Genomic DNA, 72,089 nt, shown 5'->3' on the forward strand with positions numbered 1-72,089 from the left:
ACCCCTTCAGCACATGAGCACATAATAAAGACAGCTCAGTGAGCAAACACCAGCCTAGTTTTCCTAGCATAGCAAGGTTGAAAATGCTCATGTCGCGAAAACCCAAGAGATTTAAGAGTCGAAAGCCAACTCCATGATCTCCAAAGGAGTTTCTTTTTACCATCTTCTCTACCCCACCATTCATCAGCAATAATCTGCCTAAATTTCTCATAAATCCCCTGGGAAAGCTGGAAACAACTCAGGATGTAGGTCGGGATCGCCTGTATGATACTCCCTCCGTCCGAAAATACTCGTCTTAGAAATGGTTGTATCTGGACTTATTTTAGTTATAGATACACTCATTTTATCCATTTTTAGGACAAGTATTTCCGGACGGAGGGAGTAGATTTTAACAGTGTTTCTTTTCCAGCACGAGAGACAGGTCGATCAGACCATCCATGAATACATCGCCAAGCCCAATCACGCAGGAATTTCAGCATGCTAGTTGGAGACTTGCCCATCTCCGTAGGCATGCCTAGATAAGTATCATGGAAGGACTCATTAGAAATCCCCAACCTAGACTTCACTCTCTATTTAACACTTTTTGGACAACTATGGCCAAAAATCAAAGAAGACTTGTTCTTACTAATCAACTGACCAGAACCGGAACAATAGAGGCCGAGAGTAGACTCCAAGGCATCCACACTATGCATATCGCTTCTTGCAAAGAAAATGCAGTCATCGACAAACAAGAGATGTGAGATGGGTGGACCAGAGTGACCGTTCATAATACCATGTAGTACGTCAGAAATCTCCTGCTATAGTAACAAACTTGACAGACCTTCAATGCATAGAAGAAACATGTAGGGGCTGATCAGATCACCCTGGCAAATACCTCTCGACGACACAATAGGTTCAGTGAGCTCTCCATTGACCCCAATAGCATAACGAACATTTGTAACACATCGCATTACTGAGCTGATCAATGCAGGGGCAAAACCAAGTTTTGACAGGCAGCCATGAAGATAATTCCACTCAACACGATCATATGCTTTCATCATATCAATCTTCATGGCAAATAAGGGTTGCTTAGCTTGTTGTTTTCTGGTAGTATGTAGAGTCTCATGAACAATGAGGGCATTGTCCATAATCAATCTGCCAGGGAGAAAAACACTCTTAAATTCAGAAATGATAACAGATAAAAGCAACTTCAAACAATTAGGCAATCCTATAAAGAACGCTGCAAAGGGTAATAGGCCGAAAATTCTGGAGCTGTTTGGGTCTTGCAACTTTCGGAATGAGAACAATAACTTAATCACAAAAACCATTAGAAATAGGTCTCCCTTCAAAAATCTCCCGACAGTCTGACAAATCTCCTCTCCTAAAAAATCCCAATGTGTCTGGTAGAAGAGAGTTGGGAAACCGTTCGGGCCAGGAGCTTTAGTGGGGCCCATATGCAAAAGTGCAACCTTCATCTCCTCATCAGTATAAGGTTGACATAAGTCATCATTCATCACATTAGTAACTTTGTGAGGAATAGCATCAAGAACGGTATCTGCGGCATCACAAGGTTCAGAAGTAAATATATGCTCATAAAATTTATGCACCAACATTAAGGATATGTTTGATTTGCAGGATTTTTAAAATGTTGGAATATGGGAAACGTAGGGATAGAGTGTCATGTCATTTTTTGTATCATATAGAATTACAAAACTATGTACTATATCCCAAAACTTCCGAAGGATTTCAATCATGCGAATCAAATGATCACTGTAGGGAAAATACACAAGGACCCAAACCCTCCAGAAGTCCTACGAGATCCTTTGAATCAAAGGAGCTTTAACTGGTTTAAAGGGAGAACACAATCATGAAGTGTGTAAACCAACGCATTCACTGCAACCCATGTTGGCCCTAGCGCTCTATCAAACATCTTAAAGCAAGGGTAACCCCCTCCACAAGGGCAAAGTCGACGACGATGTTCAGTAGGAGGCCACCATCATCGTCGACTATCATGGGAATCAATTTTACTCGGTATACATTTCGAATGTTCACACTATATTCAAATGAAGCGGCAGAGGCGACAACAACATCACCACAATTAAAGAAGGTTTGGCGGTGAGGCAGGGATCTGCCACGTGCACGGTGAGAGTGGAAGGAGAGATATGTGTCAAATGAGAGAGTTATTGAGAATAAATTAACAAACGAGCGAAGCGAATGGAAGATGGCGTGGAAGCGAATGTAGGAAGACACTATTTATCGTTTTGCTGTCTGAATTCAACTTCGTGTAGTATTTATGTCGCGTTGCTTGTCAAATAAAACACTCAACCTTACGTAGAATTTATGTCGCAGCTCAGGAAAACGACAATCCCATTTCGGTTTAGTTGCAGCTGCTAAATTTGTATGCGACAAAATAGTCAAAATAATAAAAAGCATTAATAGCCAAATGAAATAACCAAAACAACTAATACATAAAACAAGACTATCATGACACACGTAACCTTAAGCCGCAAAAGGAATCTTCCACGCACATAATCGATATCAAATATGAGCACGACAATCTTTCCTAACACAAAGTCATCGCAAATCCCATGTTGCTTCTCTACATCATAATCTTTCCCACACAAAATCATTGCAAATTTCATGTTGCTTCTGCACATCAGAACCAAGTATGAATATGCATGCTTGTTATATCTTTTTTTTGCGAGCTCAAACCTTGTATTACTCAATCAAAGTCTCATTATAATCCTCAGCAATTATCTCCAAAAGTTCAGGAGAACCTGACCCTAACCAAGTCATAGTCCTATTATTAAGATAACCAAAAGTAGCTAACTTGTAACTCGTCTTATTTTGTGAACGAGCAACATGAGTAATACAAGTTTGATGTAGGTTCAATAACACTCTAATCTCATTAACTAACGACGAGTAGACCGATCGATCGGTATCACCACATGTGATCATAGCCACTGCAACAGAAGAATCCAGCTCAGCTTGTATCGGCAATGTTGTACGTTGGATCAATGAGGACAACCCCTCCATACAAGCATAGAGCTGCGCCTCCAGCGCATCTCTGCAAAACTGTAACGCCCTGCAAGCTGAGAAAATGATTTTTCCTGACTCATCTCGCAAGACCATGCCCGCACCAGTGTCATCGCATGACACAAAAGCACCATCTGTGTTTAGTTTTGTCCACCCATGCTTCGGTTTCTCCCAGCTAGGCGACTTGGGCTTATGAATAACCGGCCGAACCTTATTGTCCATTGTAATGTATGTTTTCCCTTTCCCTGGGTCAGCACCATTATCATTTTTGATTGCCATAAGTGAATCAAGATAGCTCTGCAGGAATCTGACCGATACATCCATCTGCGGAGCCGGTTTATGATGCACCACCTCGTTGCGTATGTACCAACTTCTCCAGAAAACAAGAAGAAACATACACCTCTCGAGCTCACTTCTTGGCGCAAGTAACTGCAGTAGCCACTCCTTCCATAGTTAACAATTGATTGTAGCCAAGGGAGTCTCCAGATTTTTGCCATTTTCAAATATAGATCCCTCCCGAATTGACACCTCAAAAACGGGTGGAAGTTGTCCTCCGTAGCTAGTCCACAAACTGGGCACATACTTGTAGTCTCCAATCCAATCTTGTGTTCATTTTTCCACGTCGGCAACCCATCAGTCACGACTCTCCATGCAAAATTTGCCACTGTTGGCGGAACTCCACAGTTCCAAATGAACTTCCAACAGCTCCTCGCACCGGACGGCGACGAACTAGATGATGCAGCGTTAGCCCTATGTAACTCATCGAACGCCAGATGATATGCACTCTTCACGGAGAAGACGCCCAATTTGTCCGGCCCCCAGGCAATGACATCATCGCCACGCCTTGGGGATACCCTGATCTTCAGAATCTCCACCACATCTGCTTGCATGAAATATTGATTAAGAGTTTGAACCTTCCAGGACCCATTGTCATTCAACAGATCGGACCCATATCGAATACGACAAATGCCCTGCCTTGAGATCGGTTTATACGAGAAAGGCCGTGGAATCCAACTATCACGCCGCACCTGAATGCTTCTCCCATTGCCTACTCTCCAAATCAATCCTTTCTTCAATAACTCCAGACCGTGGCTAATAGCCAGCCAAGATGAAGAGGCATTTCCAGCAAACACCGTATCTTCTAGGTTACCAGCCGGGTAGTATTTGGATTTGAGCAACCGAGCACACAAGCTATCCGGCCTTGTGATCAACCTCCAAGTCTGGCGAGCTAGAAGGGCTTGGTTAAATAGACGAAAATCTCGAAAGCCGACACCACCCCTATCTTTTGGTTGCATAAGATGATCCCATCCCTTCCAATGAACCTTCCTCTTCCCCTTCTCCGATCCCTAATAAAAATTCCTCACCATTCTAGTGAGATCGTCGCACACCGAGAACGGTAACTTGAACACTCCCATTATGTATGTGCATAAAGCTTGTGCGACAGACTTGATAAGCACCTCTCTACCCGGCTGCGCCAGATATCCGTCACCCCACTGGACAAGTCTTTTGGTAAGGCTTGTCTGAAGATTTTGCAACTTACCTTTAGACGTGCGTCCCTCGGGTGTGGGAAGGCCCAAGTACTTCTCCTCAATTACCAAACTTGTAACTTTAAGAACGTCCCTGACCTGCTCTTGAACCGAGACCGGGCACGCTTCACCAAAGAACATCAAACACTTGTCATAGCTCAGGCTTTGGCCCGTGGCCGCACTATACAGGTCCAAATAAGCTTTAACCTGCTCTGCTTGATCCCTCGAGGCCTGAAAAAACAGCATAGTATCATCTGCAAAATGCAAGTGGGATATGCCCGGTGCTATCCTACAAATTTTCACTGGTGCAATATCGCCGGCTTGCACCTTGCTTTTCAAAATAGCTGAAAGTCCATCTGCCACAAATAAGAATAAGAATGGAGAGAGTGGGACTCCTTGTTGCAGCCCCCGCGACGGTGCAAATGAATCGAGGAGAGTTCCATTAAATTTTACTGAATATCTCACTGATGTGACACACGCCATTATCCAGTCAATCCATCGCTGAGAGAACCCTAACCTTTGCATCACCTGCTTCAAGAAAGCCCAATCAACTCGATCATAAGCTTTTGACAAGTATAGCTTATATGCACAAAAACTCCTTGTGGGATCCTTCTCTTGTTTAATATAATGTAAACACTCGAAGGCAACCAAAGCGTTGTCTGTAATCATCCTGCCAGGTATAAAAGCACTTTGCTCCACCGAGATTATATCATCCAGCAAAGGCCGTAATCTGTTGACTAAACACTTTCAAATTACCTTATAGGTCACATTACAGACTTATTGGCCTGTAGTCAGACATCCTTGAGGGGTTAGATGTTTTTGGGATGAGCACGATCGATGTAGCATTAACACCCTCAGGCATAACACCAGTACTGAAAAAGTCCCTGACCGCAGCCAGCACTCCCTCCTTCACTGTACTCCAATTACGTTGGAAGAACCGTGCGGGAAAACCATCTGGGTCTGGTGCCTTCAAAGGCCCAGTCTGAAACAATGCATCGGAGATCTCCTTATCCGTGAACGGCGCACACAGCCTGTCATTATCGGCGGGCGACACCACTCGTTCAAAAAGATTCACTACTTCAGATGCATTCAAAGTAGTGTCTGCTGCAAATATATTATGGAAATACTCATTTGCGATCCTGCTCATAGCTACAAACTCCGTATGAACGGTTCCGATGCTGTCCGTTAATTCCTGGATCTTATTCTTCCTCGCTCTCCAAACTGCTTTGCTTTGAAAATACTTTGTATTTCGATCTCCTTCTTAAGCCAAGAAATCCTCGATCTCTCCATCCACAACATCTCTTCCTAATATAACAGTTCATTCATTTTATCCATCACTCTCCTTATTTCTTCCCTGCCCGCTCTCATATGCATAAGCTCCTCCAGCTGGCTTCTTGACCTCGCAAGTTCTCTCGTCACATTGCCAAATTTCCTGCTCCATGACCCTAACGCAGTCATTGTTTTAGACAGGGCCTCTCTCAACTGTGAGAGGTTGTGAATCTCACCTACTGCATTCCATGCATCTTCCATCACCTTTGGCAACGCCGAGTCTCTCTTCCAAAATACCTCATACCGTCTGCTCCTCCCCCTCACCGGACCTAGATCCGGCTCTCCCTTAAGAAAGACGACGAGGTGATCCGAGCAAGGGGACGGTATATGCTCAACTGCAGCAAACGCGAACAAATTACGCCAATCATTTGTGGCCACCGCTCGGTCAAGTCTCACCTTGACATTGGCCGACCTCCCCCTTCTGTTTCACTATACAAGCATAATACTCTATTTCACTTTTGTTATCACTAACTTTGTGTTGAATATTCTCGCAAAAAAAGAAAAACTTTGTGTTGAATAAATGTTCTCGCTTACCCCAACACCCAAATCAGAGAGGGGAAATGAATCATGTGCTGAGGTCGGCATCCACGTGTCCGTGCATCAGCCGCGTGCACCCCCACCGCCACGCACCGGTCGCCCGCCCGCCCACTCACCGGTCGCCGCCGGTCCCCCTCCTCCACACAGGGGCAAGCAAGTAGCACGGGATAAAAGCCAACCACCCTCGTCCTCTCTACCCATTTCTTCTTCCCCCCCTGCCCAGATCAAGAAACCGTGTCCTAGAATCCACCGAGATCGCTGGAAAGGCGACATCCTCCGGAGACTCTTCTCGCTCCCCTCGTCGGCACGGATCGAGCGGTTGTTTTAGTTGGAAGATTTCTCCTTTCTTTTCCTTCTGGTCGCTGGCCGGAGACACGGCGTGTCGGGGCGCGCGGAGATGGTGGCCGAGGCGGAGGTGATGCATCAGCAGCCGGCGCCCGTTCTGGAGGTGCAGTACCGCCGGTGCGTCGCCAAGGGGGCCGGGATGTCGGCGGTCGCCGTGCCGGAGGTGGAGGTGGAGGTCGCCGTCGAGCTGCCTCGCATGGTGAGTCCCGCCGCTAAGACTCCTGCCTCTCTTTGCTCCTATGCTAGTCCTGAGACCGTATATCCCTAAAGAGATCGGGCGATTTTAGCAACGGATCAGCTGTAGCTGCTGTATGCTTTCTTGTCTGATTTTTAGAACAGATTTGTGGACGCAATCAGCTTAAAATATCATGTATTGTTGTGAATGAATTATTATGGCCATACTATTCTTGAAGTTTGCTTATACTGGTTAGGGAAGTTTGGTTTCTCTTCCTCTTAGTACAAGGAATGGTTATCTGCTTGTGGATGCAAAAGTCTGACACCCTTTCATAGAAAAAGTAGCTCCCTTTTAGAGGGTTCTGGTTCTAGGGTGGTGGTGGTTGTAGGCCACAGAGAAGGTGGGTGCTCTAATTATTGGAGCCATTTGTGTAGTGTGTAGAGTTGTTGAATCGAGCAGCATATGTGCTTTTGCAAAGTGCTGTTTGTTCTCAATCAAGTCAGAAAAAATCAGGTTTTTGCTGCGATTGATATTTTGAACCTATAGTGGAGCTGTGGAGATAAGTCTCATGCTGTTCTGTGTGTCATCCGACGAAAAGATTGAGGCCATTTTGGTACACAAGTAGTCCGGGCTTTTAATCATGTTGTTTAGCAGACTATGGGGAAAAGCTTATGTTGTTTGTATTTGTTGTGAATTCAAGAAACAAGGTGGTAATGTTTCGTGTTTGGTATAGGGATTGGCGAACACCGATGGTGCGACGAGTGTGTCCGCTGAGACACTACAGTTTGTACCCAATATTCGGTCTGGAAGCTTTGCTGATATCGGACCTAGGAGGTACATGGAAGATGAACACATCCGGATAGATGATCTTTCAGCTCATCTTGGCTCGCTGTTGGTGTGCCCACTACCTAGTGCCTTCTATGGGGTAAGTCAATAAGTGATTATTGTGTTTGCTTGCTGCATTTTAACCACAGCAACTGCGCCTAAATGGATTGTCTTGTTTCCTCTGCTTGTATGTAGGTCTTTGATGGCCATGGGGGTCCGGATGCTGCAGCCTACATGAAAAGGCATGCCATGAGGTTCCTGTTTGAGGATAGAGAGTTCCCACAAGCATTGCAAGTGGATGATGTATTCCTTCAGTCCGTCGAGGAATGCATTCGCAGCGCGTTCTTGCAAGCCGATCTTGCTCTGGCAGATAATTTAGACATCAGCCGCTCCTCCGGAACTACCGCACTCGCAGCATTAGTATTTGGGAGGTAAGATGTGCTTTACTAGAAGCAGTCTCAAGTCTGTAGAACTGATCTTTATTTTCTTGCTTCAGCGTGCATGCTCAGTCGAGTGTCTGACCTGACTTGCAGGCAACTGTTGGTTGCGAACACCGGTGACTGCCGAGCGGTCCTTTGCCGGAGAGGCATAGCGATGGAGATGTCTCGGGACCACAGGGCAAACTACGCCGAGGAGTGCGAGAGGGTGGCCGCCTCCGGCGGATACATCGAGGACGGGTACCTCAACGGGGTGCTCTCGTTGACGCGTGCCCTAGGCGACTGGGACATGAAGGTGCCCGACTGCTCCACGTCGCCCCTCATCGCGGAGCCCGAGTTCCAGCAGGCGACGCTGAGCGAGGACGACGAGTTCCTCATCATGGGCTGCGACGGCATCTGGGACGTGATGACGAGCCAGCACGCGGTGAGCGTGGTCCGGCGGGGCCTGCGGCAGCACGACGACCCCGAGCGGTGCGCGCGGGAGCTCGTCATGGAGGCGAAGCGGCTCGAGACGGCCGACAACCTGACCGTCATCGTGGTGTGCTTCGGGTCGGAGCTCGGGTCACCGCCGCCGCCCCCCGCTGCCGCGGCGGCGAGGCCGAGGAGCTGCAAGGGCCTGTCGGCGGAGGCCCTGTGCAACCTGAGGAGCTGGCTGGAGACTGACCGCTAGCTCTAGCTTGAGATGCCTGCTCTGCTCCTGCTCCCCTACCTAGTGCTGCTGGTCGGTTCGTTCCCACGCTGTAAATATGCTGACATCGGTCGAGGAATCGTAACTGCCACTTCCCTTTTAGTCCCTACCATTTTTTTCAGGCGGTAGCCCGGCAGTTTTGTAGGGGCATTCTCCCATTGTTTCCTGTGCTTTTCTCTCTCTGTTGCTGTTATTGCTCACGCCATTGCTGTTGTACATAGTACTACATGGTAGTACATCCGTTGCGGCCACGGATGGACCTGATTTCCTCGAGCAACATCTGCTGCTATCTAACAGAAATATTCGGGGGGCTATGGTCAACTCGATTCATCAGAATAGTAAATTCCTCATCTTGTCACGTACGAGTAGAGAAAATAGAATGAACTCTTCATGAAAAATTGGGATCCATGGTGAAACTCTGCCTGAGTTGCTTCTATCATCAGCTAGGGATCATAGAGTAGCAGGTGCCGTGGTGAATGAAGCCAGAGAAGGCCTGGCGGTAGTGGTAAATTTAGCTGAACATACCACTATCTCGATCCGCGCCGGCAAGTTAGCCATGGTGGTGGAATGGCTGGCACCAGCACCACCAGACACGCCCCCCTCACCTAACCCACAGCTCTTTTTTCCGGAACCGAATCCATAATCGTCAAGAAGAATTCTACCTTTCCGAAGCCTATATCTTTTCTGAATCTGATAAGACGCCTAAAAATCAGCTGCAGCGACAGCAGGTGGGTTCAATGCACCTGCACCACCCACGCACACACGCACAGCTGCAAAGTCCAGAAAACGAGAGCTAGAAGAAAGAGCCGCTGCATTTTGACCACGGAAGGGAAGGTGATAGGCAATGCACAAATGTATTGAGCCATACAGCGACGGCGGTCCGCCGTCGGCATCGACCAGTCACTGACGACCTGCAGCAGGCACCCCAGCACTCGGCCAGTCAGGTGACACACGGATGGGCCAGGCCGCCATTCGCCAACCCACAAGAGTCAAATGGTTACAGGTAACAACAGTTACAGACGCACTACGATGAGAGTGAGAACGCGAGTTCGTGGTGATAAGATACACTACGATGTGATGCTGCTGGCCATAGCTCTCGTGGCAGTTATCTTTTGCTCTCTCTCCTCCCGGCTAAAGGTGAAATCCACGAGAGTGACATGAAACAAGCCTGCCTGCACCCGCAACGCAGCTGACAGCAACGCAAGAGAAACATACAACAAGTAATGGTAAAGCAGCAAGATTTGTGATGTTCTAGATAGCAAGCCAATGGGGGCTGTCACTGTGGCGGTATTTGAGTCGTATGTCATGCTGCTGATGCTGATATGGGACGACTTCTATCTACTCGGCTGAGTGGGCATATATATCCGAATCCTGGTAGAGGATTGTTACTGTTCCGCCTGATACTGTGATGATGAACTTCTTCCACGGGTTAACTTGACATGGGCGTCTGGCCAGATCTTCCAAAAGGGAGGATGAGGTCGACAATGGAGTCGTACTCCTCTCTGCTAACCTGAGCCGAGTTTAAGACCTGCAGTATGCACAAGGCAAAACAATCAGGTGTCTAAAAACACATAGGCATCCTTGCATTTGCATACCAGAGGTAGGGAAAAGAAACGTCACCTTGTGCACAAGCTTTGAGTCTGAGATCACTGGAGCAAGAGCAGGAAGCCGGTGCACAGAGAGTGCATCGAGCAGAACAAGAACCAGCAGCTGCCATTGCCTTGATCTCAGAGCAGGCAGTGCGTCAACAAGTGACATTGTGTCAATCAAGTATCCCTGTAGTGGCAACCAGATACTCTCATTATATTATCCAAAAGCATGGTGCAAGCAGAAACAAATGGCTCTGCCTGTGAGAGCCAAAATAGTTATCAGATGCTAGCATCAAGCTAACCTATACATTTTCTTTTACGCTGAGTTGATGTTAGCCCGGAAAAGTATGCAGCAGAGGTTCCAGGTGTAGGAGAAGACGGATACAAACAAACACTAGCCAATGAGGACATACACAGGTGCAACTAGTCTTATCTCTATCTAGTAAAGAAATGTGCACATTCTACCCATTTTATATTGTATAAAGAAATATGGAATCCCAACTCTACCAGAGTAATTTCTCAAATGTACTGGACTGTTGTTTGCCGATAGTAGTGATCGGTATTCTGTTCCAGCTAGTAAGCCTAAAAACAATGATATGCAAGTTTAGGACTTTACGTAGCAAAGTATATATTTGGACCAACTGTAAATCAGGCAATAAACTCACTCAGAGTATATTAATTCATACCAGAGTAGTCTCCAACTTTGAAACTGGGATTTGCATCCTCATGTTTGATACAAGTACCGGCAGTGCATTAGAAATGCAAGAAGCTAAAGCTCTTTTAATTTCAGATGATTGACTATCTTTCGAAACTCGCTTCTCAGGATACTCTCTCCCATTAGAAATCAACATTTCTTCCACAGAACTGTCATCAAGCATGTATACATAGGTCAAAGATGACCGGGATATCCATCCAAATATTGTCGTCCACATTGTTGCAAAAGCAGACAGCTGAAAAGATATGCATGTCATTGCAAAATTTCAAAATGAATTAAAAGAAACAAAACTACCGCTTTTTTCTCAAAAATGCTTACTGTTAAACTGAAACCTTCTGGTGGTGTGTCGTGCCAAGAATCATCAACTTCAAACATGTCAGTGTCCAGAAGCACGGTCTTTGTTGGCCACTTCACAACATTACCATCTGTTTCAGATACTACCTTTTCCACTGTATCTTTGCCATGGACATTCTCGAACTGTTTCTGGTGAAGCATGTCAGGCAATATGATGATCCCTGCCTTGGAAACTGTATTCAGGAAGCTTCAGGTCAGTATATCAACTACATAAGAGTATTTTGCATATTAAAGGACCACAAGGTTACAGAAAATATGTTCACCTGCATCTTCCACTTCTGATGTGCCTGAAGAAATAGCTCCTGCAGCTTCAATAAGGGCAGCTGCGCAAGCCTCTGCGGATTCACGCCTTAGTGAACTGTCAATGTCCTCCATAGATAGATTTTTAGCATCTGAATCGATGTCATATGCTTTGCTTGCTTCTAAGATGCTCCCATTATCATCTGCCCATGTCACAGACTGACTTCTGTTCTTAGACCCTACAGCCTTCAGTGAAGATTTTAGTGCAGCACTAACCTTCTCGTCACTTGTCTCATTTTTTTCAAGGTCCACTGCTTTACTGAATTCTTTGTGTAGTTGTTCAGTGTAAGTATGCATTGAATCTCTTACTGTGTATTGAGATGATGAGGGCTGATTATCTATGAGGATGGAACTTGCAAAGTCATATTGACCCAAAGGCCCTTGATCCATCTTTACCGAAGCAGGATCCCCCATAATGATTGTACTAGTAAAGCCTACTTCATGGCCATTACTTCCAGCAGGTTTTCTTGCAGGCTTACTCTTGCATGCCCTTGATGATGCTCTAGTTGATTTCTTTTTCTTCTTGTCATTTCTCTCTTCCAAAACTACAAGCTCTAGTTGCTTCGCAATGGAATCAGTTATGCAAGGCAATAACATATCCGTATCTTCATCCTGTTGGAAAATCTTTGATAGGGTTTTATCTGCGCCTTTTTTCTTCGTTTTTGTGTTCTCATGAAGGACCATGCCATCAATTTTTTTAGCTATATCTTCAGAGCCCACTTGTGCTTCAACTGAAGAAGATGAAACTGCCATGCTATGTTCGCCAAGAACAGCAGCCCCAGAATCCACATTCTTATTCCCGGACAGCTCAGCTCTACTAGCTTTGCCCTGTTTAGCCTGTGGCATTGGCCCTGAAATACAGAACACAAGCTCACAGTTTCTTCAATTGTTCGAAACTTAAGACAAGCCGAACAAAGGGAAAGAGATAAGCATCCTTTCACGTACAGTAATGTGCCTGCAAGTAAAACTACTGTCACTATTATAACATTTATTACACCAGTTTCTACAACATTATTGAATAGAACCAACCAATAGGATGTGCCACTAACAAAAACTGATTTTATATCCTGTGTTCAATTTTGTAAGAACCTGAAATTTCTAAAGAAGACGGCTCCGAGTCACCTCTTCCTCTAAATTCCTAAAGGTGGTCGCGAGGCAGGTTTGCCCCATTGGACCAGCGACCTGCCCCGCAAAAAACGCCCTTGACGGTTGTAATAACCAACAAGCTCCCACTTAGTTTTATCGTAGATACAACAAAATTTGAAAAATAGCCAGGATTGCATGTATTCATCTGGTTGGAGGCTAATTCTACATTCTAATATCACATAGCCAGTATATTTCAATTGCAATGGCTTGGCATACATCCACATAGAAAGACAGAACTCTGCGCACCCTAAGACGATAAAATTTCTCAGTTATTCAGATCAATCCACATAAAATTCCCAGCACACAAAGACAGTAAAATGCCTCAGCTATTCTCAACAATCCTAGTGTCCTCCAGTCAACCAATGGCAACATAATCAAATGCAAGAATGAATATCCAGACTACAAAATTGTCAAAGTAAATAACAGAGTTCAGTATGAAACAATCACCTTCATGAATGGGGTGATGGCGGGGCACATAGCCCTCGATGGCGCCCGACGGCCCAATCCACTCCTGCAGCGTCACCTCCCCAGGCCCAGGCGTCTCCTTCTCCACAATCTCCACCTTCCTCCCCTCGTCCTCCTTCTTCCCACCGTCCGACCGAAACCCTAGCCCCGGACCGTCCCCGCTGCCCTCGAAGAGCGCGACCAGGGCGTCCAGCCTGTTGGGCGGGATCCCGAAGGGGCGGTCGGGCGGGAGCGAGGCGGCGAAGGCCGCGGAGGCGACGAGGCAGCGCTCGGAGCAGAACTTGCGGGCCTCCTCGAGGTCGTAGACGCGGTGCTCGCGGAGGGAGATGTGGAACCGCGGCGCCGCCTTGGGGTTGGCGGGGTCGGGGAGGGAGCTGGTGCACGCTGGGTGGCCGCACGCCTCGGCGATGGAGCGCTCGGTGACGACGTCGTCGTAGTCGGCGCGGGAGAGGATAGCGGCGGCCGCGTGGAGGAGGGGCTCGTTGGAGGCCGCTGCGCCGTCGAGGAGGGCCAGCTGCACGCGGTACACGGCCCCGGCCACGTTCACCGTCGTCCTCGCCGCCGGCTTGGCGGCGGTGGCGGCGGCCGTCGCCATGGGGAGCGGGTTGTGGTGGGGACTAGAGAGAGTTTGGAGATTGGGGAGAAAGACAAGCGTGGGTCGGCGCACAGAGCAGACAGCAGACTATTGCGCATGTGTTTTTGGTTGGGCTATTTTGGGGGCGACGGCGGGGTATGGCGGTTCTTGTAGTTGGGCCCACAGGATGGTGTTGTTGTGGGCTGGGGGCTTTGTGGACGGGTAAGATGAAAATTGGCCCATGCAATTTGGGTTTGTGGTCTAGTAACTTTATGTTAGTGTATTGTCTCAAAAAAAACTTTATGTTAGTGTATCGTGTTATTTGTCTCAAAAAAATAGTGTATCGTGTTTTTTTATTAGTTTGATTCTCGTTTCTCAAAAAAAAAGTTGGTTTGATTCTATGTGGAGTTGAATTCTTTGTTCGATATTATGGTGACCTTGTAGTTCAATGGCCTGCACTCCTAGAGGATCGTTCCATGCTAAAGTACATTCATAGCTCAAAGTTTTCCATCTTTTTGGAAGGGAAACGTGCTTTCAAAGGCCTTTATATTTTTTAGGGAACTTTAGAAACCTTTATTAGTTGTCAAGTTCGTGCGGGCAAACGAGCGACATCATCGTTCCTTTGGTCCATTGGTAGTTTTGAAGTCTTGGTAATATTTCGTGTGTGCACGGATTGATAATTTGACATTACGGAGAAGATGACTCCAAAAGGTTTCATTGTAATTTTTAATTATAGTACCTACTTTGTAGCTTCCTAAATTTTGGATCCAAAGCATTGCACTTGTAATGGTTGCGGATATCAATAAATTTACATATATTTTAAAAAACAAGGACTACAACCAGGGACCTATTTGATGTTTATTGCGATACATCCTATTTGACTGCTTGTGTTCGCTAACTTGAGGGAAAATGCACATGGCGTCACAACCGGGTCAGTTCATTGGCACTAGGGTTGTAGCGAGTGGAGTTAGCGTACAGGTGATTTTCTTTCTATTACTTTCATTATCTAGCGGATATTTTCTCTAGTTTAGTGATTTTCAATCAGCTTCTTGTATTCCAAAAAACATGAGTGTTTGCTTACTTAAAAAATGCACAATTTTTAAAATTAAAAAGTTTTGTTTAGAAATTGTGAATATTATTGAAAAGGTGAAAAAATTAATATTAATGAACATTTTTAAATCTATGAGCTATTGTCAAAATTTTGGAGGGGAACACACAAGGTGCATGCGAGTGGGTCGACACAGTTGATGCCTCGGGTAGTTAATGGTTTGATTTTTCTTTCCTTCTTTGAATTTTCTGGACGGTCTTCTCCAAGAAAACGGATGCAACAATATAAATAAAAATTCCCAAAAGTTAAATAAGTAATTTAATTTTAAAAGAAGTTCACAAAAATAAAAACTTGTTCAAATGTAGGAATACATAATGTTCACAAAAATTTAATTTAATTTTAAAAGAATTTCACAAGTATTCCGAAAATTTGTTATCTTTTTTAAATCCGGAACGTTCACAAAAGTTTTAAAAGTATATTATGAATAAAAGCTGTCAAATTTTAAAATTGCGTGTGTACTTTTAGAAAATATTCATAAAATGTTTTAAAAAAATAATTTTACAAATTTATATATATGAAAAAAATTCTCCACAAATTTGAAAACGTTGATGGATTAAAAAATTTCAAACTTTGGAAACATTTTTTTAAATGTATGCAACTTAAAGGAACGAAAAGAAAAGAAAAAGAAAAACCGAATCCTGACATTTGGCGTAGAGAGCATCAAATGGGATTTCTCTACGCACCATCAAAAATTCATCGCTTTGTGTGCAGGGTCGCGATAGACTGGGCCTATCCTTGTGCCCAAATTTCTTTCGTTGCTTTTCCTCTCTCTCATTTTTTTCTTCGGGTCATTTTTCTCGAATTCTCTTTTGGTTATTCGGTTTCCATTATGTTTTTCTTCTATTTTTTCCACTATTTGGTTCCTTTTTCCTGATTTTCTTTCTTTCATCTTTTCCAATTTATGAATAATTTTTTTGAATATATATGAACATTTTTCAAAATACAACAACATTAATTTATGAATATTTATAAAATTCATGAATACATTTTAAAATCAGGAACAATTTTTAAAATTCAAGAACGTTTCTACATTCATGAAAATTTTAAAAAATCATGGACATTTTTTGAAATTCGAGAACATTTTTGTTCATCCATGAACCTTTTTAAGAAAATCGTGAATATTCAAGAAAACAATTCTTGGTTCATGTGAAAGAAATGACTGAAACAAAACCAACAGGAAATTTGGAAAAAGAAAGAAAGAAAAAAATATGTTGGAATAAACTATTGAGAGCAGCACTCGGTATCGGCGATTGGGCCTGCCCATTACTGCAGCCTTTTTGTGCTTCTCTGTCATTTTGATGCAGAGAGTGTCAAATCGAAGCTCACACACATCATAGGATCCAATATTACTGACGTAGAATACCACCCGTGTTAAAAAATAATTGAAGTTATGGGTTAGTTTTAAGTCAAGCTTGTTTAAGTATAACCAACACTACAAAAAATATAAACTTCTGAAACACCAAATTAGGCTCACAAAAGTCTTTGTGAAATATACTAGCATATCGTATATAAAGTTGGTCAAACTTAAATAAGTTTGACTTAAGATAAACTTAGAATTTCAGTTATTTTAAGACAAAAAAAGTAAAAATGGACAAGGAAAAATGATAAAAGAAAAGAAGGCCGACTTAGTGGATCCCCATTTGACACGAGGTCCCTTACAAAATGAGTGGTGCGAGGCCTTGCAGATATTCTATCGTTGGCAGAGTGCACCAACAAACAAATTGCTTGTCCACTCGAATTGGTGGCGACTACAATATGTAATACACTATGCTTCCTAATTTGTAAGATCTCACAATTAATTGAGGTATTCAATTTAAAATTCGGCCATCTAACTTTAACCGGTTAATAATTTCTGAAGAAGCTCTCTCATAATTCAGTATGCTCCTTAATTTTAAAGCTTTTTGATTTGATTGAGCTATTCAAATTTGGATTTGGTTTATGATTCTGATCGGATTAATGATTTTTAAATCAACCGGGAGCAACCGGCCTATAAAAATATATCAATCCCGTGCATCTTCTCACCCAACCTAGTGAAAAAAGAAGCGTTAACGTGTGATATTGTAGCACCAAAATAGTACGTAAAATACCGATACATAAAATTTCCCCACATAAGTATGAGTTGATTAGCAAATAACACAAAATCACATCACGAAAGGTCGACCAAAATACCACATTATAACTAAAATAAGAAACACACTCCATCATCCCCCCCACTCGTCAAACCAAATACTCCCTTAGTTTCAAAATATAATGTGTATTTATTTTTTAAGTCAAATTTATTTAATGTGGCCCGTTGAGAGCCAGAAATACCAAGCATCCACAATTCCAAATAAATAAAATATGAAAGTTTATTTCATGATGAATATAATGATACCAATTTGATATTATGGGTATTAATATATTTTTCTATAAATTTGGTCAAACTTATAGAGGTTTGCTTTTTTGAAAAAACTAATACATTTTATATGTTGAAACATGGGGGTATCTTTTTCTATAAAAACCCAACAGCACCAACGACGCAACAAAGCGCATCCAACCCTTCTTGTCTAGGATGAATGCTACTCTCTTAGTGGGTGTTCAACGAGTAAATTTGTAGAACATAAAATTAGGTCAAAACCATACTATAATGCACCTTTAAAACAATAAGAAATTACTATTACCTAATAATTTATTAATAGAGCTAGAGTACTATAATTGTTGTTCTGAAGTCCGTGGTTATTAGGGCATCTCCAACACTGACCCGTAAACTGGACACTCCGTCCGCGGACCGAGAGACCAGTTCGCGCTCACTGATGTGGGAGTTGGCCATCGAAAGCTATCTGCATACATCTGCCCACTTTTTTTCAAAGTCCGCATACATCTGCGTGCTCAAAATACCCGCATATCTAGTTCAAGTTTAGCTAAAAAATGTTCAAATGCAGTAGTAGTTCTAATTTAAATATTACACTCCAACAATGTTGTCTCCTTTAACCGCCCACATATGCTTAATCAGCTCTTCCTTCAACTGCTTATGAGTTGCTCGATGCCGAATTTGTTGATGCATTTAAACAAACTCATCAAATATGGCTGGATTCTAGTATGGAAGTTCGATAGGATCACTCATGTTCTCAAATTCGAGACCTACGGCAGCATCCTCACCCTCATCCTCTACGATTATGTTGTGCATGATCACACAACATGTCATCACCTACCACAAGGTCTCCGGATATTGTTTCGCACATCCACGAACGACTCCAGAGACCTTGCCATCCAAGGCGACTACTCGGGACGCCACTCCTCCTGCTGCCACAGCTGTAGTTCAGAGGCATGGAGGTATATCCATTCATTTTTACCTAGTCCGCTGTAGTTTAGTTGAATATATCAAAAATATAACGAATGTGCTTCAGTTTAGATGAAAATCATCTGGTATTATGTAAAAATTATCTAAGTTTGAATGAATATTATCCAATATGTTTAAATTTGCATCAAATGTGACCAGATGTTTGCGGCTACCTTTGAACGGCCGGCTCCCATATTAGTGTTCGAACCCCTGTCAGGATTGGCCCGCGACAGATACGGTGTCCGTTAGAGGTCCACCTTGAAGATGCCCTTACATACTTTCGACACTAAACACATACATGTTACACATATACGAGCAATCATTATGAAGTGCTGGTGTAACCGTGTAAGCAACGGAAGCGGCTCCCCTGACGTACGGCTCCTGCCGTTGTGGCACTGCCATGTGGGCCTGTTCCCCGATGGGTCCACAGCTAGTGGTCGAACGGCACCCTGCCGAACGGCAGAGGATCCTCGTATGTAAGCAACGTGAAAATTCAGCCAGGGCGTGTGTCGGTCGAAGACAGCCCTAGTTAACTGCAACATAATTTTTGGTAATAGCATCGGTGGCATCCTAGTTGCCATTATAATATCATAGTACCCCAACCATATGGTCCTAACCAGTGATGTGTATGCGTTAACTTACAAGAAAGGAGCAAGAAACGGGGGGCCATGAACGTGCGCGGATCGATCCTCACCAACCTCACTGTGCTCGAGTGTTCATCATGATCCTATTAATTGGCCGATTTGATCAGCTGGCCAGGAATGCTCATCCATGGAAAGCCAAAACACCGTAGGTAAGCACGAAAGCAAACAAAAATGCAGGTGGCCTACCAAAATGTCTTGCACCAACCACACATCACACAGCATTACCGGAGTCGCTCACATACCTGCTTTAATCGGCTAATTAATTAAGCACTGTGTCATGATCCACTGACAGACTTAATTAGAAGGAATGGGGCCTGATCTTACCTTTTCCGGGTAGATCCCGCTTTGCAATTTTTGTTCTATTTTTGTTTAACGATCTTAACGGAGAGCTTCATTGGTGTACTTGTGCCGGTTCATTAACAGTGGTGTTAGCTAACCTGGTAGCTTTCTCATGATTTAATATAAGTAATGGATATGCGAGATTCTCTTAAGCTTCTAGGAGAATTTTCCAGAATCTTGATTATGCAGAATCCTGCGTGAAAAAAAGTTAGGCCTATATATCACGGGTACAATCTGCGTCCAAGAACTTGGTCACCAACCAGCTTTTAATATAAGCAAGTGCCTCTCTAATTCGTTGTAAATACAATGTTTGGGGGAATTGAACTCTTTGACTAGCCAATGCCTACGTACACAGCACACTAGCTTGTTACCTATGCAAGGAAACTAGGCACCCGGAAGTAAGCAATCAAGCAAACAAACATATGGAGTCTAGAATGTCCTGCTTACAGCGTACCACCATGCATCACACAACATTATCAGTATACCAGACATGTTTTACCCACCTCCATATTGTCTCATGATCCACTAACTTCTTTAATCAGCATGAGTGGTGCATGCATAATACTCCCTCTGTTCCTAAATATAAGTCTTTTTAGACATTTCAAATGGACTACAACATACGAATGTATGTAGACATATTTTAGAGTATAGATTCGCTCATTTTGCTCCGTATGTAGTCATTTGTAAGAATCTTTAGAAAGACTTATATTTGGGAACGGAGGGAGTACAATCTAGGCACCATAATGAAAAGAAAAGAAAACATTCCCCGCAAAAACAAATATGAAAAGAAAACATTTTATGTGAAATATATGCGCCATACTAGCGGCCAGAAAGTCACCTAGGCCTGAGGCCTGCCACTCAGTCCCCAGAGTCTCGCGAACACAGCTCCAGAGGAATCGACGGCGGGGCAAGAGAAGATATGTGTCCCAAACTCACGCACAAAGAGGATAAAAGCCCGTATATTTCACATGTGCATAGTTTGACTAAGGAGACAGGAGTGGACAAGCATGGTTTTTCTCCTTGGAGGTAAACCTGCCGCACCAAGGCTGCACATTAGCCTTGACTAGCAAGTTAAGGTCCCGGATGTTAACAAGACAACTTTCTCATGATTAGATTAAGGCGCATGCGACGCGTCATCCGGATCTCACAGCCTCCAGCCTCCAGCCACCAACGCAACATCAGCACACACGCAGCAGCTAGCCGGCTTTGTGGCAGTAGCCACGTCTCCAGACACCAACCAGCAAAACGGCCGGCGAGCAGGCCATACATCGGCCATGGCAGCAGCGCCGACGAGCTCTGGGGTTGCAACAACGCCCCTACTGGACCGCTCCATTCTGCACCGTTGATGCATCGGCCACCCGGCTATGCTCCATGGCAGCGCCGGTGATGCTTCGACCGCTCGATGATGCTCTGCTGCAGCTCCGGCGATGTTTCGGCGGCCGGACGATGCACTGGCCACCCGGCTATGCACCGGCCACCCGGCTATGCTCCATCACAGCGCCGATGATGGTTCGACGGCTCGACGATGCTTTGTTGTGGCTCCAGTGATATTTCGGCGGCCCAACATGCTCCATCGTAGCACCGATGATGCTCCCTTGTAGCTTCGTTGATGTTTCGATGGTCCGAGGAATGCTCCATCACGGCACCGGCGATGCTCCCTTGCAGTGTTGTCGATGTTTCGACGGTCCGATGAATGCTCCATCATGGCACCGGCCATGCCCAGGTGACCTGATGATGCTCCATCGCATCGTCGATGATGTTCGGGTGGTCTGAGGAATGCTCCATCACGACACCCGCATGTCCCGGCGACCCAACGATGCTCCATCATAGCACCGGTGATGCTCCCTTGCAGCGTCGTCGATGTTTCGACGGTCCGACTAATGCTCCATCATGGCACCGGCGATGCCCCGGTAACCTGATGATGCTCCATCGCAGCGTCGGTAATGTTCCGGTGGTCCGGCGAATGGTTCATCGCAACACCAGTGATGCTCCATTGTAGTGTCGCAGCACCGACGATGCGACATCCCAACATCGGCGGACCTGGCGATGCTTCATCATAGCACTGGCACATTGGCAATGTCGGATGCTGGGATGCAGCTCTTGATGGCGGTGATGGATGCTACGACACACTGGACGGCAGCGACGGCACGCGGCGGCGCTCGTGGGTGCTACGATGCAGCGCGTGGCAGCGACCGCGGATGGTGCGACGCAGCAGACGGCGGCGACAGCAGATGCTGCAAGGGTGCTGGTGGACGATTGGGAAGCAGTTGTCACAGCCCATGCACTTGCAGTAGTGATCATGGCGGTGAATACCAGTGATAAGTTAGAGAAGAAAATGGGGATCGCGATTTGTGCTGAAGGAAAGAGATGACGAGCGGCTCACATGCTCGCGTCAAAAAAGATAAGTTGGGGCAACGGGTGGGCCCATGAGAAAACGTGGCCTGTTTTAGAGGCCGGTGAAGCCCCGGACCTGAGAAGGGTGTACCGCACGATCGACTTCATCGGATGGCTCGGGACGAGGTTTAAAACATGCAAAGATCAGTCGGCTTAAAGAAAGAGTTTAGGCGTCATCCGGATGATGCTGTGGAAAAATAAGCCGCCTTTCCCGCCCTTGATTAGCGCCGATGCGGTATAATTTCGGCCTCTGGATTAGCTGATGACTGGACCACCGCATGACTTCCATCCCAACTTGCACATGTCTCCCTGCAGCGTCTAGCCAGCAACGCAGCACCACCAGCACACGTAACTCTAGTGAGAGCAGCAGCTAGCCGGCTTAGAGCACCAGCTGCAGCCCTCAGGTCCACGTCGCCGGTCACCTCATAATAAAACAGCCAGCAGGCCTGCCATACATCAGCCACGGCAGCAGCGCCAACGACTTCTGGGGTTGCTGTGTTGCAGCAACGTCGCTGCTGCGACCACCCCTTCAAGCACCATTGATGCACCATCACTGCACCTGCGATACTCCGGCCACCTGGCTATGCTCCATTGCAGTGCCGGTGATGCTTCGACGGCTTGGCAATGATCTGTTGTAGCACCAGCGATGATTTGCCGACCCGACTATGCTCCATCGTAGCACCGGTGATGCTCCCTTGCAACTTCGTCGCTGTTCCGACGGTCGACGAATGCTTCATTACGGCACTTGCTCTCTTGCAGCATCGTCGACGTTCCGACGAATGCTTCATCGTGGCACCGATGATGTTCTCGCGGCCCGACGATGCTCCATCGCAGTGCCGGTGATGCTCCGATGGCTCGACGATTGCAGCGTCGGCGATGTTTCGATGGCCCGACGATGCTCCATCGTAGCACTGGTGATGCTCCCTTGCAACGCTGTCGACGTTTCGACGGTCCGACGAATGCTTCATCGCGGCACCGATGATGTTCTCGCGGCCCGACGATGCTCCATCGCAGTGCCGGTGATGCTCCGATGGCTCGACGATTGCAGCGTCGGCGATGTTTCGATGGCCCGACGATGCTCCATCGTAGCACTGGTGATGCTCCCTTGCAACGCTGTCGACGTTTCGACGGTCCGACGAATGCTTCATCGCGGCACCGATGATGTTCTCGCGGCCCGACGATGCTCCATCGCAGTGCCGGTGATGCTCCGACGGCTCGACGATTGCAGCGTCGGCGATGTTTCGACGGCCCGAAGATGCTCCATCGTAGCACTAGTGATGCTCCCTTGCAACGCTGTCGACGTTTCGACGGTCCGACGAATGCTTCATCGCGGCACCGATGATGTTCTCGCGGCCCGACGATGCTCCATCGCAGTGACGGTGATGCTCCGACGGCTCGGTGATTGCAGCGTTGGCGATGTTTCGACGGCCCGACGATGGTCCATCGTAGCACTGGTGATGCTCCCTTGCAACGTTGTCGATGTTTCGACGGTCCGACGAATGCTTCATCGCGGCACTGGTGATGTTCCGGCGGTCCGACGATGCTCCATCACAGTGTCGGTGATGCTCTGTTGTAGCACCAGCGAAGTTTCAACGGCCCGATGATGCTCCATCGTAGCACCCGTGATCCTCCCTTGTAGCGTCGTCGATGTTCCGACGATCCGACAAATGCTTCATCGCAGCACCGGTGATGTTCCGGCGGTCTGACATTGCTCCATCGCAGTGCCGGTGATGCTCCGACGACAGTGTCGGTGATGCTCCGTGTAGCACCAGCGATGTTTCGACGGCCCGACGGTGCTCCGTCGTAGCACCCGTGATCCTTCCTTGCAGCGTCGCTGACATTTCGACGGTCCGACGAATGCTTCATCGCCGCACCGGTGATGTTCCGGAGGTCCGACGATGCTCCATCGCAGTGCCGGTGATGCTCCGACGGCTCGGCGATTGCAGCGCCGACAATGTTTCGACGGCCCGACGATCCTCCATCGTAGCACCGGTGATGCTCCCTTGCAGCGCTGTCGACGTTTTGACGGTCTGACGAGTGCTTCATCGCGGCACCGGTGATGTTCCGGCGGTCCGACGATGCTCCATCATAGTGTCGGTGATGCTTCGTTGTAGCACCAGCGATGTTTCGACGACCCGACGATCCTCCATCGTAGCACCCGTGATCCTCCCTTGTAGCGTCGTCGATGTTCCGATGGTCCGACAAATGCTTTGGCTGCCCGACGACGCTCCATTGTAGCGCCAACGGTGCTCCAGTGGCCCGACTACGCTCCGTTGCAGCACCGGTGATGCTTCGGCGGCCCGACGCTGCTCCGTTGTAGGGCCGACAAGGCTTCCGCTGCCCGGCGATGCACCGTTGCAGCGCCGACGATGCTCCGGCGGCCCGACGATGCTTCGTTGTTGGGCTGACAATGCTTAGGTTGCAAGGAGACGCTCCGTTGCATCGCCGAGGATGCTCCAACGGCCCAGGGATGCTCCATTGTAACGCTGGTGATGCTTCGTCGGCCCGACGATACTCCGTTGCAGGTCCGACGATGCTTCGGCTGCCCAGCGATGCTCTGTTGCAGCACCGGCGATGCTTCGGCGGCCCGACGATGCTCCGGCTGCTTGGAGATGCTCTGTTGCATCGCTGACAATGCTCCGATGGCCCGGTGACGCTCCATTACAGCGTCGGCGATCCTCCGGCGGCCCGACAAGCTTCGTTGCAGGACCGACGATGCTTGGCTGTTCGGCGATGCTCTGTTGCATCGCCTGCATCGCCGACGATGCTTTGGTGGCCCGGTGACGCTCCATTGCATCGCCGACGATGCTCCAGCGGCCCGGCCTATGATGCTTCAGCTGCCCGGCGATGCTCCGTTGCATCATCGACGATGCTCCGACGGCCCGGTGATGCTCCATTGCAGCGCCGACGATGCGTCCGCAGCCCGGCGAGCTCCGTTGCAGGGCAAACGATGCTTTGGCTGCCCGGCGATGCTCTGTTGCAGCGCCGATGATGCTCCGGTGGCCTTGCGACGCTCCATTGCAGCGCCGGCGATGCTCCAGCGGCCCGAAGATGCTCCGTTGTAGCGCCGACGATACTCGGGTGGCCTGGTGACGCTCCATTGTAGTGCCGACGATGCTCCATTGCAGTGCCGACACCCGACGATGCTCCATTGCAGTGCCGGCCCGGTGACACTCCAGTGCAGTGCCGACACCCGACGATGCTCCGGCGGCCTGGCGACGCTCCGTTGCAGCAACCAACTGGCGCATGCAGCAGAGGCCGTGACTTGCAGCCTACCGGTGCTTTGTCTTCCTCGCATCGCGGGCCACCGACGCGGCATAGCAGCGGCAACCTTGTAGCACCGTGGCTGGCTGGCTGGCTTGTAGCAACGCCGTTGAAGTGCAGCCCTCCGCAGCACCATGCAGCTAAGTGCAGCAAGCCAGCAAACTCGGTTCAGTCAAATACAAAGACGCACAACGTACTTTCTACGCTTTACCACGCACTCACACAACCAACTGATCTGCTAATCGGACGGCGCAGCGGGCGGTTTACGTCTCGTCAAAAATCAGTCGGTAGATTATAAACGTTTTCCTTAAATTAAAGCTTGATTAAGCTCAAGTGAATATCTGATAGTCTCATCAGCTTTACACTTCATCATCACGAGTCATGGGCAAGTTAATATCAAGGGAATAGCTCCCTCTCTAAATGACTCAACACGCGTCGGTCATCTCTGTGGTCATCCGATCTGATTTTGATCGTACGACGCGTAGAGCAATGTGGATCAACTACCCGGTTTGCAACACGAGCCTTGTTGCAAACACATGTGACCAACATGATGCGTGTTGCTTTTAAAGAAAAATGAGCCAAGTCGCTTCGGTGCCACATAATGGTTCGACGAGTGCGCAACAAGGCTCCTGTTGCAAAGGCCCGATCACAACACGCTCAGTGTTGCAAACTACTATGCTAACAAGGATGCAGTTTCGAAACATAATAGTTTGAGAAGCGCAACGAGGCTCGTGTTGCAAAGGCCGAAGCACAACACACTTAATGTTGCAAACGGCTGCAATCTGGCACATAACAGTTCAACAGGAGTGCAAGAAGGCTCGTGTTGTAAAGGCCCGAATGCACCACCCTTAAAGTCGCAAATGGTTGTGCTGCGGAGATCGGACGGCTATCTCACCCAGCCGTCACTTCGTGTCTGTCAATCACGCACTCCGGATCAGATAGCCAGCCAAGACCAGCAAGTTAACTCCTAATATGTATTTCTTCCGCCGCAATAAAAATTATAAAAGCATATTGCTTGGCGCCTGAATTGCGAAATATTTTTCGTTGACTAATTAAAACCTTCATTTAGTGCTATCATAGTACCACGTATATACTCCATTCCGAGCTACTCCTTCCCTTTGGAATTATAATATGTTTTAGATAGGAGTATTTTAATATGAATCACAGACGGATTGTAATGACTGAACAAATATACTGAGACGTGTCTGTATACATCAGATTTAGAAAAAAAAAGTTAGAGCATCTTATAATAGTAGACGGAGCGAGTAGCATCCAATTAAACCGGGATCACATGTAACCAACTCAATTGTGTGGCCCAGTCCTTCTATCTCAAGTCTAGTAGGAGTATACAGAACGAGCAAATGACCATGCAAAGCAAGCAAAAGTATGTTAATATCTTAACGAAAAGTGGAGAGAACAAATTAAAGGAGGTTCTGGCAACCTAGCCAAACAGATTGCATTTTTGTTCTATTTTTTGTTTAACAATCTTAAAGGAGAGCTTTATTGGTACTTACACCGGTCATGTCGTTAGTTAACCAGCACCTTTCTCATGATCTAACTAAGTAATGAATATGCGATATTCTCTTCGGTCTTTTACGCTGTATCATGAGTGCAATGCTAAGCGATGATCATCATACCAAGTGGCTAATTAAGCGCGTATCTGATTCTACGTAAATACCATGATCCGAGGGAACTAGACCGTTTGATTAGCCAACAATAGCACTAAACTTCTTGCTTATACATGGAAATCCATGTACCACAAGCAAGCAAGCAAACAGAAAACAGCCAAAAACATAGTGTCTAGCTAACATGGCATGTCTACCAACCATACATCACACAGCATTATCAGAATATATCAGACATGTTTTAGCTTAGCTCTATATTGTGTCATGATCCACTAACAGCTTTAATCAGCATGATTATTGCGTGCATGGTCTAATCTAGACATCATACATTAATCCACGGACCTTTTCTGGGAGTTACTTTCCGATTGTACTCCTGACTTTTCTGAACTGCTAACTGATAGTACAGCCTGATTATTCTGTCGGTCCGGGGTCGCTATGTCTAAAACTGATGTTAACAAGCTAGCTTCCAAATGATTATCTTAAGCTCGAGTGGAGAAGTGATAGTCTCTTCAGCTTTACACTGGGTCATCATGAGTCATGGGCAAGCTAATATCAATCACACGCTCCGCAGCTAGCCAGCCTACACTAGCAAATAGAAAGAGAAGAAAAAGGGAGTTGAAACCTAGCCTCTCTGCATCATTTGTGATGCACACAACTTTTTTATATTAATTATTACCCAAAATATATAACAAAGTCAATCACAGCCGAATAATAGTTACAAGATACTCCAAGGGAAGCTATTAAATCCATGCACGGTTTCAAAAAATAAAAACTAATCCATTTCTTGGGAGAATGGCGTTTTGGCTCTCGGCCTTCATGGAGGGTTTTCTGTAACTCGAGCTACATGGTACCCCTTATCTTTACCATCCATTTCTGCATCGCGATCCGTGCATACGCATTTGTCTTTTTTGTTTCTCTCAAACGACACAACATATAAACTTACATATTTTCTCCTGCATTTTAAATACTTAAAATAATATTTTTAGTCAAACAAAATCTCATTTTGTATATTTATATCAGACCAAAAAATCTGAAAGTTTTTTCACACATTGGTGTTCTAATATTTGTTCGATCTGCAAAGTTTGAAGATCATATGTTGTTTCATTTGAGAGAAACAAAAAAGAGAAATCTTCTTGTTGTAAGTTAGTTGGAGAGTACGGATCTCAAAGCAAGGTTGGAGGGTTGAGGATAAGAGGTTCCATGTAGCCTGAGCTAGACGGAAACTTTCTGCCATGGAGGCCGATTTTTTGAAGAAGTCAAAATTCGAAAAATTCAGGTTCAAAAAGATCTGATTTTTTTAAAGTAAGCAAGGATGTGAGGCGTATGTGTGTAAAATTTCAGGATGAAATACGTTGAAATGCGACCTGTATAAAAAAGACAAATTCATTGTCCGGGAGGGTGAATAGTATCATTCGTTTAAAAGCCCCAGATTTGTCTTTTTCGCATAACCCTCATTTCATGGTATTTCGTCCTGAAAATTTACACACTCGTGCACTATGCCTTCGTCTATCCCTGTATTTTTTTCATAATTTCTTGAAATGTAAAAATATGATTTATTTTTTTCACGAATTTTGATATTTGCACTTCATGCAGCTCAGCCGCCAAAAGCAAATTCCGATTTCTTGGCGCCTTTCCCCCTCTAGGTATCTGTCATTTCACGTATATACTCCATTCCAAGCTAGCATCCAAGTAATTAATGTGGATCACACGTACGTAACTAACTCAGCAGTGTGGCCGGCCCATTCCAAGACCGGTACTATACACAACCGGCAAATAGCCATGCAAAGCAGCAAAAGTAGGCTTAATATCCTAACAAAAAGGCGAGGAGAACAAATTAAAGCAGGTTCTGGCAGGCTCGCCCAAAAGCCGCGGCTGCTATCTATGCTAGCTTGGCCGGCCAAGCATGGGACCAGCATATGATATGACAACGCAAGTTCCGGGAAGCTTGCAGCTTTGGCCACCGCGAATTAAACCGGTTGCGTGTCGCCGTGCCGGGCTGCATCTCGCAGTCGGTCGAGATCGCCTCGTTACACGCCGGACCGATGCGGAAAACGAGGGGAGGAAGCATCGGGACGGCTTCTTTTCTTCTATGTGTGCGTACGTGGAGGCCAGGATCGTTACTCGCCTACCTGCATAAAATGGACGTGTCACCTGCAAAGCGTCAAAACCAGCTCATCTTTCCTTCTCGCGATAAAACAAAAGACGAAAGGAGAAACTTGGTAATCTAATATCAAAAGAGAAAGCTTAACCATCTGAAGCTTTCTCGACACAGCGATGGATCGACGCTATTGCAGGGGGAGCTGACAGCACGCTGGGCAGCCGTGTATAGATGCCTGCCCATTTCCAGAGGCGCAGAGGCAGTGCCTGAGCGAGATGCCGCACCTCGTGACAACTACAGTATGTGTCTGTGCATCACTGCATGCGTATGCTCAGTCAGTATACGTATCGATTCTGGAGGAGCAACCATCTGGCCTTGCGAACGAAGGTTACCAAATTGGGGTGGGGCTTCCCGGGGCCTCGCCTTGCGTTCATGGCTTGCGTACAGTGCGAGGAAGAAGGCCAAATAGTCACGCACTGGCAGTGCGCAGTCCCGGTGGCGGAGGTTGCGGGACAGTGACCTAGCTAGCTATAGCTAGTTAACTCGAGGCAGCTGACCAAGCACACACGATCGATCGATCGAGAATCACATGCGCGATCGTGCTGCCGTGGCTGAGTGACCAGCGGATCGGAACGTCGGAACCACCGGACGGACGGACGGACGGGTGTGCGTGCATGGTCCGATTAATGCGGGTACGCCGTTGTGTGTGCGTACGTGTGCCACACGCACGTACCATGTGGAGAAAAGATCTCGGTGATGATTAATCCCAGCTTTTCACGTCGCCGCAAGTGGTCGGTCGGGCACCGACGGCGCGCGCGCGGGCGCGGGGGACGCGCCAACCGATCGCGATCGCGACGCCACCGCCCGAAGCAGCGCGCGCTGGCGAGGCTCGGCACGGCACCACCCCGACCCGCGCCCGCGCCCCCGCCCGCGCCGTGGAAACCTCCCCGACCCTCGTTCGATCAGTCGAGACATTCCGATTGACTGATCGAGTCTCTGCTTTGGTCCAGTGGAATCAACACGGCGAGGACGAAGGCTTTCACCGTGCCCAGAGGAAGCGCGTGTTTCACGGGGGCTTCGTCCTCTTGCTGTAAGAGCAACTCCAACGGGCGACCCGAACGGACGCACGCTTCCTCCGCTTTTTGTCCGTTTGAGTCGGCCAGGCGGACGTACGCGTTCGCATTTAAAATGGATCGGCTTGACCGCCCAACAGGGAGGCCGACCCAAATGTGTCGCCGTGAAAAAATAATAATAAATCGCACGAAATAAACATAAATAAACATAAAGTGGCCGGTCAAACGCCGGCCAAAGTCCACCTAAATCTAACAACATTAAATAAAACATTAAAAAAAGTATGTGCCTGCCTGCTGCCGCCCGACACGCTGCCCTAGACGTCGTCGGCCTTGCTCTTGCCCTTGCCGTCGACGCCGCCGTCGTCGGTGAGGTCGATGAAGACCGGAGCAGGGCCAGCCCACCCGAACGCCGCCTGGTACGCTGCCAGGGCAGCCTCCTCCGGCGTCTGCTGGGGCGGCGGCATTGCGGCAAGCCGCGCGCGCTCCTCCTCCTCCTCCTCGAGCCGGAGCGCCTCCGCGTCGCGTTGGAGCATGGCGTCGTAGCGCATCTGCTCCTTGCCACCGGCCTGCTTCTGGCGGAGCCAGTGCTCCTTCCATCGCTCGAGGTGGGCTGCCTCCTCCTCCGGCGTCGCGGCGAAGTGGACGGGAGGCGCGCTCACCCACTCGCGGTACTGTCCCGTCCACGAGTAGGCCTCCTCCGGCCAAGTGGGTGGAGGTGGGGAGCGCTTACGCGTCGGCTCCGGCTTCGGCTTGGGCTGGACGGGCGGCGACGGTGGCGGTGGCGGCACGAAGAGCGGGGTGTGGACAGAGTCCCCCGCTGCCGACAGGGCAAGGGCTTGCTCCAGCCCATCCCAGTGCGCGTCCTCCTCGAGGCGGCTAGCCTCCAGCGCGTGCTGCAGGGCCTCCTCGAGGGCGGCTTGGTACTCTGCCTCCGCCTCCATGTCCTCCGGCTCTACCTGCGGGGGCGGCGGTGGGAACGGCGGCGGGACGACGTCGACACCCGAGCGCCGTTGCTCCTCGTGTTCGAGGGCGAACCACGCCTCCCAGTTGGGGGAGTCGGCGGCGTACTTTGGCAGCCGACGCTGCTCCGGCGTGAGCTGCGCGCGGCGCCTGCGCACCTCGTCGTCGTGCGCCCGTTGGGTACGAGGAACCGCTGGCACCGGGATCCGCTGCGGATCCAGATGCCAACGGTGCGGCAGCGTGACATCGGGGTACGGCAATGGCTGCCTGTACTCCCAGTGCCACCGCACTTGGTGCACCGGGATGTGCAGGCGCCGGCGACCAGGGCGGAAACGCGTCGCCGCCGGAGGAGGAGGGGGAAGGGGAGCACGGGAGGACGAAGCGCCGGGGGTGCCCTTGCCCTTGCCCTTGCCATTGCTGCAGCCGAAGAGGCCCATGGCTAGGGTTTGCGGTCGCCGGCGAGGAAGCAAAGGGAGTGGTTGGGGGGGCAGATGTGGACGGGAGAAGTGGATGAGGCCGACCCCGCCGCACGCGTGGTTAAAAAAGGACGCTTCCACTGGCTGACGTGTGGGCCCGCTGTCGGTGGTCGTCATAAATAAGACGACCGGTGGCGGTTGGACGGCCGCCAAGTGGGGACGCGGCGGAAGGCGAGGAGACACGCGACGCGTCCGCGCCGACGCATTCCAGGCGCAATTTTGGGCCGGAAATGGGTCGGCGCGGACGCCAGGCGGACACGATTTGAGTTTGGGTCGGCGCGTTGGGCCGCCATTTTTGTCCGCGCCGACCCAAACGGACGCGGGCGGACGAAATGAGTCGCCCCATTAGAGTTGCTCTAAGAGCAACTCTAGCAGACCCCGTAAAATCTCGACCCGCAAAATGCGTTTGTAGTTTCATGAAGATCTCATTTGCGGGTCTAAAACTAGCGCGGCCGAACAGAAACCGTATCTATTTGAAAAAACAGTTTCGCCGACGCGATTAGTTCATCACATACTACATAGATTTTACATGATCAAACACTACAAATGCTAGTTCATACTACATACTACATTAATACTAGTTCTAGAGGGGTGGGATCTAACGGCGGCGAGGTCGCGGCCATGGATGATGCCGTGGATGAGCTCAATCCTCCTCGCTAGAGCTGCAGAGGTCGATGTACTTCGCGGCCTGCTCCTCGCGGATGCGGCGCCACTCCTCGTCCTTCTCCTTGGCGGCGACCGCCTGCTGCCACTGGAGGTCTTCGAGCTCCTCAGCGTGGCGCCGGCGCTCCGCCTCCTCGCGCACGCTCCGCTCGGCAATGGCGGCCGCAACCGCGTCGACATCGGAAACGAAGTCTTCCGGCTCGACGACTCCGCGGCGGCCGAGCGGAGCGGGCTCCTCAGGCTCCTCCGTCAGGGACGAACTCGAAGTCGTCCGGCTCCTTCGACCACTCCCTCTTCACGGGGAGAAGGCCCGCGCCGGAAGAGGAGGAGGTCCCGACGTAGGAAGATCTTGCCGCGGAGGAGAAGGACGCTCGCCGGCGGTCGTACTCCTCCGTCTCGCGGACGTGGAAGCTCGCCGGCGGCGACAGGCCGCGGTTGGTCCACTTCCGGACCCCGTGCTTCCTCGCGCCGTCCGACTGGACGCGCCGCTCGCGCCCGGGGTCGCCTCCGCCGCCGGATCTGCTACCGGAGCCGCGCCTGGAGCTCCACATGCGGCCCCACATGACGGCTGGAGGCGGGGAGGTGGTCGCCGGCGGCGAGAAATGTAAAGAAGGGGGTGGGGGATTGCGTGGCTCGGCGGCGGCGGGGGATAGGGTTTCGACCCGCAAACGCGCTGTGGAACCGTAGATATAACGGTCGGGGCGTGCGGTTTGCACGCCGCGGTAAATTTTTTACGGACCGGACGAGTATGCGCGCTCTGTTCCGGCCGGAAAATTGAACTGAGCCCGCGTACTCGCCGGAATTTTGCGGGTCCGCGTGTTTTGCGGGGTCTGTTAGAGTTACTCTAAGTTGGCTCAGCTGCTTGCACTTGAAATCAGTTGAGACATCCTCATTTCCCAAGTCCCTGGTTTGGTCCAGTTGGATCAGTGAGTGCATGTAACAAGCCAACTCAAACTTATCGACGGTTAGTCCAGACGGATCGGGACCTCTGCTCCATAACACAACGAGTCGGACCGAACTGCAGGGTCGCTTATGTAGCTTCACGAGGTTGATGTTTGCCGAGCTCGGTATGTTCGCTGTCCACGCTTAATAATCACGACGAAAAACGACGTGTACCAACCTGGCCAAGTAGACGCCCGGCCGGGACGAAGGAGCAAAACAGGGAAGACGTATGATGGATTTTTTGGTGTCTCATCTTTGTATAAGCAAGTACACTGAGGTTCGGTCTTGTTCGCGTTAATTCAGAAACTAGCTCAACCTGAAACTGATTGTTGATCGAGTGTGACATGCCATGGCCGCAGCTAGGGGGCATTGAGGTCGATGTGTAGCGTCGTGATGTCTGGCATTGGGATGGGATGCCATGTTAGGGTGTCTACAAGTGTGTATGCCAGCTGATTAGTATCAATTTTGTTAGGATAATGTGAGCAAACCTTTGTAAAGGTGCCCCTAATCAGTGTGCATCTAGAATCTTCGACATTATTGTATATGTGTGGGTCACATTTAAAACTAGATCAGCCATTTTAGAGCATTTTTATGAACCCGTTCACTATCAACCCTCTTGATGAGAATGACAGACCAAAGGGCTAGGTACCCTTTTACCTTTGTGCATGCCCTTATAGCCCTCTAGGTGTTCAGTGCATCCTAAGGATATGAGGGTTTAGAGCATCTATAGCCGGGCACCACAAACCTTTCTCAAACGCTCGGGTGGCCGCCCGGTCACTGACCGGTCATGATTTTTCGACCAAGACAGCTCCCTCAAACGGGCCTCAGACGTCCGGGCTGACCGGGGCACCCATCATATCCAGCCCAAATATCCCACGCTACCCCACTAAACCCCACATATTCCTCCCATCCGCTAACCGGACCAAGCCCTAGCCACTTCACTCCACTCCCCTCCACACCCCTTCGCCACCCGAGCTCATCTCCGGCGGTTTCCGGCCGTCTTCGGCATGGCAGGCAGCGAATCTGGGTCCTTCACCTCCGGATCCGTCAACCCCGAGCTCATGCCACGCGGCCCCGAGGAGGAGATGGCCATCGGGATTGCGCTCCGCCGCTCCCGGGAGGAGGCCCGTGCACGCCAGCGCTCGGACTCCTTACGTCAGGAATCCATTGCGTCCGCCCAAATGGCGCATGGATCCGGTGCTAGGGTAGCCGTCGCTGCCTCGCCGGAGGTGGTGCGGTCCGTCTGGCGTCCGACACGGTGGCGGACGCGCAACCCCTCCGTTGGCGTGCCGAGCATCTGGACGCACCACGGGCCTTGTCTGACGAGAACATGGCATAGCGTGCCCGCCGTGCCAGGCACCGGGCGCGAGAGGCGGCGGCGGCCCTTGCGGCAGTGGATGTTGGCGAGGCGGAGTCGCATTCTTCGGCGCCCTGTATGGTGCATCAGTCCGGGCGCCGCAACCGCATCGTGGCGGACGTCGCCGGCTCGTCCTAGGACGTATCCATCATCGATTTGGCGTCCACCGGCACCGTTCGGGTTACGGGTTCCGACGAGGAAGAGTAGGGCATGGGAGACGGCGGCGCCTTGAGTCCCGTGAGCCGGCGCATGTCCTATGCCCTACTCTACCTTGCCGGCGACCGGACCAACACTCTGGGGAGCGCAGCCGGCTGGCGGACATGGCCATGGTAGAACTGGGTGAGCTCCGGTTAAATCAGGTTTCACGTTGCATGTAAAAATATAGATTTGAGGTTTGTAATTTGAAGTGTTCGGTTGTAGAATCAATTTTTTGAGGCATGACTGGTCAGTGTCTGCGGACGCGCCTGGGCGCGTCCGCGGGCGTTTGAGGGGCCGAATTTGCCCATCACGGTTGTAGATGCTCTTAGGGATTCAAAATTTAGATTTAATGAATAAAGCTTTGGTATGCAAATGGTAGTGGAAGCTATTTAACACTGAGGGTCTTTGGAAGCAAATGCTAGTCAATAAATATCAAAAGAGTAAATGTCTTACTTAGAATTAAAAAGAAACAAGGGGATCAAATATTCATTTCTGAGCTCGAGCTCATCTGCACCCCATGAACAGTAAAGTAAAAAAACAGTGATTTTTTTGCATGGAAGATGTTCATATGTGTGAGGTCCGTGTCAAATTTCAGCTCATTTAGACATATTAATAGCTCTCGGCCAAAAAAAATCGGTCCGAACAGTACATGAACACTACATGTTCAGGTGATTGTATATTTTTCTATGTAGGATGATTCTGCAATTGTACCCTATTAGTGTTACTCCCTTCTTTCTGGTTTATAAGTCTTAAATCTAAAATCTCATCAACCAAGGCATTTTGTGAGTGGAGGAATGTATCTCGTACTTTACAAAACTACTCAAATAAAACTCATGCATTAATTTGGATTAATTGCAGTGCATGCATGCTTGGCCACTAGATGAGTAGGAACATTACATGCATTGGTTTGTTCCTTTTTAATTCTTGCATGCAAAAATTTAATGCGCCTCGACAACTAAAAATGAGATGGAAATGAGCCCTTTAAAGTGAAAAAACAAAAAAGATGAAATAAGCCATATAAACCGGAAAGGAGAGGGTACCTAGAATCTTTGTTGAGACTCTGGTTAGTCAATATAAATGTCTTTGTGTGGGGTCATATTTAAAACTACTTCCATTATTTTAGGGCACATCTATTTTATGTACCTAGAAGGGGCTCCATGTGGCCACTGCAGGGCGCCCAGGCAGGAGGACCTTTAGTCCCGGTTAGTAACACCAACCGGGACCAAAAGGCATCCACGCGTCAGCAGCTGGCACGAGCTGGGGTTTTTGTTTTTTTTGAAAGAGGAGGGGGGGGGGTTTAGGGGATTTTGGAGGGTTAATTTAGGGGTTTCATATCTTGTGTTAGCTAGCTAATAGAGAGAAGTGTCCACTCTTTCTCCGTGCTTGGTCGACTCTAGCTACTATATACATATAGAGAGAACTCGACACGCTAGCTGGCTAGTAAGCAAATGAAGGAACCATTATGATGCGGAGCATCCCTCAACTACCCGCACCGACACTCCATCACCACCGCAAGCACCAAGAGGGCCAATGACAAGAGCACGTGCACACAACATCGAGAACGAGGCGAACTCTTTCCTATTTGAGTCTCGTTTGGATTCCCGTGAGAATTGGATTCTACCTCAATCAGAAACATTGTTCATTCTTAGGTACGAGGAAGTTGATCGTGAGAAGGAGAAGACGGAGACTCGAGCATCCATGGAGCAAGGGAGAGGAGAAGAGAACGAGAAGGAGGAAGAAGACCTGGAATGAGCGGTACTACCGCCTACAAGCGGTACTACCGCTAAGACCATCCAAGCGGTACTACCGCCGAACGTCCGCTCTACTGCCGCTCAACCCGACAAACTCCTGTGCTCAAGCGACCCGGGTCCGGTACTACCGCCCAGTCCAAGCGGCACTACCGCTTACAAGCGGTACTACCGCCCCAGGTCCGGTACTACCGCTCGGCCTGTGCGCAGCCGCGGGCCTTTGGCCTTGTATCCCTCTCCCACTTACCCCTTCGTGGCTTAGACTATAAATAGACCACCTCCACCTCCTTTCTAGGGTTAGCAAAGTATTTTAGAACACCAAAGAGAGCTTTGCTCCTTGTATCCTCCTCCTCTTGGAGATCAAGACCCCTCTTTGGGAAGAATCCTTGTGGATTGCAAGACCTCCTAAGGGAGTAGATCATCATCAAGACCTCACCTCCTCTAGGAGTGGGAAGAACTTTACCTTTGTGCTTGTTTCCTTGGATTGATCTTGTAATCTTGTGGATCTCATGTATGCTACTCTAGTGGATGTGATATTTGGGTTTGTTTGAGTGATTTGTGTCTTGTGTTTTTGAGTGTTCTTCCTCTTTTTCCCCTCCAAGTGTGAAAAGATCCCCTCTAGGGTTTCACCCTACAACATCTTGGTATCATGAGCAAGGTTGATTCACATCTTGGAGTCCCATCCCCCCATTTGCTAGCTTGATTTTGTTGTTTTTCGTCCAATTTCGAAAATCCCCACAAAAATAGCCCCCAAATTTTTTTTCTTGCAATTTGTTGGATCTTGTGAGATTTGGTTGTTTTGGTCCATGGATTTGATGTTTGGCAAGTGGATCTAGCCCCTCCCCAACAATCCCCACCCTTCCCACCACGAAATTCGTCAATTTTTGCCACCGAAATCATCCTTTTCCGCCCCAAAATCGCGCCCCGATTCGATCTACGAAGAATCCCGACACGAGCGGTACTACCGCCCGCCAAGCGGTACTACCGCCTATAAGCGGAACTACAACCCTCCCGAGCGGTACTTCCGCGCAGCCAAGTTTCAGCCTAAAACTGTCAAAAAATCCCGACACGAGCGGTACTACCGCCCATCCCAAGCGGTACTACCGCTTATAAGCGGTACTACCGCCCTTCCAAGCGGTACTACCGCCCCTCCCAGTTTCAGCGTTCCGACTTTCACCGTTTTGCCCATAACTTTCACTTTCGGCGTCCGATTTTCGCGTTCTTTAGCTCGTTGAGTAGCTATTGACATCCCCCATCCATCTAGATAGGTTCCAACACCATTTGACTCCATGAAATTTTTCAAAGTTTGGAATGTTTGCCTAGGCCCTCCACCATCTCTTCCGCATAGCCACCACCGACCACCGCAACCTAACCCATTTTGTTCCTTATAGCATTTGAGGTTGTTTGAGTTGTGATTCGAGTCTCCTAAGGTGTTTTGGCTACTTAGGAGCGTGTGACATCGACATCTCCGTCATCGACATCATTGCCTCGGAGTCATCTTCACTGCTAACCGTAAGAAAGGACGGTAACCTCGACGACACTCACCTTTGCTTTTGCATTGATAGCCCGAGCCTTTTTGCGTTGCTTACCCATCGAGACTAGCGAGTTGAGAATTGCCGGGCCACGCTCTTGTGCACCGTAGTGATCGTGTTATCATCTTAGTGCCATAAGTCTCTCCCGTGCATATCTTACATACTTGTCTCATATCATACTTGGCTCGAGCATCAAGCATAAAAAAAGAGAAAGAAAGAAAAGCTTTTAAGCAAAAGAGGAGAAACAAAAAGCTGGTAAGCAATAGCATTGGGCCATTTTGCATAGTCATATCATCTTGGTCACCGCATACAAAGCATAGTTGGGATTGAATACGGCATGTTTCTCTCATAGGTTGGTGCACAAGCGTATCTTGCCCATTTGAGCAATCGAGCTAGCGTCTCTCTAGCATTCGCACAACAAGAGCATTTTCCGTGGTTGCACATTTTGAGCTCACCCCTTGGTTGTGCGGATCCCATCTATCTTCCGTGTGTGTGTTCCTAGTGATATCCTTGGGTTTGATCTATTTGCTTTACTTGCATTTTTGTGAACCTTCTCAACCTTATCGATATCTTGACTAACATTTGCTTGAAATTTTTGCCACCATCCTAACCGAGCTACTCCATAAGCCTTTTACTTGTAGGTGTGAGAAACAAACCCGATTCCAATTCTCCTATTGTGGCATTACATTGAGTGACACTTGTTACATCCTCAATCCTTATAAAAGGTAACTTCGGTATTGTTCTCTCATTTTCCTACTCACCCCACTTGGTTATGATGGATAGACCAAGTTCGTCGGCGAACCCACTTTTCGAGGAGCAAGGTGATGATAACGGATACGTCACCAAGAACCACTTCTTCATCGCACAACGAGCTCTACATCAAGAAAGCGTAGCATTGGGTGAACGCTTGGAGCAACTCACCTCCGACCTTCATCAATCGATCGATGACAAGTTCACTACACAAATGGAAGAACTTCGCAACATGATCGTGCGACGCCCGTCTTCCTCATCATCGTCAACAAGACGGAGCCACTCAAGCCGTCGCTCAAGTCGGCCATCTTTGGACTACTCCTCTTATGATACAAGTCCTCCCCGAGCTCAAGTCCCTCGTCGTCAAGCTCCTCAAGATCGGCACGCTCGAGAAAATCCATTCCATGGCAATGGCTTACAAGACCGAGTCCGAGCACGTGAAAGGGCGCGACAACATGCGCAAGAAGCAATGGGTCAAGAGCAAATACCTCCACAAGTACCTCGTCAAGAAACTCAAGCCGATGATGCAATCCGTCAAGCTCAAGAACGCCGCGAAGCTCAAGCACTCAAAGCACAACACGCACTCCGCGATGCCACTAGAGTTGTTGAAGAGCGCAACCGCCAAGTGCAAGAACAAGAGGAAGCTCTTCGTCGGGGAATACAAGAAGAAGCCGCGCATCGCGAAGAACAACAAGAAAGGCACAACCAAGCGCCTATTCGTCGCCCTCCTCCACGACAACAACGACACCAAGTGGACCAAGTGCTTCAAGACCCTCTCCCACGCCAAGAGCAACATCTTGAGGAACGAGCATTCGAGGACATTCCTCAATGGCAAGAGCGACATCAAAATCGCTACTTCGATGAAGAAATCCGCTACGGCAAGCTCAAGTTCACCATGCCCAAGTTCTCCGGAAGCAATGATCCCGAAGAGTATCTCTCATGGGCCTTGAAGGTGGACAAGATATTCCGTCTTCACAACTACGACGAGGAAAAGAAGATCGCAATGGCCTCCCTCGAATTTCAAGACTATGTCCTCATTTGGTGGGAACAAGTGATCGAGCGACAACATACAAGAGGCGAACCACCAATCACAACTTGGACGGAAATGAAGGATGTCATGAGAGCTCGCTTCGTGCCTACACACTACACCCGTGATCTCTTCAAGAAGTTGCAACTCCTCAAGCAAGGCACGAAAACGATGGAAGAATACTACCAAGAAATGGAGATTGCCATGATACAAGCCAATGTTAAGGAAGACGACGAGCAAACAATGGCACGCTTCTTGAACGGCCTCAACCACCCAATCAAGCGGATTGCCGACTTCCAACCATACTCAAACCTTCTCGAGCTAGTTCATCAAGCGACCAAGGCCGAGCGACAAGTCCAAGATGACTTCAAATATGCCAAGTACTCGTCCAAGACCTACGGCTCCTACTCTCAAGATCCCGCGACTTCGGCAACTCCTACCTCAACTAGAGCATCACCAAGTACCGGCGACAAGTCAAGTTCCAAGCAAGCTACTGCTACCTCTTGAGCACTGCGTTGGTTTTCCCTTGAAGAGGAAAGGGTGATGCAGCAAAGTAGAGTAAGTATTTCCCTCAGTTTTTTAGAACCAAGGTATCAATCCAGTAGGAGGCCACGCACGAGTCCCTCGCACCTACACAAACAAATAAATCCTCGCAACCAACGCGATAAGGGGTTGTCAATCCCTTCACGGTCACTTATGAGAGTGAGATCTGATAGATATGATAGGATAATATTTTTGGTATTTTTATGATAAAGATGCAAAGTAAAATAAAAGGCAACGGAAATAGCTAAGTGTTGGAAGATCAATATGATGGAAAATAGACCTGGGGGCCATAGGTTTCACTAGTGGCTTCTCTCAAGAACATAAGTATTTACGGTTGGTGAACAAATTACTATTGAGCAATTGACAGAATTGAGCATAGTTATGAGAATATCTAGGTATGATCATGTATATAGGCATCACGTCCGAGACAAGTAGACCGACTCCTGCCTGCATCTACTACTATTACTCCACACATCGATCGCTATCCAGCATGCATCTAGAGTATTAAGTTCATAAGAACAGAGTAACGCTTTAAGCAAGATGACATGATGTAGAGGGATAAATTCATGCAATATGATATAAACCCCATCTTGTTATCCTCGATGGCAACAATACAATACGTGCCTTGCTGCCCCTACTGTCACTGGGAAAGGACACCGCAAGATTGAACCCAAAGCTAAGCACTTCTCCCATTGCAGGAAAGATCAATCTAGTAGGCCAAACCAAACTAATAATTCGAAGAGACTTGCAAAGATAACCAATCATACATAAAAGAATTCAGAAGATTCAAATATTGTTCATAGATAAACTTGATCATAAACCCACAATTCATCGGTCTCAACAAACACACCGCAAAAGAGGATTACATCGAATAGATCTCCACGAGAGAGGGGGAGAACATTGTATTGAGATCCAAAAAGAGAGAAGAAGCCATCTAGCTAATAACTATGGACCCGAAGGTTTGAGGTAAACTACTCACACATCATCGGAGAGGCTATGGTGTTGATGTAGAAGCCCTCCGTGATCGATGCCCCTCCGGCGGAGCTCCGGAAAAGGCCCCAAGATGGGATCTCATGGGTACAGAAGGTTGCAGCGGTGGAATTAGGTTTTTGGCTCCGTATCTGGTAGTTTGGGGGTACGTAGGTATATATAGGAGGAAGGAGTACGTCGGTGGAGCAACAGGGGGTCCACGAGGGTGGAGGGCACGCCTGCGCGGGGGGGGGGGGGGTAGGCGCGCCCCCTACCTCGTGGCCTCCTGGTTGAAGTCTTGACGTAGGGTCCAAGTCCTCTGGATCACGTTCGTTCCGAAAATCACGTTCCCGAAGGTTTCATTCCGTTTGGACTCCGTTTGATATTCTTTTTCTGCGAAACTCTGAAATAGGCAAAAAACAGCAATTCTGGGCTGGGCCTCCGGTTAATAGGTTAGTCCCAAAAATAATATAAAAGTGTATAATAAAGCCCAATAATGTCCAAAACAGAATATAATATAGCATGGAACAATAAAAAATTATAGATACGTTGGAGACATATCAAGCATCCCCAAGCTTAATTCCTATTCGTCCTCGAGTAGGAAAATGATAAAAACAGAATTTTTGATGTCGAATGCTACTTGGCATAATTTCAATATAATTCTTCTTATTGTGGCATGAATGTTCAGATTTGATATGATTCAAGATAAAAGTTTAATGTTGACATAAAAACAATAATACTTCAAGCATACTAACTAAGCAATTATGTCTTATCAAAATAACATAGCCAAAGCAAGTTATCCCTACAAAATCATATAGTCTGGCTATGCTCCATCTTCCCCACACAAAATATTCATATCATGTACGACCCCGGTTTTGGCCAAGCAATTGGTTCATACTTTTAACGCGCTTCAGCCTTTTCAACTCTTACGCAATACATGAGCGCAAGCCATGGATATAGCACTATGGTGGAATAAGGTATAATGGTAGGGGTTATGTGGGAAGACAAAAAAGGAGAAAGTCTCACATCAACGAGGCTAATCAACGGGCTATGGAGATGCCCATCAATTGATGTTAATGCGAGGAGTAGGGATTGCCATGCAACGGATGCACTAGAGCTATAAGTGTATGAAAGCTCAAAAAGAAACTAAGTGGGTGTGCATCCAACTTGCTTGCTCACGAAGACCTCAGGCATTTGAGGAAGCCCATCATTGGAATATACAAGCCAAGTTCTATAATGAAATTTCCCACTAGTATATGAAAGTGACAAAATGAGAGACTCTCTATTATGAAGATCACGGTGCTACTTTGAAGCACAAGTGTGGTAAAAGGATAGTAACATTGTCCCTTCTCTCTTTTTCTCTCATTTTTTTTGTTTGGGCCTTTTCTCTTTTTTTATGGCCTCTTTTTTTATTTAGTCCGGAGTCTCATCCCGACTTGTGGGGGAATCATAGTCTCCATCATCCTTTCCTCACTTGGGACAATGCTCTAATAATGATGATCATCACACTTTTATTTACTTACAACTCATGAATTACAACTCAATTCTCAGAACAAAATATGACTATATGAATGCCTCCGGCGGTGTACCGGGATATGCAATGAATCAAGAGCGACATGTATGAAAGAATTATGAACGGTGGCTTTGCCACAAATACAATGTCAACTACACGATCATGCAAAGCAATATGACAATAATGGAGTATGTCATGATGAATGAAACGGTGGAAAGTTGCATGGCAATATATCTCGGAATGGCTATGGAAATGCCATTATAGGTAGGTGGTGGCCGTTTTGAGGAAGATATAAGGAGGTTTATGTGTGATAGAGCATATCATATCACGGGGTTTGGATGCACCGGCGAAGTTTGCACCAACTCTCAAGGTGAGAAAGGGCAATGCGCGGTACCGAAGAGGCTAGAAAATTGCGGAAAGGTAAGTGTGCGTATAATCCATGGACTCACATTAGTCATAAAGAACTCATATACTTATTGCAAAAATTTATTAGCCCTCGAAGCAAAGTACTACTACGCATGCTCCTAGGGGAAGGGTTGGTAGGAGTTAACCATCGCGCGATCCCGACCGCCACACAAAGGAAGACAATCAACAAATACTTCATGCTCCGACTTCGTTACATAACGGTTCACCATACGTGCATGCTACGGGAATCACAAACTCCAACACATGTATTTTTCAATTCCACAATTACTCAACTAGCACAACTATGATATTACTACCTTTATATCTCAAAACAATTATCAAGCATCAAATTTCTCATGATATTAATTAAAGCAAATTGCCATGCTATTTTAAGACTCTCAAAATAATATAAGTGAAGCATGAGAGATCAATAGTTTCTATAAAACAAATCCACCACCGTGCTCTAAAAGATATAAGTGAAGCACTAGAGCAAAAACTATATAGCTCAAAAAATATAAGTGAAGCACATAGAGTATTCTAATAAATTCCGAATCAAGTGTGACTCTCTCAAAAGGTGTGTACAGCAAGGATGATTGTGGTAAACTAACAAATAAAGACTCAAATAATACAAGACGCTCCAAGAAAAACACATATCATGTGGTGAATAAAAATATAGCTTCAAGTAAAGTTACCGATGGAAGTAGACGAAAGAGGGAATGCCTTCCGGGGCATCCCCAAGCTTTGGCTTTTAGGTGTCCTTAGATTATCTTGTGGTGCCATGGGCATCCGCAAGCTTAGGCTCTTGCCACTCCTTGTTCCATAATCCATCAAATCTTTCACCCAAAACTTGAAAACTTCACAACACAAAACTCGGCAGAAAATCTCGTAAGCTCCGTTAGCGAAAGAAAACAAAAGACCACTTCAAGGTACTGTAATGAACTCATTCTTTATTTATATTGGCGTTAAACCTACTGTATTCTAACTTCTCTATGGTTTATAAACTATTTTACTAGCCATAGATTCATCAAAATAAGCAAACAACACACGAAAAACAGAATCTGTCAAAAACAGAACAGTCTGTAGTAATATGTAACTAACGCAAACTTCTGGAACTCCAAAACTTCAGCCAAAATAGGACGACCTAGACAATTTGTTTGTTGATCAGAAGAAATTGGAATCAATATTTTATCACGTTCTGGTGATTTTTAACAATTATTTTCATGAACAGAAAGTTTCTGGAATTTTCAGCAAGATCAAATAACTATCATCCAAGAAGATCCTCTAGGTTAAACTTGGCACAAACACTAATTAAAACATAAAAACACATCTAACCAGAGGCTAGATCAAATATTTATTCCTAAACAGAAGCAAAAAGCAAAAAAAACTAAAAATAAAATTGGGTTGCCTCCCAACAAGCGCTATCGTTTAACACCCCTAGCTAGGCATAAGAGCAAGGATAGATCTAGGTACTGCCATAATAATAAGATATATCATTAAAACTCATTTCATACTCTCTACATTCGGTAGAAAGCTTTCTTTGTGGCAAGCAAAAGTAATCAAAAGGGCTAAATTTAATGGGAAAAAAATCCCCAAGGTCACCCTTAGGAGGTATAGGTTCCTCCTTCGGCCCTTCATATTGCACAACCAATTCATCATTATAGGCATTCTTTTGACAGAACTTGGTGATCCTATATTTGAGAGAATATCCTAGCTCATTATTTCGAATAGCAAAATCATCACTAAGTTCAGAAATTCTATCAACTAGAATATTGGTAGGAACCTTTTTTCTAAGGTTTTCATTAAAAGCAACATAATCTAGAGATTGAAAACGCATTATTTCCTCTTGATCAAATAGGATAGTTTCTATGGGAGGACGTCCAGCGTCCACCCTATAATGCGCAAAGATTTATTTGGCCTCTTTTATAATAAATCTGAACTCATGAGCCAAAAAGATAGTAGCGGCACGCTTAACAGAAGAATACTCAATGTTAGAAAATTCTAGGAAAATCCTCTGTATGCAGGGGTGCATGTGCATAAATTGTCTTTCAAGTTCAACAACAAGCATGGCGATAGTGTCCGCAAGACTACTAGTTCTATGAAGAATAGAACTACCCATAGAAGGCAAATCACCGGCACAAGTAAAGAAATCTTGGATAACTCCTTTTCCAATAATGTTACCACTACCAATTCGGAATTTTTTGGTATGTAAGGTAGGGGATTCTTTAGTAGGAGCATCAGAATCTTTCATGATATTATTATTATCCTTATCGACAATAATTTCCCCAGTCTCAGACATAACGGCAGAGAGTGCGCGGAGCAAAAAGAAAGAGGAAGGCAAAAGGGAAAAGAGAGAGAGAGAGCGAATAAAACGGCAAGGGTGAAGTGGGGGAGAGGAAAACGAGAGGCAAATGGCAAAAAATGTAATGCGGGAGATAAGGGTTTGTGATGGGTACTTGGTATGTTGACTTTTGCGTAGACTCCCCGGCAACGGCGCCAAAAATCCTTCTTGCTACCTCTTGAGCACTGCGTTGGTTTTCCTTGAAGAGGAAAAGGTGATGCAGCAAAGTAGCGTAAGTATTTCCCTCAGTTTTTGAGAACCAGGGTATCAATCCAGTAGGAGGCCACACACGAGTCCCTCGCACCTACACAAACAAATAAATCCTCACAACCAACGCGATAAGGGGTTGTCAATCCCTTCATGATCACTTACGAGAGTGAGATCTGATAGATATGATAGGATAATATTTTTGGTATTTTTATGATAAAGATGCAAAGTAAAATAAAAGCAAAATAAAAGGCAACGGAAATAGCTAAGTGTTGGAAGATTAATATGATGGAAAATAGACCCGGGGGCCATAGGTTTCACTAGTGGCTTCTCTCAAGAACATAAGTATTTACGGTGGGTGAACAAATTACTGTTGAGCAATTGACAGAATTGAGCATAGTTATGAGAATATCTAGGTATTATCATGTATATAGGCATCACGTCCGAGACAAGTAGACCGACTCCTGCCTGCATCTACTACTATTACTCCACACATCGACTGCTATCCAGCATGCATCTAGAGTATTAAGTTCATAAGAACAGAGTAACGCTTTAAGCAAGATGCCATGATGTAGAGGGATAAATTCATGCAATATGATATAAGCCCCATCTTGTTATCCTCGATGGCAACAATACAATACGTGCCTTGCTGCCCCTACTGTCACTGGGAAAGGACACCGCAAGATTGAACCCAAAGCTAAGCACTTCTCCCATTGCAAGAAAGATCAATCTAGTAGGCCAAACCAAACTGATAATTCGAAGAGACTTGCAAAGATAACCAATCATACATTAAAGAATTCAGAAGATCCAAATATTGTTCATAGATAAACTTGATCGTGAACCCACAATTCATCGGTCTCAACAAACACACCGCAAAAGAGGATTACATCGAATAGATCTCCACGAGAGAGGGGGAGAACATTGTATTGAGATCCAAAAAGAGAGAAGAAGCCATCTAACTAATAACTATGGACCCGAAGGTCTGAGGTAAACTACTCACACATCATCGGAGAGGCTATGGTGTTGATGTAGAAGCCCTCCGTGATCGATGCCCCCTCCGGCGGAGCTCCAGAAAAGGCCCCAAGATGGGATCTCACGCGTACAGAAGGTTGTGGCGGTGGAATTAGGTTTTTGGCTCCCGTATCTGGTAGTTTGGGGGTACATAGGTATATATAGGAGGAAGGAGTACGTCGGTGGAGCAACAGGGGGCCCACGAGGGTGGAGGGTGCGCCGGGGGGGGGGGGGTAGGCGCGCCCCCTGCCTCGTGGCCTCCTGGTTGAAGTCTTGACGTAGGGTCCAAGTCCTCTGGATCACGTTCGTTCCGAAAATCACGTTGCCGAAGGTTTCATTCCGTTTGGACTCCGTTTGATATTCTTTTTCTGCGAAACTCTGAAATAGGCAAAAACAACAATTCTGGGCTGGGCCTCCGGTTAATAGGTTAGTCCCAAAAATAATATAAAAGTGTATAATAAAGCCCAATAATGTCCAAAACAGAATATAATATAGCATGGAATAATAAAAAATTGTAGATACGTTGGAGACGTATCAGCTACGCCCTCCTCGACTCGTCCTCCGGCAAGCACCTAGAAATCCAAGACTCCCTTCCTCTTCGGCGCCACCAACCGACATCGTCAAGACCAGTTCGTTCAAGTGCTTCACATGTGGTGGCCGAGGTCACAAGTCCTTCGAATGCACCAACAAGTGAACAATGATCTTCAACGATGATGGCACATATGACTCGATGAGCGACGAAGAAATGCAAGCCATTGAGCACGTGGCCATGCACCAGCGCGTGAACGAAGATGAAGATGATCACGTGTTTTGTGACAACGATTCAAGTCCCTCTCTCATGGTCTCCAAGGTCTTGGCGCTCCCACACCATCAAGATGAAGACCAACGGTGCCACATCTTCCACACAAAGGCCGACATCAACGGACGTTAAGTGAAGGTCATCATCGACGGAGGAAGTTGTGACAACTTGGCAAGTGAAGAGCTATGTTCCAAGCTCCAATTGGTCAAGAAGAAGCACCCTGGTCCCTAAAAGGTGCAATGGCTAAGTGACTCCGGCACTATTCAAGTGGAACATACGGTGCAAGTTTCTTTCAAGATCGGCGCCTACGAGGACACCTTGGAGTGCGATGTAGTCCCTATGTCGGTGTGCCACCTTCTCTTGGGACGACCTTGGCAATTCGATCGTGGAGTCATCCACAACGGAAGAACCAACCACTATAGCTTCAAGATGAAAGGCAAGGAATATGTGCTTCGACCAATGTCACCAAGCCAAGTGATCCCCAATAAGCAAACATCCACCCATCATGGAGATCCTAGTGAGAAAAGTGAGAGCCACAAGCCAAAATTGAGCGCCTCTTCGCCAAGAGAGAAAAACCTAGTCCTCCTAGCCACACAAAGAGAGATGAGAGAAGTGTGTGAGAACCCATCGAGTGTCATCCACTTTGTCCTCCTATGCAAAGATGAGGTGGCTAAAACTAACACTCCTAATCCTCTTCCTCTAGTGTTTTCTAATTTGTTACAGGAATTCGAGGATGTCTTTCCTGATGAGCTACCTCCCGGTCTTCGTCCTCTACGTGGCATTGAACATAGGATCGACCTCATCCCCGGGGCGCCACTCCCGAACAAGGCTCCCTACCGCGTCAACCCGGAAGAAACTAAGGAGATCCAACGGAAAGTACAACAACTCATCGACAACGGCCATGTACGTGAAAGCTTAAGCCCTTGTGCCGTTCCAGTTATACTTGTACCCAAGCAAGATGGTAGTTTTCACATGTGCTCCGATTGTAGACCCATCAATGCTATCACCGTTCGTTATAGGCATCCGATACCTCGACTTGACGATATGCTAGATGAACTTAGCGGTGCTACTATTTTCTCAAAAATTGATCTTAAAAGTGGCTACTATCAAATCCGCATACAAGAAGGTGATGAATGAAAAACCGCTTTCAAAACTAAATTTGGCTTGTACGAGTGGTTGGTTATGCCTATGGGTTTATCGGAAGCTCCCGGTACTTTCATGCGTCTTATGTATTTTGTGCTTCGTCCTTACATTGGAGTGTTTGTTGTGGTCTACTTCGATGACATACTTGTTTTTAGCAAATCCATCAAAGATCATATAAAGCATGTTAGGGCTGTTTTGCAAACTCTTCGCAAAGAACGTCTTTATGCGAACATGAAAAAGTGCACTTTTGGAGTTGACAAGCTTGTTTTCTTGGGTTTCGTTGTTTCCTCAAAGGGTGTTCATGTTGATGAGTCTAAAATTGAAGCAATTAAAACTTGGCCACAACCCACTAATTTGCAACAAGTGCGTAGTTTTCTTGGCCTTGCGGGTTTCTATCGTCGATTTGTGAAAGATTTTAGCTCTATTGCCACACCTTTGCATGCCTTGAGTAAGAAAAATGCACCCTTTGTTTGGGGACCTTTGCAATCAACCGCTTTTGATGAGCTCAAATCCTTGCTTACTCATGCTCCGATTCTTGCTTTGCCTAACTTTGACAAAACTTTTGAAGTCCATTGTGATGCTAGTGGTAATGGAATTGGTGGAGTTTTGATGCAAGAAAAACGAGCCATTGCACATTTTAGTGAAAAACTCTCCGGTGCTCAACTCAATTATCCCATCTATGACAAAGAATTGTATGCTTTAGTCCGTGTGTTGCATGTTTGGGAGCATTATCTTCGACCACATGAGTTTGTCATACATACCGATCATGAAACACTTAAGTACCTTAAAGGTCAAAGCAAATTGAATAAACGGCATGCTAAATGGAGTGAATTTATTGAATCTTTCCCCTATGTGATCAAGTACATTAAGGGCAAAGAGAATGTCGTGGCGGATGCCCTTTCCCGCAAATGCATGTTACTTACTCAACTTGAATTGAATGTTGTTGGATTTGATCACATAAAAGATTTGTATGAGCATGATGTGACTTTTGCTATTCTGTATGCTAAGTGCGTGACGCATACTTCTTGGGAAGATATTATGAGAGCTAACAAACTATGCATTCCCGAGTCTTCTCTTCGTTTGTTACTTTTGCAAGAGGCTCATGGAGGTGGACTCATGAGACACTTCGGACGCGACAAGACTTATGCCACGCTCTCCAAGAACTATTTTTGGCCCAAGATGTTTCGCGATGTCGCCCGTTTCACCAACCGGTGCTCTACATGTTGCAAAGCTAAGTCACAATCTCAACCCCATGATTTACATATGCCTGTACCTATTCCACATAAACCTTGGGAAGATATTAACATGGATTTTGTGCTTGGATTACCTAGGACTCAAAATGGAAAGGACTCCATATTTGTTGTTGTAGACCAATTCTCTAAAATGGCTCATTTTATCCCATGCAATAAGATAGATGATGCTTCACATGTTGCCAATCTATTTTGTAGGGAAATCTTGAGGTTGCACGGTGTGCCAAAGACAATTGTGTCGGATCGAGACGTCAAGTTCTTAAGCTACTTTTGGAAGACGCTATGCGCCAAGCTCGGAATCAAGCTACTCTTCTCCACGGCGTACCACCCACAAACCAATGGCCAAACGGAAGTAACAAACTGAACGCTTGCAACTCTCCTACGCGTGTTGATAAAGAAGAACATCAAGGAGTGGGAGGAGTGCCTACCCATCTCCGAGTACGCCTACAACCGCGCAAGACACTCTACAACCGGCAAGTCCCCCTTCGAGGTTGTCTACGGCTTCAACCCATTGTCACCGTTGGACATCCTTCCTCTACCGCTTCAAGAACGAGCAAACTTGGACGCAAGTGCAAGAGCCACCTACCTCAAGAAGATGCATGAAGAAACATGTTCCACGATCGAGTGCCAAGTACAACAACTCGCCTCCAAGCTCAACCTCAACAAGTCTCCGATGGTGTTCCAACCGGGTGATCAAGTATGGATACATCTTCGCAAGGACCGCTTCCCCAAGGAACGCAAGTCCAAGCTACTCCCGAGAGCCGACGGACCATTCAAGGTGCTAGCACGCTACAACGACAACGCCTACAAGGTCGACATCCCACGTGACAAGTACAACATAAGTGACATCTTCAACGTCAAAGACTTGGCCAAGTACCATGGTGATGAAGAGCACGATCCGTGCACGGATCTCTCCCAAGGGGGGAGATGATGCGGAGCATCCCTCAACTACCCTCACCGACACTCCATCACCACCGCAAGCACCAAGAGGGCCAATGACAAGAGCACGTGCACGCAATATCGAGAACGAGGTGAACTCTTTCCTATTTGAGTCTTGTTTGGATTCTCGTGAGAATTGGATTCTACCTCAATCAGAAACATTGTTCATTCTTAGGTATGAGGAAGTTGATCGTGAGAAGAAGATGGAGACTCGAGCATCCATGGAGCAAGGGAGAGGAGAAGAGAAAGAGAAGGAGGAAGAAGACCTGGAACGAGCGGTACTACCGCCTACAAGCGGTACTACCGCTAAGACCATCCAAGCGGTACTACCGCCGAACGTCCGCTCTACTGCCGCTCAACCCGACAAACTCCTGTGCTCGAGCGACCCGGGTCCGGTACTACCGCCCAGTCCAAGCGGCTCTACTGCTTACAAGCGGTACTACCGCCCGAGGTCCGGTACTACCACTCGGCCTGTGCGCAGCCGCGGGCCTTTGGACTTGTATCCCTCTCCCACTTACCCCTTCGTGGCTTAGACTATAGATAGACCACCTCCACCTCCTTTCTAGGGTTAGCAAAGTATTTTAGAACACCAAAGAGAGCTTTGCTCCTTGTATCCTCCTCCTCTTGGAGATCAAGACCCCTCTTTGGGAAGAATCCTTGTGGATTGCAAGACCTCCCAAGGGAGTAGATCATCATGAAGACCTCACCTCCTCTAGGAGTGGGAAGAACTTTACCTTTGTGCTTGTTTCCTTGGATTGATCTTGTAATCTTGTGGATCTCATGTATGCTACTCTAGTGGATGTGATATTTGGGTTTGTTTGAGTGATTTGTGTCTTGTGTTCTTGAGTGTTCTTCCTCTTTTTCCCCTCCAAGTGTGAAAAGATCCCCTCTAGGGTTTCACCCTACAACACATTAATTACACAAGATCGCCATGGACATATACAGAGAGGAGTGACCTCTCTTTCTCCGAGAGATTGGTCGAACAGTAAGTTTTCGTATATCTATCCGACGCTACTAGATACATATATACAATATAAGATCTCTTACATTCCCTAACATCTCATGTCTATATCAATTTACACATGGTATTCTCTGGCTTTATGTATGACGTTGTCAAGAAAGAATCCCGCCAATTCCTCTTGAATTGCTCGTATGCGATCATGTGGTAGGAGTTCATCCTGCAGCTGCCAGACCTAATTTGAAGAAGGGGGTCAATACATATATATGAATGAAACTCAACACAAATGATGGTAATAAAATAAAATTGTGAATATTGTTGCTTACACACTTCATATTGTTTTTCAGAGTAGCCCCGCTTAGAGGCCGTCGCGTTGTAGATAAACTCGCAAACGTAGTATCCACAAAAATCATTCCCGGCTTCCTACCACAAGCACTTTATAAGAAATAGAGTTCAATCAAACTGATAATCAAGCATGATAAATGGCACTGATGAAACTAGAATCAATGGGAGATGCCCGGAACTAGCTAGTAGTACTTACTTTTGGGTGTGTAAATCACAGCTCCTGATATGTCTCCAACGTATCTATAATTTTTGATTGTTCCATGCTATTATATTATCTGTTTTGGATGTTTAATGGGCTTTAATATGCTCTTTCATACTATTTTTGGGACTAACCTATTAACCGGAGGCCCAGTGCCAGTTTCTGTTTTTTTGCCTATTTTAGAGTTTTGCAGAAAAGGAATACCAATTGAGTCCAAACAGAATGAAACCTTCGCGATGATCTTTCTTGGACCAAAAGCAAACCAGAAGACTTGGAGTTGAAGTCTGGAACTCCGCGAGGCGTCCACGAGGCAGGAGGGCGCGCCCCCACCCTCGTGGGCCCCATGGAGCTCCACCGATGTACTTCTTTCGCCTATATATACCCTTATACCCTAAAAACATCAGGGGGAGCCACGAAACCACTTTTCCACCGCCGCAACCTTCTGTACCCGTGAGATCCCATCTTGGGGCCTTTTCCGGCGATCTGCCGGAGGGGGAATCGATCACGGAGGGCATCTACATCAACACCATTGCCTCTCCGATGAAGCGTGAGTAGTTTACCTCAGACCTTCGGGTCCATAGTTATTAGCTAGATGGTTTCTTCTCTCTCTTTGATTCTCAATACAAAGTTCTCCTCGATGTTCTTGGAGATCTATTTGATGTAATACTTTTTTTGGTGTGTTTGCCGAGATCCGATGAATTGTGGATTTATGAACAAGATTATCTATGAATATTATTTGGTTCTTCTCTGAATTCTTATATGCATGATTTGATATCTTTGCAAGTCTCTTCGAATTATCGGTTTAGTTTGGCCTACTAGATTGATCTTTCTTGCAATGGGAGAAGTGCTTAGCTTTGGGTTCAATCTTGCGGTGTCCTTTCCCAGTGACAGTAGGGGCAGCAAGGCACGTATTGTATTGTTGCCATCGAGGATAAAAAGATGGGGTTTATATCATATTGCTTGAGTTTATCCCTCTACATCATGTCATCTTGCTTAATGCGTTACTCTGTTCTTATGAACTTAATACTCTAGATGCATGCTGGATAGCGGTCGATGTGTGGAGTAATAGTAGTAGATGCAGAATCGTTTCGGTCTACTTGACACGGACGTGATGCCTATATTCATGATCATTGCCTTAGATATCTTCATAACTATGCGCTTTTCTATCAATTGCTCGGCAGTAATTTGTACACCCACCGTAATACATGCTATCTTGAGAGAAGCCACTAGTGAAACCTATGGCCCCCGGGTCACTTTCTTATTATATTGCATCTCTTTTATTTACATCGCATCTCGTTTACTATTTTTGCAATCTTTACTTTCCAATCTATACAACAAAAATACTAAAAATATTTACTTTACTATCTTTATTAGATCTCACTTTTGCGAGTGACCGTGAAGGGATTGACAACCCCTTTATCGCGTTGGTTGCAAGGTTCTTGATTGTTTGTGCAGGTACTAGGTGACTTGTGCATTGTCTCCTACTGGATTGATACCTTGGTTCTCAAAAACTGAGGGAAATACTTACGCTACTTTGCTGCATCACCCTTTCCTCTTCAAGGGAAAACCAACGCATGCTCAAGAGGTAGCAAGAAGGATTTCTGGCACCGTTGCCGGGGAGATCTACGCCAAGTCAAAACATACCAAGTACCCATCATAAACTCTTCTCCCTCGCATTACATTATTTGCCATTCACCTCTCGTTTTCCTCTCCCGCACTTCTAAAACGATTTTCGAAAACCTTTGCTTTTTCTTCGCCCTTTTTCGTTCGTCTCTTTTTGCTTGCTTCTTGTGTGCTTGTGTGTTGGATGTATTGTTTGTCACGATGGCTCAAGATAATACTAAATTGTGTGACTTTTGCAATACCAACAACAATGATTTTATTAGCACTCCGATTGCTCCTACTACCGATGCTGAATCTTGTGAAATTAATACCGCTTTGTTGAATCTTGTTATGAAAGATCAATTTTCTGGCCTTCCTAGTGAAGATGCTGCAACCCATCTAAACAACTTCGTTGATTTGTGTGATATGCAAAAGAAGAAAGATGTGGATAATGATATTGCTAAATTGAAGCTATTTCCGTTTTCACTTAGAGATCGTGCTAAAACTTGGTTCTCTTCTTTGCCTAAAAATAGTATTGATTCTTGGAATAAGTGCAAGGATGCTTTTATCTCTAAGTATTTTCCTCCCGCTAAGATCATCTCTCTTAGGAACAATATTACAAATTTTAAGCAACTTGATCATGAGCATGTTGCACAAGCTTGGGAGAGGATGAAATTAATGATACGTAATTGCCCTACACATGGTTTGAATTTGTGGATGATTATACGAAATTTTTATGCCGGATTGAATTTTGCTTCTAGAAATCTTTTAGATTTGGCCACGGGAGGCACTTTTATGGAAATTACTTTAGGATAAGCTACTAAACTCCTAGACAATATTATGGTTAATTATTCTCAATGGCACACCGAAAGATCCACTAGTAAAAAAGTTCATGCGATTGAAGAGATTAATGTTTTGAGTGGAAAGATGGATGAACTTATGAAATTGTTTGCTAATAAAAGTGTTTCTTCTGATCCTAATGATATGCCTTTGTCCACTTTGATTGAGAATAATAATGAATCTGTGAATGTGAATTTTGTTGATAGGAACAATTTTGGTAACAACGCGTATAGAGGAAACTTTAATTCTAGGCCGTTTCCTAGTAATTCCTCTAATAATTATGGTAATTCCTACAACAACTCTTATGGAAATTTTAATAAGATGCCCTCTGATTTTGAGACTAGTGTTAAAGAATTTATGAGTTCGCAAAAGAATTTCAATGCTTTGGTTGAAGAAAAATTGCTGAAGATTGATGAGTTGGCTAGGACGTGGATAAAATTTCTCCTGATGTTGATTCTTTGAAACTTAGATCTATTCCACCTAAGCATGACATCAATGAGTCTCTCAAAGCCATGAGAATTTCCATTGATGAGTGCAAAGAAAGAACCGCTAGGATGCGTGCTAAAAAAGATTGCTTTGTGAAAGCGTGTTCTTCTAGTTTTCATGATAATAATGATGAAGATCTAAAAGTGATTGATGTGACTCCTATTAAATATTTGTTTCCAATATGAATCTTGATAAATATGGGACTGGAGATGAGTCAACTTTAGTTAAAAGGCGTCCCAATGATTCGGAGTTTTTAGATCTTGATGCAAAAATTAATAAAAGTGGGATTGAAGAGGTCAAAACTTTACATAGCAATGAACCCACTATTTTGGATTTCAAGGAATTTAATTATGATAATTTCTCTTTGATAGATTGTATTTCCTTGTTGCAATCCGTGTTAAATTCTCCTCATGCTTATAATCAAAATAAAGCTTTTACTAAACATATCATCGATGCTTTAATGCAATCTCATGAAGAAAAGCTTGAACTAGAAGTTTCTATCCCTAGAAAACTTTATGATGAGTGGGAACCTACAATTAAAATTAAGATTAAAGATTATGAATGCTATGCTTTATGTGATTTGGGTGCTAGTGTTTCCACGATTCCAAAAACTTTGTGTGATGTGCTAGGTTTCCATGAATTTGATGATTGTTCTTTAAATTTGCATCTTGCGGATTCCACCATTAAGAAACATATGGGAAGGATTAATGATGTTCTTATTGTTGCAAATAGGAATTATGTGCCCGTAGATTTCATTTTTCTTGATATAGATTGCAATCCTACATGTCCTATTATTCTTGGTAGACATTTCCTTAGATCGATTGGTGCAATTATTGACATGAAAGAAGGAAATATTAGATTCCAATTTCCGTTAATGAAAGGCATGGAACACTTTCCTAGGAATAAAATTAAATTACCTTATGAATCTATTATGAGAGCCACTTATGGATTGCATATCAAAGACGACAATACCTAGATCTATTCTTGTTTTTATGCCTAGCTAGGGGCGTTAAACGATAGCGCTTGTTGGGAGGCAACCCAATTTTATTTTTGTTCATTTATTTTTGTTCCTGTTTAGTAATAAATAAATCATCTAGTCTCTGTTTATATGTGGTTTTATGTTTTAATTATTGTTTTTTCCAAGTAGAACCTTTGGGAAGACATGGGTGAAGTCTTTGCGATCTTGCTGTAAAAAACAGAAACTTTTGCGCTCACGAGATTAGCTGTCATTTTTTACTGGAGAGTGATTTTAGATTGATTCTTTTTGAAGATGATTAATAGACAAATTACTCACGTCCACCAATTTAGTTCAGAATTTTTGGAGTTACAGAAGTATTCGAACAAATCAGATTGCTACAGACTGTTCTGTTTTGACAGATTCTGTTTTTCGTGTGTTGTTTGCTTATTTTAATGAATCTATGAGTAGTATCGGGGGGTATGAACCATAGAGAAGTTGGAATACAGTAGGTTTAACACCAATATAAATAAATAATGAGTTCATTACAGTACCTTAAAGTGGTGGTTTATTTTCTTATACTAACGGAGCTCATGAGATTTTCTGTTGAAGTTTTGTGTTGTGAAGTTTTCAAGTTTTTGGGTAAAGGTTTGATGGATTTTGGAATAAGGAGTGGCAAGAGCCTAAGCTTGGGGATTATCAAGGCACACCAAGGTAAAATTCAAGGACAACCAAAAGCCTAAGCTTGGGGATGCCCCGGAAGGCATCCCCTCTTTCGTCTTCGTCTATCGGTAACTTTACTTGAGGCAATATTTTTATTCACCACATGATATGTGTTTTGCTTGGAGCGTCTTGTATGATTTGAGTCTTTGATTTTTAGTCTACCACAATCATCCTTGCTATATACACCTTTTAGGAGAGACACGCATGAATCGGAATTTATTAGAATACTCTATGTGCTTCACTTATATCTTTTGAGCTAGATAATTTTGCTCTAGTGCTTCAGTTATATCTTTTTAGAGCACGGTGGTGGTTTTATTTTATAGAAATTATTGATCTCTCATTCTTCACATATATTGTTTTGAGAATCTTTTAGAACAGCATGGTAATTTGCTTTGGCTATAAAATTAGTCCTAATATGATGGGCATCCAAGATGGGTATAATAAAAACTTTCATATAAGTGCATTGAATACTATGAGAAGTTTGATGCTTGATGATTGTTTTGAGATATGAATATGGTGATATTAGAGTCATGCTAGTTGGGTAATTGTGAATTTGATAAATACTTGTGTTGAGGTTTGCAAGTCCCGTAGCATGCACGTATGGTAACCGTTGTGTAACAAATTTGAAGCATGAGGTGTTTCTTTGATTGTCTTCCTTATGGGTGGCAGCCAGGGATGAGCGATGGTCTTTTCCTACCAATCTATCCCCCTAGGAGCATGCGCATAGTGCTTGGTTTTTATGACTTGTAGATTTTTGCAATAAGTATGTGAGTTCTTTATGACTAATGTTGAGTGCATGGATTATACGCACTCTCACCCTTCCACCATTGCTAGCCTCTCTAGACAGCAACTTTCGCCGGTACCATAAACCCACCATTTACCTTCCTCAAAACAGCCACCATACCTACCTATTATGGCATTTCCATAGCCATTCCGAGATACATTGCCATGCAACTTTCCACCGTTCCGTTTATTATGACACGCTTCATCATTGTCATATTGCCTTGCATGATCATGTAGTTGACATCGTATTTTTGGCAAAGCCACCATTCATAATTTTTCATACATGTCACTCTTGATTCATTGCACATCCCGGTACACCGTCGGAGGCACTCATCTAGAGTCATATTTTTTCCTAAGTATCGAGTTGTAATCCTTGAGTTGTAAATAAATAGAAGTGTGATGATCATCATTATTAGAGCATTGTCCCATGTGAGGAAATAAATAAATAAAAAAAGAGGCCAAAGAAGCCAATGAAAAAAAAGGCCAAAGAAGCCAAACAAAAAAAATGTGAGAGAAAAAGAGAGAAGGGACAATGCTACTATCCTTTTTCCACACTTGAGCTTCAAAGTAGCACCATGATCTTGATGATAGAGAGTCTCTTATTTTGTCACTTTCATATACTAGTGGGAATTTTCGTTATAGAACTTGGCTTGTATATTCCAATAATGGGCTTCCTCAAAATGCCCTAGGTCTTCGTGAGCAAGCAAGTTTGATGCACACCCACTTAGGTTCTTTTATTGAGCTTTCACACATTTATAGCTCTAGTGCATCCGTTGCATGGCAATCCCTACTCGCTCACATTGATATCTATTGATGGGCATCTCCATAGCCCATTAATATACCTAGTTGATGTGAGACCATCTTCCTCTTTTTTTGTCTTCTCCACAACCACCATTCTATTCCAACTATAGTGCTATGTCCATGGCTCACGCTCATGTATTGCATGAAAGTTGAAAAAGTTTGAGAATACTAAAGTATGAAACAATTGCTTGGCCTGTCATCGGGGTTGTGCATGATTTTAACATTTTGTGTGACGAAGATGGGGCATAGCCAAACTATATGATTTTGTAGGGATCAACTTTCTTTGGCCATGTTATTTTCAGAAGACATGATTACTTTGTTAGTATGCTTGAAGTATTATTATTTTCATGTCAATGTTAAACTTTTGTCTTGAATCTTTCGGATCTGAACATTAATTCATGCCACAATAAAGAAAATTACATTGATAATTATGTTAGGTAGCATTCCACATAAAAAATTCTGTTTTTATCATTTACCTACTCGAGGACGAGCAGGAATTAAGCTTGGGGGTGCTTGATACGTCTCCAACGTATCTATAACTTTTTATTGTTCCATGCTATTATATTATCTATTTTGGATGTTTAATGGGGTTTAATATGCTCTATTGTATTATTTTTGGGACTAACCTATTAACCAGGGGTCTAGTGCCAGTTTCTGTTTTTGTGTGCCTATTTTAGAGTTTTGCAGAAAAGGAATAGCAAACGGAGTCCGAACGGAATGAAACCTCCGTGATGATATTTCTTGGACCAAAAGCAAACCAGAAGACTTGGAGTTGAAGTCTGGAACTCCGCGAGGAGGCCACGAGGTAGGAGGGCGCGCCCGGGGGGTAGGCGCGCCCCCACCCTCGTGGGCCCCACGGAGCTCCACCGACGTACTTCTTTCGCCTATATACACCCTTATACCCTAAAAACATCAGGGGGAGCCACGAAACTACTTTTCCACCGCTGCAACCTTCTGTACCCGTGAGATCCCATCTTGGGGCCTTTTCCGGCGATCTGCCGGAGGGGGAATCGATCACGGAGGGCATCTACATCAACACCATTGCCTCTCCGATGAAGCGTGAGTACTTTACCTCAGACCTTAGGGTCCATAGTTATTAGCTAGATGGCTTCTTCCCTCTCTTTGATTCTCAATACAAAGTTCTCCTCGATGTTCTTGGAGATCTATTTGATGTAATACTCTTTTGCGGTGTGTTTTCTGAGATCCGATGAATTGTGGATTTATGAACAAAATTATCATGAATATTATTTGATTCTTCTCTGAATTCTTATATGCATGATTTGATATCTTTGCAAGTCTCTTCGAATTATCGGTTTAGTTTGGCCTACTAGATTGATCTTTCTTGCAATGGGAGAAGTGCTTAGCTTTGGGTTCAATCTTGCGGTGTCCTTTCCCAGTGATAGTAGGGGTAGAAATGCACGTATTGTATTGTTGCCATCGTGGATAAAAAGATGGGGTTTATATCATATTGCTTGAGTTTATCCCTCTACATCATGTCATCTTGCTTAAAGCGTTACTCTGTTCTTATGAACTTAATACTCTAGATGCATGCTGGATAGCGATCGATGTGTGGAGTAATAATAGTAGATGCATAATCGTTTCGGTCTACTTGACACGGACGTGATGCCAATATTCATGATCATTGCCTTAGATATTCTCATAACTATGCGCTTTTCTATCAATTGCTCGGTAGTAATTTGTTCACCCACCGTAATACATGCTATCTTGAGAGAAGCCACTAGTGAAACCTATGGCCCCCGGGTCTCTTTCTTATTATATTGCATCTCTTTTATTTACATCGCATTTCGTTTACTATTTTGCAATCTTTACTTTCCAATCTATACAACAAAAATACCAAAAATATTTACCTTATTATCTTTATTAGATCTCACTTTTGCGAGTGACCGTGAAGGGATTGACAACCCCTTTATCGCATTGGTTGCAAGATTCTTGATTGTTTGTGCATGTACTAGGTGACTTGTGCGTTGTCTCCTACTGGATTGATACCTTGGTTCTCAAAAACTGAGGGAAATACTTACGCTACTTTGCTGCATCACCCTTTCCTCTTCAAGGGAAAACCAACGCATGCTCAAGAGGTAGCAGCTCCCTCGGCAGTGCCGGAACAATTCTGGTGAACTCTTTCCAAACCCTGCCAGACAAAGAAAATAATTACTTGATATCAGGAAATGAACAAAGTTGCCGATATGGTTTGATAATGATCGATTGAACTTACTTCTGGAGCATTTCAGTCATGTCTGCATAGTCCTGGGGATCTTTTCGTCTCGAGTCAAAGACAGTTACTACTCCTCGCTCAAGCTTTATCTCTAGAAGAATAAAGTGGAAGCTGCGCACGCATGCATAACTCATCAATTACATTACTATAACCTCGAGTAAGGGAAACCGAATATGCACAAGACAGTAACACTCACTTGAAGTTGTAAGGAAAGAGTATTTTCTCTTTGTTTTCATTTTTAAGCAACGATTGTAGCAAGTTGTCCTTGGTATCTGTGACTGTTTTTAACCGTCCATTCATGTATGATATTTGGGTTAACGAACCCAATGTCATAGATTTGTGCTTTTCTGCATTCGACGATCTTCAATCTGCACAACATAGTGAGGATAATTATATATACATGCAATGAAAGAGCTGAGATATATATAGAGACTTAATTACAGAAGTAGTACTTACAGACAGTAGCAAGTCATGAGTGTTTTGTCGCGGGCCTTTTGATTGTATAACTGGAATAACTCGTCAAATTCAATAGACAATAGATCAGTTCCAATAAGGTCGTGCTCCTCTTTAATTCTCAGCGTCAAAGTATCCTTCCCAGACCCGCTGCAGGTTTTCATGTACCATTCACGGAATCTTCGCATCATCATTGTTAGAGGAGGAGGATCAGGTTTGATGAGAGGCTGCCCGTACTGGTATCTGAATTCGTCCACCTCCATTGTTGCAAACTCTACATCATCGCTTGGGTAATCAGCAGGATTGGTACCGAGCACCATCCCCGGATGAGTACCGATGATATTGCTAGACACCTTGAGCGGGGGGCATGATTGGTTCGCCTGTTCGCCGAGCTAGGGATTTTTTCCCACTTCTTCGTTGTGCTAACTTTGCATCACTGGAAGTAGTTCCCGAGTCCCGCGCATCTTGACATGTCTTTTTAAGACAGCGGACATAGTTGGAATCCGGCGGAGGCGGTGGTGGTCGCTTTAGGGCATCAGTAGTGCGCTTCGCTTTCACCGGATCTATCTTCTCCTTCGGAGGTGGAGGTTTCTTTGCAAAAAAGTCCCTCACTTGGGCAAGACAGATGTCCTCGTTTTCCTTATCGGTCCTCTCATATGGTAACTTTTTCGGAGCCTTGAGAGATGGATCGTATCTGAATTGCCTCCCGCCTTTGCTTGTACTGCTAGCCGCCGGAGCGGTGGCGTCTCTCTTCCGTCGTTGCTGACGAGGCGAAGAAGGAGGTGGAGTGCTCCGACGCGTCGGAGGAGCTAGAGCGGCGGCGTCTGTCTTCCGTCGTTGCTGACAAGGAAGAGGAGGAGCCGAAGTGCCCTCACGTGCCGGAGGAGGCGGAGAAGGAGGCGGAGTGCCTTGATCACTCGTCGGAGGAGGAGGAGGAGGAAGAGGAGGAGGAGGAGGAGGCAGAGTGCCCTGACTCACCGGAGGAGGAGGTAGCATCTAGTTTGGAAGCTTGATGTACTCCTTCCTCCATAGACATGTACTCCTCAAAGCATTAACCAGCTGATTCTCCCCTTCACCTGTAGGGTGCTCAAGCTCCAGCTCCTCAAATCCCTCCATTATTTCATCCACCATCACAACAACATCGCCATGTGGAATCGGACGACAGTGAAAAATTCTGTCAGCTAGAGGAGGTGCAACAGAGCTGACAGCCGCCTTCAAAGTCAGGTTCTGCCATTTCGTCACAAGCTTGCAATGTTGAGCCTCCGTGATAGTATCCACGGGGTAGAAAGGAGCCGTGAAATCAGGCTGAACGAGCTCCGTGGAAGCCACGCTGCTTCTCCGCTGAGATGGCGGGGTAGCTTCGTGCCATTTAGATGATTGGCCGGCAGCTGCAAGTTCCTCTAGCTTTACTAGCCTTGCATTGAGCTTCTGCATTTCGCTCGGCTGCGCTTTCCTCTTTCTCTCCCGGGTTCTGTAACCGCCTGCGCCGGAAAACCCAACCACCCACGGAACGGAGCCTGGTGTGCCTCGTGTTCGTTGAGGGTGCTCAGGATTCCCGAGGGCTTTAGTCAGCTCGTCCTTCTCTCTGTCGAGAATGAACGTCCCTTGCCGTGCTGCGGCGATATACTCCTGAAGCTTCTTGACGGGTATTGCAAGTTGCTCGTCCGTCCAATGGCACTCCCCTGTTTCAGGGTCCAAAGTTCCCCCAACCCCGAAGAACCAAGTCCTTGAACGGTCTGACCAGTTCAATGTCGCTGGTTCGACCCCTTTAACAAGCAGGTCTTGCTCAGCTTTGTCTCACAACAGCCGGGCTTTGAGGTAGCCACTTGACCCCGTGTGATGGTGATACTGCTTCTTTGCAGTACTTTTCTTGTTTGTCTCTGACATTTTCTTACCCTTCTCCGATGTCTTGTAGGCCACAAATGCGTGCCAGCGATCTCTTATCTTCTCATATCGGCCGGTGAATTCTGGAGTCTTCCCTTTGTCGACAAACTTTGTGTTCAACTCTTTCTTCCACCTCCTGAATAGATCTGCCATCTTCTTAAGAGCACACGCCTTGACCTTTGGCTCTATAACTGGGTTATTCGGATCCTCCTCTGGCGGTAGGGTGAAATTTGCCTTCAGCGAGGTGCAAAGATCATCTTTCTGTCTATCGTTGACATAAGAAACTTCAGGGTCGTCCTTAGGCTTATTCCATTTCTGGATGCTGATCAGGATGCTGTCCCTAACAATAGCTCCGCACTGAGCAACAAATGCGTCCTTGGTCTGCTTGGGTTCAATCGGTAGGCCATCGTCCGCGAGTGCTGTGATCGTGAACCTTTCATCCTGGCGCAACCTTTTCTTTGGGCCTCGTCTCGTTACGGAAGTTTGGCTCTATCTGAGGGCTATAAAAGAAGAAAGAAGCATTAATATATGTACATACCAAAACAATTAATGCATCAATTAGTCAGCATAGGCTTAATTAATATATATACCTCGCCGGACTTTGCAAAAGCTCCCTCCTCCGTTTGATCACCGGAGCCGTCATCATGGTCTCCTTCTTCCTCCGCCAGTCGGTCACCGGAGCCGTCATGATCATGTCCTTCCACCTCCATTGTTCAATCACCGGAGCCGTCATCCTCTCCTTCCTAACCATCGGTGTCGTCGAGAAACGACAAGATATCACGTCCGTCACGGATTATGTCCCCCAACAACTGTTCTTGTTCCAAGTCTCTTTGATCCATAGTTTCTGCACATATTACAACATGGAAATTAATATACAAACATGAGAGATGGATATATTAGTGGCAAACATAGACCTAGCTAGCTAATCACAACAAGGAATCATATGCATATATGAGCAATGGATTATTTGCGGACCGCCTCTCTGATGCATGTCCGACGTCCCCCCTCATGTCGAAGTTATCGGGGTTATACTTTCAGGAGAGGACACTTTGCAAAAAATATTCTATGAGGGTGTAGGAGATCGACAATGCTCTTTCTTCTAGGGTTTGGGTGGCCTCGAGAGTTTATCGGGTAGGGGTGGGAGGGGGTAGGAGATCGACAACGCTCTTTCTTCTAGGGTTTGAGTGGCCTCTAGAGTTTATCGGGTAGGGGCGGGTAGGAGATCGACAATGCTCTTTGCTCTACGGTTTGGGTGGCCTCGAGAGTTTATCGGGTAGGGGCGGGAGGGGGTTGATCGACATCCCCCCTCATGTCTAAGTCAATGAAAACCATGAAAAATTCTAAGTGAATGAACAACTCTGAATTTTTTTACATGTACTCCTACAACACGAACATTTCTAAGTGATTGCTAAACTGTTTGCTAAACTTTTATGCTTCATTTATATGAAGATCAATTGTCCAGTATAACTATGTTACAGAACTCCTCTCACAACTCTCCGCGGTGCCCAACAATCTGAAATCATTCACTAATATTGATGTTGGACTCGACTAAATATGCACTCCATAGTCCAATCAAGTATATAAGCCCGCGGTGATCAAACACATACATGTTACAAAAATTTCTGTGCTCACAAAAATATATAAGCCCGAGGTGAATTGAAGTTATCGGGGTTATGTTTATACAACAAATGGACACCTTTTGTCGAACAACAGAAGGACGATCAGGGAGCAACAGCTCCAACGTCGACGATCACTCCACGAAGATGCAACACCACAAATCATGTAATTCCACCGAGTGAAAAAAATATTAGGTCAGCACAATTTTGTTCTTCAATTTGTTTTATCAAGATCATCTTGATGAAGTAACCACTCATCATATGCAAATTTTAACATTTGTTTCTCTATCTAAAAAAACCTAAAAAAGTTTCTCTTCTTACTCGAGTCATGTAGGAGTTTTCTATTATATATGTATGCATGCATATGTTATTTGGTTATCGGCCTGAGTTTGTTGTTTTGAACTCCACCATTTCTCAAAAAAAATCTCTATGCAAATTTCTCTAAAAAAATGTCCTTGGTCAACTTTCATAATAACCTATATATGCAAATATCTCTAACTTTGATTAATGACCTATGCAAATTCATCTAAATAATGACTTTGATCATGAATATCTCTAACTGTGCAAATATCTCTAACTATGTAAATATTTTTCTTATATTTAATAAATTCCAAAGTTGGAATTTCAGTTATTCATATTTCCTTTGATTTGCAAACGAGCTATATTCTCCCCAATTCTTTTGCACCCACAAAATTACACCATCTATTTGACAGTACCCACAACCCATTCCGCCAAAAACATTTTGTTCTATAGTTCAAATTTCATTCAGTTCAAATTTGGACCAGATTCAAACTCCATGGCCAAAGCGCAATTTAAATTAGACAAAAAATTTCTCAAACTTTGCCAGACTCTCTTTTGTGCATCAACACCTCACCAAAAAAATTCTCAAAAATTCCTAGAGCCCTTTGTCATTTCATCATACACTTGATGTGCACAGTTTAGCACTGTTAAAAAATTCAGTAAATTCAGAAAAAATTGGACAGAGGGGGGAATCGATGCCATGCATTCCTCATCTTCCTCTATCCCGCACGACGTCGCCTCCTTTGAGTCACCCCGGACCCCCTTGGTCAGTGGCTCGCCGCCGATGGCATCGGGGTCGGCGGCAAGGCGACGGGGTCGGCAACATCGGCGGCCAGTACAGGGAGGAATAGGAGGAGGAGAGGATCGGGGCGGCGCTCACAGCGAGGACGCGTCGGCAACGAGGAGCGGGCTCGGGGGCGGCGATGACAAGGACGGGCTCGGGGCAGGGCACGGCGACGGTGTCGGTGGAGGGCGCAGTGACGGCGACAACGACGACAACGGGCGGTGACGAGGCATGGCGCGGCGACGGCGACGGCTACGAGGAGTAGGGCATCGGCGTCGGGGAGAATGTGAGAACTTGCTGAAAAATTCCTAAGTGCCACTTATATAGGAAAGCCTTTGGTCCTGGTTCGTGGCACCAACCGGGACCAATGCCACCCTTTAGTCCCGGTTGGTGCCACCAATTGGGACCAAAGGTCAGTTTTCAGCAGCCCAAAGGGCGGGAAAATAGACCTTTGGTCCTGGTTGGTGGCACCAACCGGGACTAAAGGGGCCCCCTTTAATCCCGGTTGGTGCCACCAACCGGGACCAAAGGCCTTGTGCTGGCGTGGTGGGATGTTTAGTCCCACCTCGCTAGCTGAGAGGCGTCGAGTGTTGTTTATCAGCTCTGTTGCGTCATCCCTCTCAAACTCCTCTGAACTGCAGGCCTACAGGCCTAATCTCACACTGCTATTCCTGTTGGCCTACTGGGCCTTCTGCGGGCCTGCATCCTGGCCCAACTAGCTAGGTTTCTAGTCATATATAGGCCGTGGTGGCCCTATAGGCAACATTTTTTATTTTTTTCTGTATTTTGTGTTTATTACTTTATTTAATTTTTTAGAGTTTCTGAGTGATTCTTTTTGCTTTAGGTCACAAAGATTATAAACTTTCTGTGAAATTTCAATTCTATGAAATTTGTGTGAATCACTAGTTTTGTTTTAGTTGATCATAACAAAAAAATTGATTCTTTTTAGTTGCATAAATTTTATATAATTTCAGTTGCAGAAATTTTACTTTTTATTGATTCTTTTTAGTTGATTCCTTTTGCTATTAGAGTTTTATAAAAGCTTTTTAGTTGATTCTTCTTGCTATTAGAGTTTTATACAAATGAACTCTGAAAAGGTTGAAAGTTGGCATGGTATCATCATTTCCCACATAGCATGTTCTAAAAAGTTGAGAGGGTTACGACAAAAGCTGGATGCATTTCGTGTACAAAATGGACAATCTCTTTGGAAGTATCAGGGTTTCAGACGAAAACTCATTTGTTATAAAGGGATTTCATTTTTTTGAACTTATTTGAACTCCAGACTTTTTGTGTGTTCAAAATGCACAATTCAAAGCCACATCATCAATTTTCAACCCATTCCGACTTCATTTGGTGTTTTCATGCATTTACTGATTTTTTTGAGCTAAATGACCCTGAAATTGAAAAGCACTACAAATGAACTCTGAAAAGGTTGAAAGTTGGCATGGTATCATCGTTTCACCCATATAGCATGTGCTAAAAAGTTGAGAGGGTTACGGCAAAAACTGGATGCACTTCGTGTACAAAATGGACAATCTCTTTCGAAGTATTAGGGTTTTGGACGAAAACTCATCTGTTACAAAGGGATTTCATTTTTTTGAACTTATTTGAACTCCAGACTTTTTGTGTGTTCAAAATGCATCATTCAAAGCCACATCATCAATTTTCAACTCTTTCTGACTTCATTTGGTATTTTTCATGCATTTACTGATTTTTTGGAGCTAAATGACCCTGAAATTAAAAAGCACTACAAATGAACTCTGAAAAGGTTGAAAGTTGGCATGGTATCATCATTTCACCCACATAGCATGCACTAAAAAGTTGAGAGGGTTACGGCAAAACTAGATTTACTTCGTGTACAAAATGGACAATCTCTTTCGAAGTATCAGGGTTTCGGACGAAAACTCATCTGTTACAAAGGGATTTCATTTTTTTGAACTTATTTTAACTCTAGACTTTTTGTGTGTTCAAAATTCACCATTCAAAGCCAAATCATCAATTTTCAACCCTTTCTGACTTCATTTGGTATTTTTCATGCATTTACTGATTTTTTGAGCTAAATGACCCTGAAATTGAATAGCACTACAAATGAACTCTGAAAAGGTTGAAAGTTGGCATGGTATCATCATTTCACCCACATAGCATGTTATAAAAAGTTGAGAGGGTTACAGCAAAAACTGGATGCACTTCGTGTACAAAATCGACAATCTCTTTCTAAGTATCAGGATTTCATACGAAAACTCATCTGTTACAAAAGGCATTTTATTTCTTCACATGTAACTACAGTGATATTCTAGATCAAAGGCATCATCATAATAGTTTTGGAGAGAAAGTCTTCACTTTTTCTTCGCTTGTGTCCTTAGCTTATTGCGTCGTAACCATGGATAATCTTCATCATTTAAGAGCGTGCTTGGGTCAGCCTTGACTTTGAAGGGAGGAATTTCATGAAACTTTTCGTAATCTTCAGACATGTCTGTCTTGCCCTCCACTCCCACGATGTCTCTTTTTCCTGAAAGAACTATGTGGCGCTTTGGCTCATCGTATGATGTATTCGCTTCCTTATCTTTTCTTTTTCTTGGTTTGGTAGACATGTCCTTCACATAGAAAACCTGCGCCACATCATTGGCTAGGACGAATGGTTCATGTGTGTACCCAAGATTGTTCAGATCCATTGTTGTCATTCCGTACTATGGGTCTACCTGTACCCCGCCTCCTGACAGATTGACCCATTTGCACTAAAACAAAGGGACGTTAAAATCATGTCCATAGTCAAGTTCCGATATGTCCACTATGTAACCATAATATGTGTCATTTCCCCTCTTGGTTGCTGCATCAAAGCGGACACCACTGTTTTGGTTGGTGCTCTTTTAAACTTGGGCGATTGTGTAAAATGTATTCCCATTTATCTCGTACCCTTTGTAAGTCAATATAGTCGAAGATGGTCCCCTGGCCAACGAGTACAGCTCATCAAAAACAGCGTTGTCACCCATGAGACGTGTTTGCAACCAACTGCTGAAAGTCCTGATGTGTTCACATGTAATCCAATCGTCACACTGCTCTGGGTGTTTGGAGCGCAGAATATTCTTGTGTTCATTGACATACGGGGTTACCAAGGTAGAATTCTGTAGAACTGTGTAGACTAGTAAAAAACACGGCTTTGGTTCAGGCCTGGCCAGCCCATTAGTCCCGGTTTAGTCACGAACTGGGACCCATGGGGGCATACGTCCCGGTTCGTGCGCCCAGGGGGCCGGTCGGGCCTCGTGGGGCATTGGTCCCGGTTCGTCTGGACCCTTTTGTCCCGGTTCCAGACACGAACCGGGACCAATGGGCCTCGCTCTTGGCCAACATCCATTGGTCCCGGTTCGTGGCTAGAACCGGGACCAAAGGGTGGCCTTTAGTCCCGGTTCCAGCCATGAACCGGGACCAATGAGGTGGATATATATACACCTCGCCCACGAGCAGAGCACTCCACTGCTCTGTTTTTTTCGGCCGGCGAAGGGAGGGCTTTCTGGTGCTCTAGCTCACCTCCTATGCACATGAGGTGTTCGATGAAATGCCCGAGTCACACTACTTAAGCTTTCTCCTCTCCAAACTCGACCTCCAAGCTCCATTTTCCTCAAGATTTGTCTAGGTTTAGCGGTCCATCACGCCCCGTCCCCGTCTTCACCGCCGTCAATCGCCCGCGTCGATCTCGTCACCGGCACCACCGTGGTGAGCCTCTTGTTCTTATCTTCTTTCTAAAAGAAAAACATTCTTACATGTATGAAGATAGATACTTGTCTAATTTTCTTACTTTTATTATTGCTTTTTATTATATAGTGCGATGGTTTTTGTATCCGCCCCCGTCGGCCCTCGTCCTGTCTATGATTCGGATGTGGTATATATTATCTTTTATAACTATTTGGTTCATTTATTGTTTATGACAATTATGCTGACCAACGTGACATAGATTTTATTTATCTAGGAGGTATGTGAACCAGAAATTCCAACCAACCCTATTGTCGAGAGGTTAAATTTAGTTGAAGAAGAAAACAATTACTTGAAGGAAAAAATAAAAAAAATGAGGAGCATAAGATGATATTGGAGTTGCATGTTGCGGATGTCGTCGATGATCACAAGATCAAGATGGATGCAATGCGCTTGAAGATTAGAAAGATTAGAAAATATGCCATTCATACTGAGGCTTGGTATCATTATGCCGTTGGATCAATTGTTACCTTGGTTGCGATTATGATCGCATTTGTTGTTGCATTGAAATGTTTTACATAGTTTCAATGTATGGTTTAATTAGATGCTCTGGAGACCTATATGTTGTTCAATGAGAACTATGTATGTACTTTGGTTTTAATGTGATGATGAACTTCTATTAATTTGGTCACTTATCTATTCATGATGTTCTCTAATTGTTTTTGACACACTTAATTATATATAATGCATGCAAAACCGACAATGGATGTATGTTGACAGACACACCTCTGAGTACATTAAGGGCGTGGATAATTTTCTCGAAGTGGCTGAGGCAAACAAGCAGAATGGTTTTTGTGTTGTCCATGCCCTATATGTGGGAATACGAAGTCTTACTCTGACCGGAAAATCCTTCACACCCACCTGCTTCATAAGGGTTTCATGCCACACTATAATGTTTGGACCAAGCACGAAGAAATAGGGCTATGATGGAAGACAACGAAGAAGAAGAGGACGATGACAACTATGTGCCCCCTGAATACGGTGATGCTACAATGGGGGAAGCTGAAGATCAAGAGGAACCAGACGATGTGCACGATGATGATCTCCGTCGGGTCATTGTTGATGCAAGGAGACAGTGCGAAAGTGAAAAGGAGAAGCTAAAGTTCGACCGCATGTTAGAGGATCACAAAAAAGGGTTGTACCCCAATTGCGAAGATGTCAACACAAAGCTCGGCACCGTACTGGAATTGCTGCAGTGGAAGGCAGAGAATTCTGTGCCTGACAAAGGATTTGAGAAACTACTGAAAATATTGAAGAAGAAGCTTCCAAAGGATAACGAATTGCCCGACAGTACGTACGCAACAAAGAAGGTCATATGCCCTCTAGGATTGAAGGTGCAGAAGATACATGCATGCCCTAATGACTGCATCCTCTACCGCGGTGCGTATGAGGATTTGAACGCATGCCCGGTATGCGGTGCATTGCGGTATAAGATCAAACGAGATGACCCTGGTGATCATGACGGCGAGCCGCCCAGAAAGAGGGTTCCTGCCAAGGTGATGTGGTATGCTCCTATAATACCACGGTTCAAACGTCTGTTCAGAAACTAAGAGCATGCCAAGTTGATGCGATGACACAGAGAGGACCGTAAGAAAGACGGGAAGTTGAGAGCACCCGCTGACGGGTCGCAGTGGAGGAAAATCGAGAGAAAGTACCAGGCTGAGTTTGCAGGTGACCCAAGGAACGTATGGTTTGGTTTAAGCGCGCATGGCATTAATCCTTTCGGGGAGCAGAGCAGCATCACAGCACCTGGCCCGTGACTCTATGTATGTATAACCTTCCTCCTTGGATGTACATGAAGCGGAAGTTCATTATGATGCTAATTCTCATCCAAGGCCCTAAGCAACCCGGCAATGTAATTGATGTGTACCTAAGGCCATTAGTTGTAGAACTTTTACAGCTATAGAATGGAACGGTGTACGTGTGTGGGATGAGCACAGACAGGAGGAATTTGACCTGCATGCATTGCTGTTTGTAACCATCAATGATTGGTCTGCTCTCAGTAACCTTTCAGGACAGACAAACAAGTGATACCACGCATGCATGCACTGTTTAGCAGACACCGAAAGTATATACCTGGACAAATGCAGGAAGAATGTGTACCTTGGGCATCGTCGATTTCTTTCGACCAACCATCAATGTCGAAAGAAAGGCAAGCATTTCAAAGTCGAGGCAGATCACCAGAAGAATCCCGCCATGCGTACCGGTGATCGCGTAATTGCTATGGTCAATGATTTACACGTAATATTTGGAAAGGGTCCCGACGAACTATCTGTTCCGAATGACGCTAAGGGACGCGCACCCATGTGGATGAAGAAATCTATATTTTGGGACCTACCCTACTGGAAAGACCTAGAGATCCGCTCTTCAGTCGACATGATGCACGTGACGAAGAACCTTTGTGTGAACCTGCTAGGCTTCTTGGGCGTGTATGGGAAGACAAAAGATACATCGGAGGCACAGGAGGGCCTGCAACGTTTGCACGAAAAAGACGACATGCCTCCAAAGCAGTATAAAGATCCTGCCAGCTACGCTCTTACCAAAGAAGAGAAGGAAATCTTCTTTGAATGCCTGCTAAGTATGAAGGTCCCGTCTGGCTTCTCGTCGAATATAAAGGGAATAATAAATATGCCAGAGAAAAAGTTCCAGAACCTAAAGTCTCATGACTACCACGTGATTATGATGCAACTGCTTCCGGTTGCATTGAGGGGGCTTCTACCGAAAAA

The 72,089-nt window shown here is 45.7% G+C and overlaps 2 protein-coding genes across 2 annotated transcripts; one reads left to right on the plus strand and one right to left on the minus strand.

Moving 5' to 3' along the window:
- The first annotated feature begins 6,600 nt into the window (after positions 1-6,600).
- LOC123180331 (probable protein phosphatase 2C 47) lies at positions 6,601-9,191 on the plus strand. Its single transcript, XM_044592363.1, has 4 exons — positions 6,601-6,951; positions 7,661-7,852; positions 7,948-8,183; positions 8,286-9,191. Exons 1-4 carry the CDS (start codon positions 6,805-6,807, stop codon positions 8,857-8,859), a joined length of 1,149 nt encoding a protein of 382 aa, XP_044448298.1. The 5' UTR covers positions 6,601-6,804; the 3' UTR covers positions 8,860-9,191.
- Positions 9,192-9,671: 480 nt separating this feature from the next.
- LOC123180332 (putative RNA polymerase II subunit B1 CTD phosphatase RPAP2 homolog) lies at positions 9,672-14,149 on the minus strand. The gene is made up of 6 exons (XM_044592364.1): positions 13,429-14,149; positions 11,799-12,686; positions 11,500-11,708; positions 11,153-11,416; positions 10,498-10,653; positions 9,672-10,405 (listed from the first exon to the last, which is right to left on the minus strand). The coding sequence occupies exons 1-6, from the start codon at positions 14,039-14,041 to the stop codon at positions 10,307-10,309; spliced, it is 2,229 nt and encodes a 742-aa protein (XP_044448299.1). The 5' UTR covers positions 14,042-14,149; the 3' UTR covers positions 9,672-10,306.
- Positions 14,150-72,089: the final 57,940 nt, after the last annotated feature.

Source organism: Triticum aestivum, chromosome 1D (assembly GCF_018294505.1).
Source record: "Triticum aestivum cultivar Chinese Spring chromosome 1D, IWGSC CS RefSeq v2.1, whole genome shotgun sequence".
NCBI classification, from domain to species: Eukaryota; Viridiplantae; Streptophyta; class Magnoliopsida; order Poales; family Poaceae; genus Triticum; species Triticum aestivum.

Bases quoted from the DNA above. Each gene is read 5' to 3' on its own strand.
- LOC123180332 (XM_044592364.1), bottom strand. From the start codon at position 14,041: ATGGCGACGGCCGCCGCCACCGCCGCCAAGCCGGCGGCGAGGACGACG. The intron at 12,687-13,428 runs GTGATTGTTTCA...TCTGTATTTCAG, and splicing joins CCATCACCCCATTCATGAAG to GGCCAATGCCACAGGCTAAA. The intron at 11,417-11,499 runs GTAAGCATTTTT...ATATCTTTTCAG, and splicing joins CAGAAGGTTTCAGTTTAACA to CTGTCTGCTTTTGCAACAAT.
- LOC123180331 (XM_044592363.1), top strand. From the start codon at position 6,805: ATGGTGGCCGAGGCGGAGGTGATGCATCAGCAGCCGGCGCCCGTTCTG. The intron at 6,952-7,660 runs GTGAGTCCCGCC...TGTTTGGTATAG, and splicing joins CCGTCGAGCTGCCTCGCATG to GGATTGGCGAACACCGATGG. The intron at 7,853-7,947 runs GTAAGTCAATAA...GCTTGTATGTAG, and splicing joins TACCTAGTGCCTTCTATGGG to GTCTTTGATGGCCATGGGGG.